This window comes from Petaurus breviceps, unplaced genomic scaffold, assembly GCF_028583685.1.
Source record: "Petaurus breviceps papuanus isolate PSGF00001 unplaced genomic scaffold, PetGlider_PUasm1.0 187, whole genome shotgun sequence".
NCBI lineage: Eukaryota > Metazoa > Chordata > Mammalia > Diprotodontia > Petauridae > Petaurus > Petaurus breviceps.
The window spans coordinates 2,882,416-2,954,504 of NW_027185799.1; the positions used below are offsets into that span (position 1 = coordinate 2,882,416).

The window sequence follows — 72,089 nt, forward strand, 5'->3', positions numbered from 1 at the left end:
GTAATGTGTAATGAATCTGGAAATGTAGAATAGGCTGTATCACATTGTGAAGTTTTAAGTGGCAAACAGAAGAGTTAATATGTTATCTCAGAGGTAATAACGATCCTCTGAAACTTCCTTGGTAAGGTAGTGAAATGGTTCTACCTGGGCCTTAGGCATATCAATCACTTTGGAAGTTGTATGAAGGACAGATTATTGTCAAATTTGCTGATAACATTAGACTGAGTGGGATACCTGGCACTCAATGACAGTGTTTAGAAACATCTTGACAGGCTAGAACATTGGGTTGATTCTAAATAATTTAATAGTTATAAGTGCAGTTTTATGATTATTTTCAAAATTCAGCTTCACTAGTACAAAATGGAAGAAGCATGGCTAACAACAATTCATATAAAAAGAAAAATCTGGGGTCTTTGACAGACTGCAAGTTCAGCATGAGTCAATAACATGAAAAGGAAGTCAAAAAATGCTGTATGGTCTTAGGTTTATTCAGGAGGGCATAACTAACTGCCAGGAACAATGAGGTAATATAGTCCTGCTATACTCTGGCCTGGCCAAACTAGACCTGGAACATTGTGTTCAAGACCACGTGCCACATTTTAGGAATAATACTGATGAGTGATAGAGAGTACCAGAGGAGAGTAGAACATCTCAAAATCAAGTCATGGTGAATGGTTGAAAGATCTGAGTATGTTTAGATGAGAGGAGAGATAGCAGCATCCATGTGACAGCTATTTTCAAAATGATTAAAAGGTTGTTATATGGAAGAGATATTAGACAATCACACTGATGTCAGAAGGCAGAACTAGGAACAATAGGTGTTTGGGAAATGGCACAAGATTTTGGCTTGATGTAAGGGTTAGTGGGTGGCATTGGATTTTCCTAACAATGAGAACCAGTCTAAAGTGGAATGGGCCAACCTCAGGAGGCAGCAGGTTATCTCTCACTAGAACTTTTCAAGTAAGAGTTGGATGACCCTTTGTAATTTATGGATAATCCTTCTAGAAATACAGTTTCAAAGAGACATGGAAAGATATGAAATTTAGTACAACTAGTAGAATAATTTATACTATAACACCAGTACTATAGCAATTTTGAAAGATTTATTTTTGTATTTATTTTTAATTTTCAGCATTCCTTTCTATAAGATTTTGAGTTTGAAATTTTCTCCCCATCTCTCCCCTACCCCCACTCCAAGATGGCAAGCATACAGATTAGCCCTTCCCCCAGTCTTCCCTCTCTTCTATCACCCCTACCCTCCTTTCTCCCTTTCCCCTTTACTTTCCTGTATGGCAAGATGGATTTCTATACCCTTTAATATCTTATTTCCTGGTTGCATGTAAAAATGATTTTTTAACATTTGTTTTCAAATCTTTGAGTTCCAGATTCTCTCCCTCCTTCCCTCCTCCCCCACCCTCATTGAGAAGATAAGCAATTAAATATAGGTCATACATGTGTAGCTATGCAAAACATTTCCATAGTAATCATGTTGTGAAATACTATATTTCCCTGCATCCTATCCTGCCCCCTTTGACCCTGTCCCTTTTCAAAAGTGTCTGCTTCTGACTACTCCCTCCAGCAATCTGCCCTCCATTCTATCATCACCCCCTCTTATCCCCTTCTCCCCTACTTTTCTGTAGGATAAGATACCCAATTGAGTATGTATGTTATTCCCTCCTTAAGCCAAATCCAACGAGAGTAAGGTTGACTCATTCCCTTTCATCTCCCTGCTTTTCCCCTCCATTTTATCAGTTTTCTCTTGCCTCTTTTTGTGAGATAATTTAACCTATTCTATGTCTCCCTTTATCTTCTGAATATATACCCCTCTTACCTCTTAATTTTATTTTTTAGATATCATCCCTTTATATTCAAATCACCCTGTGCCCTCTGTCTGTGAATACATATACACATATATACACATACATACATATACACATAAATATATATACATATATATATACATACATACATATATAAATATGCATATCTATGTCTACCTATCTATCTGAAAAGTCACATGAGTTAAACGTTTTCTCTTTCCATGTAGGAATGTAAACAGTTCAACTTCAGTAAGTTTGTTATGATTTCTCTTTCCAGTTTACCTTTACATGCTTCTCTTGATTCTTGTATTTGAAAGTCAAATTTTCTATTCTGCTCTGGTCTTTTCATCAAGAATGCTTGAAAGTCCTCTATTTCATTTAATATCTATATTTTCCCCTGAAGTATTATACTCAGTTTTGCCAGGTAGGTGATTCTTGGTTTTAATCCTAGCTCCTTTCACCTCCAAAATTTCATTTTCCAAACCCTTTGATCCCTTAATGTAGAAGCTGCCAGATCTTGTGTTATCCTGATTATGTTGCCACAATACTCAAATTGCATTTTTCTGACTGTTGCAATATTTTCTCCTTGACTTGGGAATTCTGGAATTTGACTGCAATATTTCTAGGAGTTTTCCTTTTGGGATCTTTGTATTTCTTTTCTTTTCTTTTTCTTTGAAGGGGGAAAGGCAGGGCAATTGGGGTTAACTGACTTGCCCAAAGTCACACAACTAGTAAGTGTTAAGTGTCTGAGCCTGTATTTGAACTCAAGTCCTCCTGACTCCAGGGTTGGTGCTCTGTTCACTGCACCACCTAGCCACTCCTGGGGTCTTTTTCAAGAGGTGATGAGTGAATTCTTTCAATTTCTATTTTACCCTCTGGTTCTAGAATATCAGGTCAGTTTTCCTTGATGATTTGTTGAAAGATGATTTCTCGGCTCTTTTTTCCATCATGGCTCTCAGGTAGTCCAATAATTTTTAAATTGTGTCTCCTGGATCAATTTTCCAGATCAGTTATTTTCCCAATGAGATATTTTACATTGTCTTCTATTGGTTTATTGTTTTGGATCTGTTTTATAATATTTTGATTTCTCATAAAATCATTAGCTTCCATTTCCTCCATTCTAATTTTGAAGGAATTATTTTTTTTCAGTGATTTTTTGGACTTTGATTTCCATTTGGACAATTGTGCTTTTTAAGTCCTTCTTTTCATTGGCTTTTTGTACCTCTTTTGTCATTTGAGTTAGCCTATTTTTAAGGTGTTATTTTCTTTAGTATTTTTTGGGTCTTCTTTAGCAAGATGTTGACTCATTTTTCATGATTTTTTTGCATCACTCTCATTTCTCTTCCCAATTTTTCCTCTACTTCTCTTACTTGATTTTCAAAATCCTTTTTGAGTTCCTGTATGGCCTACAACCAATTCATATTTTTCTTGGAGACATTTGATGCAGGAGTTTTGAGTTTGTTGTCTTCTTCTGGTTCTATATTTTGATCATCTTTGTCACCAAAAAAGATTTCATAGTCTGATTTCTCTTCCTCTGTTTGCTCATTTTGCCAACCAATTCCTTCACTTTTGAGGTCTTTGCCATGATAGAACTCTGTTTTTAGAGTTGAGAGTGCTGTTTCCCAAATTTCTGGGGTTTTGAACAACTGTTATCAGAAGTACTTCTAGGCATCTGCCTCAGAACTGAAAGGAGGACTCCCTCTCCATAGCTGCCACAAACTCTGCCATGCTACTGCTTCTCCTCACCTCAGGACCACAACCCAGATCCAAGCAGCGCAAAGCAAGAGAATCCTGCCTCAGTGCCAGCAAAGAGATTCCTGCAATTGCCCTGTGAACAACTTCTTGGTCTCCCCCACCATGTGTGGACCTGGATCTCCTGAAGCAGCAGCTGCTGCTGCTGCTGTTGCTACCACCACAGCTGTCAACACCATCTCTGATGTGCTAGGGTCAGGGTCACTCTTTTTCACCCAGGTCCAACAGGGTTTTCCCACTGACCTTTTACTTTCTCTTTGGCATTCATGGGTTGAGAAGTCTGGAAACTGCTATAGCTACCAGTGATTCTGTCCCTTGAGGTCTGCTCTGGCCTGGTCTGTGCTGCAGGTCTGTATTGTCAAGGCCCACATGGGACTGAGTTCAGCTCTCTGCCCAGTCCAATTGACACTTCCTTTCAACTTGCCAAGCTGTCTTCAGCTGGAGATGTATTTTCCTCTGTCATTTTGTGGATTCTGTAACTCTAAAATTTGTTTAGAATCATTTTTTATAGGCACTGGAGGTAATTGGGGCATGAGTTCAAGCAATTTCCTGCTTTTGCTCTGTCATCTTGGCTCTGCTCCCTCTTATTTAAATTTTGAAAGATTTAAGAATTCCAATCAATTCAATGATCAACCATGATTCCACAGGACAGATAATAAAGAAGGTTGCCTATCTCATGTCAAAAAGACATGCATTTTTTGCACGTTACCAAAATGGGAATATATTTTGTTTGACTGTGCTTAAGTGATAGAGTTATCTTTCCTTCCTTCATTCGTTCATTTGTTCGTTCATTCCTTCCTCCCCTCCTTTCTCCCTTCTTTCTTTCCTTCCTTCTGTTGTTCCTGTCAGCAGAAGGATGTAGAAAAAAGAGAAAAAAATCAATCCTGATATTTGAAAACACAAAATGAAAAATAAGTAATTAAAAAATTAAAGGGATCTCAAAAGTCATCTAATCCAACTAACTCCTTCTTCATAATTAGGATATTTAAGGGCCAGGAAGGCTAATTAATTAACTTGTCCAAGTCTACAAAGATCATAAGTGGTAAAGCCAGGAATCAGACCTCAGCCCACTGATTTCTACATCTAGCCCTCTTTCCCTTGTACTGCAATGTGCTTCTAAAGGGATGGGGTGGGAAGGAGGAAGCAATAACCTTGAAATGGCCCAAACTAAAATAGGTGAATTTCTTGTTGGCATTTTGGCATTGGCAATTATGGGAGTGAGGTTGCATCCATATATATGACAACCAGTACTGGCATTTGTTAATAATAAATAACTCATTGCTGTAGTGATTAAAAATTTACATAAAACTTTCCTCACATCCCTTGACCTGTGTGACTCTGAGCAAGTCACTTAACACCCCTTGACATTAATTTCCTCATCTTTAAAATGGAAAGGTTGTTATGTAATCTTTGATCTGTGATATATGATCTTTCCCCATTTTACAGATGAGGAAGGTGAGACTAGGTAACGTATCATAGAATCAAATCCTGATCTGAGGCTCAGCAATTTTCCTGCAACATTGCCCTACCATGTCAGTAGAGGGGCTATCAACTACAGTTTGTATTTCCTGCTATTGAAACTGAATTTTAATTTGCATCTTTCTTTTGAAGAGATTCTGGGAAGAAAAAAAAAGTGCATTTAAATTACTAAAGTCAGGTCCAGTATGCTATAAATTCATCTGGATTATATAGCCCTTTAACAACAAGAAGAGAACAATACATAAATCTGGATTCTCACTAAAGATTGGTAATTATTTTAGGAAGATATTCATATGTAAAAAGTGAGTTAATAGAACTGGATGAGAAATGTATACTCACAAGAGGTAAAGCAATTACATTTATATTAGATGGCATTTAAATGTCCACATCACACATCTACCTTGTAAGAATATGCAAAGCTGAAAATCATACAGAATCAATGAGATTTTTAACTATCCTTTTCTCAGATTTTTGCAATAAAGTAAGTAATAAAGTCAGAGATGTGAAGAATTAACTTCACTGAATTTATGGGAAATAAGAAATTCATTGATGTTAAGAAACATAATAACGATTATTTTAAAGCTTTAATTTCAGTGGAGAACGGGTTTCTACTGTGAGATTCACAGCCTTGCTTTTGATTAATTCAATATGTTTTATTATCTCATATTTAAACAAATTTAAGTTGAATTACCTGCCTTCCCAAGTTGTATCACTTTTACCCCCCACATCTACTTCCTTATTACCTAAAAGTCACATCAGTGGAGACCCTTTTATCCATTTTTTCTTCCAGGTAGTTTTTCAGTGATGAATTATTGTTTTAGAACAAAGATAATATATCAATAGTTGTCTTCTGTGCTTCAATGAACTGGTGGACAAAAATTCCAGTAGGTTTTTTTCAAAATAGAATTATTTGTTTGGATTATTTTTCATTAATGCTAATTAAATATTTGTTTTGACTGTGAGGAACTATTTTGCTCAGGGCCTTCCTACTCATTTGTAGTCTCACGGTCTGTTTGATATATAGTGGAACAAACACTGGATTGGGAGTCAGGCAAAGAATCAAATCCTAAATCGGTTCCTTAATATGTGAGTCATATCTCTGGGCTTCAGGTTCTGAATTTGTAAAATGAGGGCATTGCTCTAGACTACTTCTAAGTTCTCTTGAAACTTTTAATCTAGGATTCTATAACCCTTTTCTATTTTAGGTCCCATGAATATAATAATGATTTAAGTATATGAATGAAGTGATATTGGTGGCACCTCTGAACCTTTTATATCTATGCCTTACATTCACCCTTCTTTCTCAACTCCAAACTATCCTTCATATCACTACCAGAATAATTCTTCTTATACAATATTCTGGTCACATTATTCTTCCACTTAAAAAATTATTCATGACTCCCTATTGTCTTCTTAGAAAAAGATAAACCTTTTTTTGAGGGGGTAGGGAGGTCTGTTATTCAAGATCCCTCAAAATCTATAATCCCACCCACTATTTTAAAATTTATTTTACATTACTTGTCCTCATGTACACTAGACAAATTATGTTCCTCCAAAATGCCACTCAACCTTTTTTTTTGCTTATTCTTTTGCTCAGCCTGATCCATTTCCCTGGACTTTCACCTGTTCTCCCTTTTCACTGTCATTTTCCAAACTAACCTTCAAATCCCTAAATCTAATACTGCCTCTGACATGATGCTTTTTCTAATTGCCTTGTTAGTAATGACCTCCCTGGGACTTCACTGAACATTTTGTTTTGTAACTCTGTAATGAACTTATCAGGTAACACACACATTTCTCTGTATTTGTATTTAATTTTTTTTTTTTTTTGCTTTTTGGAGAAGGCAGGGTGATTGGGGTTATGTATTTGTATTTTATCTCCTCCGTGTACTGCCTGATCCATAGAGGAAGGAATCATGTATTCCTTAAATATCATATCTCTCCTAGAGCCTCACATTTGGCTGTGTATAGAATAGAAACAGAATCATGCATCTAAAGCTGGAAGGAAACTCAGAGTACATCTACCAAAACCCCTTCGCTTTAAAGATCAGAAAATTGAATTCCAGGAAAATCACATGACTTGTACAAGATCATACATGTAGGTGGAACTAAAGGTAGGATATAGGAAATATTTAAGAAATGTTAGTTGAATGAATGAATGAATGGATGGATGGATGGATGCCAGGTTCGAGAAGCTAGAATTTTAAGGTTGACTTACAAAGAAACATTTTAGGTTCATTTGGTGCCTACTTTTTAATGGAAATTTGAGTTAACACTTGACATCTTAGGGTACCTTTTTCTCTATTAACACCTGTAGTAAAACAACTAATTATAGGCCACCACAAACCTTCCCAATAAGCAAGCCAAGCAGGTATCACTAAGCAGGGTATGAAAACTGGTCTTATATAAATGCTAAGTGATCATCTTTTCTGCTTTGTGACTTTCATCTTCAAGGACCTCACAGGTCCTTCCTTCCTGTGTACCATCTTTCTGAAAGGAAGGCGGGGTAGGTGGAGCCAGAACTAAAATTGTGATTGCCAAGTAAATGTTTTCCTTGATTTCAGTCCTGATGACTTTTGTTAGAAACGTTCCCAGAGTTCACAAATGATCCTAGTTTTTCTCAGTTTGCTTTTAGAATTAATCAGTTATTTGGCGTAATTTGTTTGTAAGGAGATGCTACACATTTTACCAATCTAATCATTGATTTCTTTGCTTTCCTGATTTCTCACTCCTGTATTCAGAATGCTTTAAAAGGCAGCCTGCATCCCCTGGGCAATCATCAAGATTAAAGGACCCAAAACGCGACGTTTTATTGAGATGTATGTTGTCTCTAGTTTGCAGTTTGATGCATTAATGATGTAAAAACACCAAGCCTTGTTTTCAATTTATAAACAGGAAGTCCATGGCTTATACAAATCTGACTCGCCCAAGTGCCTTTCTTAGTAAGGAGTTATCCATGCAGGCAAGGCCATGGGGATTTTGTTCCATGCTACCTGTCGCTCCTCCTTCACCCTTTCCATTGCTAATGTAGACTCTCCTGTTAACCCTGTCATATCACTCCATAGAATCTCCAGATTGCTCTTTACTTCCTCTTCTTCCTTGCCCCTTCTCCTTTTCCTCCTTTTTCTCCTTTTTCTCTTCTTCTTCCTCATCCTATATGTGCCCTAATCACCTCTCTTTAGTTCTGATGGCTTAATGGGAACCCAATATAAGAAGTAATGAGGGGCTGTTAGGATCAGGTCAGAAGAAGGTAGGAATACACTTTCTTTCCATTTTGACCCTCAAAATACTCCTTTATCCTTCCTCTTTATGACACACTTTTACTCTCATTCCTGAAAGGGTAGAACGTAATGTATAGGAAATGGACAACAGTGAAAAGGATGGGGAGTAGATGGGGAAGGAAGGGACCAACTGCTAGCCTCCAATCCTAATTCTTTCTGGTCTGAGTGGAAGGAGAAAAAAGAGAAAATCTTGATAGAGCAATAATGTGAGATCTTCACCATCATTTTTTGTTGCCTATAAAAATTTTACATTATACTTTTTATGTAATAAATATATGTATTATATAATATTGCTTTTTGTCTCACCAATTAGACTCTGAGATTCTTGATAATAGGGACTATTTGTTTTATTTTTTGCCTTTCTATCTGATCACTTATTCCAACACCTAAATATATAGTAGGTACTTATTTAGCTTGTTTACTGAGTGACATTTCTGTGTATATAATGCACATATATGCTAAAACATAACTGAAATCATATGTATATATACATACATATATACATCCACCTAATAATCTACAACTGTACCTATATTATTTATATCTATACCTTCCCTGAGAAATTATTAACTCCATTGGATTTCAGTTACATTTTAGACTTTAGGAACAAAAAGATCACCTATCCAGGGCTGGTAGAAGCCACTCATAGAGCACCATGCAATGCTGCATCCCATTCAACATTCCACTAGGATACCAGAGCCTATCCAGAAATTTCCTGCATATATGTCTGTCTGCATGTACATGCACATGTCTATTTATTTATGCATCTACACACTATATACATATACACACGCATGCTTGTGTGTATATACATACAAATATGTATATACACATACATGTGTATAGGTATATAGGTAGATAGATATTCAGAACAGTAAAAGACTTTTGAGGTCATTCAGCCCTACTGCTTCATTTTATTGCCACACTAGCTATTCTTACGAACTCACTTTCCAATGTACTTTACAACTAAAAGCTCTTTCCTCACAACAAACCTCTGAGATGAGGCAGATAGTTATATAACTATCTTGCAGCCCAGGAATTTATAGATTACATAGGCAAATGGCCCCAGAGCACACAGGCACAGTAGATCTAGGAGACCCATCTCCCCCAGTCTCTGAACTCTTGGTATTCTCCCAGACAACATCATTGGGTTTTAGGGCCACTGCCCTTATGGAAACCTACCTAAATACTGACCTTGTTTCTCCATGAAAAATATGTTTTCCTTTTTCTTTCTGGGCTGGGCTTAGGTTAGGTGAGATGGGATTCAAAACATGAAGTGAATAAATCATTTTGTGACACAGAACAACAACAACAAAAGATCAAAGGCTGCTGGTGAGTCATTCCAAAGGGAAGATTATCGTGGATTTGATTATTAAGAAGCATTTCTTTTTTATCATAATCCACACTTGCAATTCCCTTACTTCCATCTAATGCTTTAAAATGTATTTCCAGCTGGGTTAGATATGCAGCTGTCAAGTGCCCTGTAACTAAAAAGGCTCCAAAAACCTATTATTAACATAAGTGCCGAGTAAGGTTGGAGTGGAATAAAAGAATTGGCCCATGTGTGCCATTAAATTTGCAATGCTGCTCCTTAGGATTCGCAGCATAAAGGTCACAGCTCTAAGTTCGTGTATTAAGCTTTCTGACTTTTACATGTTCACAACATTCTTTGTTATAGGCTCATGGGATTTAGAACTAGAAAGGACCCTAGAATTTTTCTGATCCAGGGGTTCTTAACCTTTATGTGTCATAGAGACCTTTGACAACCTGGTGAAGGCTATGAAACTATTCTCTGAATGTTTTTAAAAATAAAATAAAATACAGAGAATTACAAAGGAAAACAATTAAAATAGTTTATTTTTGTCTCCTCCCTGCCTCCCTCATTCCTTCTTTACCTCCTCCTTCTTTCTTTCTTCCTTCCTTCCTTCCTTCCTTCCTTTCTTTCTTTCTTTCTTTCTTTCTTTCTTTCCTTCCTTTCTTCCTTCCTTCCTTCCTTCCTCTGTCTACATAGCCATCTGTCTATCTATCTACAAATTCATAGATTCCAACCTAAGTAACTTTGTTCTAATCCAACCTGTACATTTTATAGAAGAGGAAACTGAATCCCATCAAGATGCTGTATCTTGTCCAAGGTCACAATGACAGTAAACAACAGAATAGAGATGGAAACACAGGCCCTTTTTCTCTATAGTCAAAGGTCATCCCTCTGTAGCATGTTCTGATGCCACTATTTCTGAGTTGGTATTCTGATAATTAATATCTGGTATCAGTGACCTTTAGAAAAAAAAGTAACTAGTTTAGAGCTGTGATCACTGGACCAGAGAGAAATTTTCACTACTCCTTTGAATATTCTATGAGAAAGGCCATGCCTTTTCCATAAGCATTCCTATTTCTAGTTTAGAACTGTATATTAATATAAAAGTTAATACCTTCTTGATTAAACTCAACACTAAGTGTGTACTGCAGTTGTCACCTATAGTCACTATGTTTTAAAATTTGCAGTCATTAATTATTTTTATCCTGGAAAACATTTGAGCAGAGGTTGGTGACCATATGCTAGAGATGCTCTAATCAGGGTATTTCTGTTCAGGTACAGGTTAGTGTAAATGACCTCCAAGTTTCCTTCTAATTAGAGGATCCTATAGTTCTGTTCCAGGAAAGTGACATCCCACCTAAGGAAGTGGGATAGATATGACTGTTCATCAGCATGTCAGAAAAGATCTGGGTGGAATAATGGACTACAAGTTAAAATCCAAATCAAGAATATAATTTGAAAAGACCAAAACAAATATTGTGGATACCTAACAATATACACATACACCACAAGCCCACTTAGTGGGGAGGGGGGGAGAGGAAGGGCAGAGGCAAGCATGTTTTGCTTTGTTGGGGGGGGTGTGGATGGCGAGGAAGGGGGTGCCTTCTTCCCCACAGACTGCTCACACAAAATCCCTCCCAAGAAAACCCTACTGGCTGTGGACCCTGAGGAACTCAAGGGGCCTGCTGATGTGGAGGGTGTAGAAGGCCCATTTTTCTGGAATGTAGATGACCCGGGGGTATTTCTTCCTGAGGGTGTGATCCCATAGCCACAGCACCCACAGGGCCACAAACAGGAGCATGAGGAAGAAGGTGTAGAAGAGGAAGAGTCCGTTGCTGTCTAGGTAGAAGCTTCTGTTTCTGGTACATCACAAACAAACGCTATCAGGGGGAAATAGGTGAAGATGAGGAGGATGACGATCTGCCCCTCAGTGCCCAGGTACCAGTAATAAAGGCTGACGGGCCGACAAGAGCAGAGCTGAGTGGGGCGTCCTGCTCTCCTTTGCAGTGGTGAAGCAGGACATGAAGAGGATGGGGAAGAAGGGCATGTACCACAAGGAGTGCTTTAAATATGCATCATAGTAGTAGAGCAGCTCGAGGTCAGTCAGGGTCTTTGGGCTCAGGTTCTCCCGGACTGACAGGTGGCGCTGACAGCCACTGACCATCAGGCGGTGGTTCAGTCTCCCACCAGGTGAATGCTCGAGCCCATGATGAAGGTGCTGATGCTGACACACACAGTGTATCGAGGCAAGGTCTTGGGGGACCTTTCAATGAGCTTAGGTAGGAGAAATGGTGGGATGACATTGTAAGCCACATGAAAGTAATCCCCCACGCTGGGCTTTGTCATTGAAAACCACTCTAGAGGGGAAATTATCATGGCAATGGGGCGGCCAAAATCCAGAACCCAGTTCTGCAATGTAAAGTAGAACCATAGGTGGAGATGGAAAGGAGAGGTTCTAGACCCATCTCCAGCTTTGCCTGTGGGATGCCTGCCGGGGGTGGCCGCCTCCCGAGGAGCCCGCGCCCTCGCTAGCTCGCTCTCCGCCCTGCCGCGGCCTGCACGCCGACGGCCTCTCCCTCTCCGAGACCGAAGCGGCGAGCGGCGAGCGGGATCCCAGCGGAGCCGGGCATGAGAGCGCGATCCCGCGGGCCGGAGAGGGAAGGGAGAGTGGAGCGCCCGAGCTAGGCCGGGAGGCCCCACAGATGCGCGGACAATGGGAGGGAGGAAGGAGCTGGGAGGAGGGAAGGGGAAAGAGAGGAGGGAGGGGGCCTCAAGAATATCATTTGGCAGCTAATAAAAAGGTATCTTATACGAAGTTTTAGCCATGAGGAAGAGTTCATAATTCATTACAGAAATATGAGCACACCATTTTTTCTGGGTAATCACCTAGTAACTCAACACATTTACTCACCTACTGCCAAGTTTTCTGATCCCATCAGAGAAAAGCATTTTTCGGGTCATGATGTAGTAAATTACCTACTGCATTCTAAATGATTGTATCTATCCTTAAAATTACACCAGCAGAGAAAATCTTCTAGTGGCCTAAACGTATGAATATCAGACTGTGAGAAGGGCATAAATAACTGTCCCCACAATGTACACACATTCTGCAGTACATTTCACTTGGTTCATTACTTTCTGACAAACTATCAAATGAGTTGTTTTAGCTAAATAACATTGCAATCAGAGAGTAGTCTGGACCTTAAAAATACACATGCACACAGCTATGAACAGCAATTTTACCATTTCTACGCCATAGGCAATGAGCATATTTTGTACTGACAAGTGATAAGTATTGTGGACAGAAATGAATGAATGAATATATATATACATATATATATATTAAAGAGACACGTAACATGTATCAAAAATGAATATTTACCTGGTTTTTCTTTTATTAGGTCTTTAAGTTATAGAAAGGAGTGGCAGGTGGTCAGCCTGACTTTCTCCTTGTATACTCAGTACTGGTCAAGCTTTATAGGAGGACTGCTCTGTGTTTGGAGGCTCAGTACTGAAACCAGGGGAAGAGAAGTCTCAGAGGAGACTAATCAGCCATCAGTTACTTCTATGCCTTTGCAAAGACTGTCCCAAATCACTGGAGGGTGCTCCTGCCTCATCTCTGTCTCTTGGAATCTATTTTCCTATAACGCTCAGTTCATCCTTTGTCTTCCTCACAAGACTTTTCTGATACCTTCTCCAGAAGTTATTAGTTCTCTGTTCACTTGCCCCCAAATTCCTTTTGATTTACTTTGTATTAACCTTTATATCTACTGGTTGTATTCTTCCAGTGTAAGTTCCTCAAGGGTAGACACCCTTTTCTTAAGTTGTCTTTGAATATCTGGTCCCTAGCATATAGCATATTGCATATAGCAAGTGCTTCTTTTGGAGCTTGAGGCAGTATGGTATAGAGAAAGGAATGTTGTACTTGGAGTTGACATTGGTTGGAACTATAGTTCTATTTTTTTATTAGCTATTTAACTTTGAGCAAATCATTTTCCTTCTAAGGGCATTAATTTTCTCATTTGTACAGTGAAGAGGTTAGAATGGCTAAGCCTTAATATCCTATCCAGGTCAAAAGGCCTATGTGAATCAACTCTGTGGTGGTCCATAACCTGATTCCTTTTTCATTTAAAAAACCAGGTTTCACCCATGATTCTCTCCCATTTCCAGTAGGTTCATAGTCTCATAGAAAACTCTAAGAAACTTTAGATCTCTGATCTCTCTGATCTCCTCGTTTATAGATAAGGCAAATTTAGACCCAGAGTGATGAAATAATTTGTCCAAAGTCACACAAGTAAAAAGCTGGATTGAAACTCAGATCCTCTGATTCCAAATAGAGCAAAGTTCCCACTGTACCATGCTGCTTCTCACTCCAAGGGCTCTAGGTAGTGCACTGGATAGAGAGCAGTTAGGAAGATCGAATTCAAAGCCATCCTTAACACATGCTAGCTGTGTGACCCTGGGCTTAAGTCTTACTTAAGTTACTCTTAAGTCTGCTTCATTATCCTCACCTGTAAAATGGGCATAATAAGAGCATCTACCTTGCAGGCTTGTTGTGAGAATCAAATGAAATAATAATTGTAAAGTGTTTACCATAGTGTCTGTCCCATAGTAAACACTATATAAATGTTCGTTGTTGTTTTTGTTATTGTTGGTTATGTTATCTCCATGCCTCTCTATCCTTTCTTTTCGTCCTCAAGTAGGGTGCATGCATGCAAGTACAGCATGCATGCATGTGCATGTGTACACACACACACACACACACACACACACACACTCACGCACAGCATTTTAAAGGAAAGTTCTATAAAGTGCAACACAGTCTCTAAAGCCATCCCCCAACCTCACAGTACTGGGTTGGGTCTCCAGGGCTCAGTTATTACATCCATCAAGATTCAAGAGGTTAACTTTGAAGGTTTTTTTTTTTTTGCAGGTGGGGTCTTTCTAGCACTATAGGTGACAAACTTTTGCCCCTTGATGATCAGCTGATATAAATTAGTCAGAATGAATTAATTTGCTTTTAGAATGGAATATTTACCACGGTTGTATAGTTGTTATGAAACAACTTTGTTTATTATTTAGTTTTTTATTAATTTATTTGTTTATTATTTAGATGTTATGAAACAACCTTCCCAAATCTCTGACCCTCTCTCATGAGTACAGGAGTTGTTCAGTTATTCAGTTATATCTGATGCTACATGACCCTGTAGACAGTTGTCCATGGGGTTTTCTTGGCAAAGATACTAGCGTGGTTTGCCATTTCCTTCTCCATCTCATTTTGGAGATGACAAATGAAGCAGGGGTTGAGTAACTTGCTCAGGGTTACACAGATGGAAGTGTCTGAAGCTGGATTTTAATTCAGATCTTCCTGACTCCGAGCCTAGTGCTCTTTCTGTTGCATCACCTAACTGCCACTTAAGAGTAAAATATCTACCATGGTACTGTAGTACAGTTGTTCTAAAACAGCCCTTACCAATACTCTGACCCTCTCTCTTTCACAAATACATATAGAGTTCAGGAAAAGTAGATAAATGGGTGACTCAGTTCCTGGAAGTCCTTTTGCTAGAATTCTCAAAATGTTTCCCTTAAATAGAGTCACTTTTCTACTGGGTTTCCATAGAGTCCTGAGTCTGTCTCTCCCCATTGCATCTGTTCAGCTCTCAATACCTCCCACCAGCTGTTGCTCTCCTAAGGACACTATTAGGATGCCAGTGAAAAGTCCCCATCATTTAGGTCTCTGAAGTTTAGTAGATACACCTCTAGTTAAGAGGAGGAGACTGAAGCCAAGGTATCCTCCACCACCCAGGCAGATTCTTTAGAGGTACTTGTCTGAAAAGCTTTTATCCTAAGCTTCTGACGCCCTGATCGTCCTTCTTATTTTTTGTTTGTTTGTTTGTTTGTTTTAACAGTCTGGCTATTTGATGGCTAACCCACAGAGCATAATCACATTTCCTTACACAAATCCAAACACAATTTCTGGGCAATATCTCTCCAGTTCATCCAATAGCTTTCAAACACACCTAAGTTGATCAGTGACTTTTTGCCTTCAGTTTAAAGCCTTTAATTGATTGAGATGTTTTCACCTGGTTGAAGTGCCAGGGTGAATTATTCCATCCCTTACTCTAAGTAGCTGTGAAATAAATGACTGTCAGATTCAATGACCCCCACCATTACAGAAGAACTGCAGGGAAACATACAAGAGGGTAAAGCTTATATTATGCACAAATGAAAAAGGTAATAGTTTCACAAATTCATATTTATGGTTTGTGTTGTCTTTAAAATTAAGTAATAAACACATTGATCTTCCCTGTTTAGGCTAATTTCTGTCTAAACTTACTGATCTAGTAACTGGTATTATCATAGTTCTAGTAAAATGTGATAAATTCTAGTTAAAGCCTTGCTGTGGATTCTGATATATAGAACATAGTATAGGTAGATTAGGGAGAGGATAGGTTTATATCACCTATTGTAAGAACTCTGACTGTAAATATGAAGTCTGGTGTAAAAAGAAAATATTTTATGAAAATTGGCCTGATCCCATCTTATGTGTTCACAAAGAATATTCTCTGTCTTTCTCTCTCTCTGTCTCTCTCTCTATATATATATAGACACACAGATACACATACATGCATATGTTTGTGTACACACAAATATATGTATGTATATATGTATACACACATATATACATATATATCATTCTCATGAATATTTCACAGAGAATTTGAACACATGGAAAGGTTTAAAGTCAGTCACACTTGTTTGGGGTAATGATATCATCCGACATTTTCTTCCATTCTTTGTTATTTGAGTCTACTTGAAGTAACTTGTAATCTCACTGTTTAGAATTTCAATACTTTGAACTATCACCTTTGGCATAGTTTTCTTCTACTTATGCTTGGTCTGGACTAACAGCTTTATCTTCTTAAGTGCCATTTCTAATTTCTCATAAAGCACTTTGGCAACTAGGATGTTTGAGTCCAAATGTGATCATTCTTCTGTCACTGGTGATGAAAATAGTTTGTTATAGGAGAACAGGGAAATATTTCCTTTTTCTGCCTATTTATTGCCCTCTTGCCAATTTCATCAATAAATTCTCTTTGGATGGTATGGCTTAGTTGGATCTCATGTCAAGTTTTCTTCAGATTTGTTTTCACCTCCATTGTTTTCCAATTAAAAAAAATTAAGTGCGACTTCTCATACCTTCTATCACCTACTTTATAGTGTTTTATAAATTTGTATTCTAAATTGCTGTATTTTTTCTTCACTTCATGAAGAAGGAGAGAAAGTGCTTAATGATCAAAGAGATTTCTGATATGTTCTGGCTTTCTTGTTTTAGTGATTTAAACAGGTTTAAAATCCATTTTTTCTTGCTTTTTTCCATCAAGAAATTATTCAGATAGGTCATATTGATGTGGTTGTAATTGTGTGATATCATCTCATTTTTAACCTTTCTTCTAATTTAAGGTTGATTTTTGAACCTCAATAGATGATAGTCTAACTGCCCACTCAAAGTTGATTGCATTATGACTCCCACATCAATAACCAGACATTTTTTGCCTTTTAAAGATATATTCAGCTTCATTTTTAAAAGCATGAATGAGAGGAAGGGTTTGATGTGTGGTGCTTATCATACTGAGAGGCCTATGACTCTCTTGAAGAAAGTTTTAAACCTACAAAGGTATCAAGCTTCTCAATATTTAATAATCTTGCACATTCCATTTTAGAACATGAACAATATTTTCCGATGTATGTTTTGCCATTTTCTCCTATCCCTATATTTTGCATTGAAGTCACTGGGTATTAACAAAAATGTGTGCTACATAAACACATACACACGTTGATTTGCTTTGGAGAATCTTGTCAAGTTTTTTTTTTAAATATAATTTCTTTGTGTGCTTAAATAAATCACTAATGTAAGCTAGCTTCCATCTATCTGTCTCTGCCTGCCTGCCTGTTAATTTATCATTGTCTGTCCTTGGTGGGGTTGGGCCATAAGACCTATAATCCTGGAAAGTTTTGCTAAGGAAACAAACTTTATCAATGCAAATCTATAGACTGACATCTATATTAGAACCTACACTATAGGCTGAGGGTACTGTTTAGTCCACTGAAAAGTTGTTACTTTTCTAGACTCTATAGCTGGCCATACAGCCAGAACCTGTTAAGGCAAGATTTGAACCTAGATAGTCCTGATTTGAAGCTTGGCTCTCTATCCATTGTGCCACATTTACTTTAATAGAAGGTATTCAATAGGACACACAATAAGAAAACAAATTGTTGGTTTAGTGTTCTTTTAAAAATCATGCTGTTAGAAGACAGTGAAACACTTTTTATAAAAAACCACAGGGTACGAGAAAATATTTGTTAAATTCTGACTAGCATATGTCATCTGTGATATGATTGTTATGTATTTAGACATATATCTTATTTCTTTTCAAACATCCTATATAGTAGCAAGAATAGGTAGGTTTATCCCTGGTTTATTAAATTCTTTCTGTTACAGATGAAGAAAGGCACAAATTATTCATTCTAGGTTGATAGCCAGATCCAGAATTTGGAGTTAAATGCATATTTGAAATCCTTGCTATATTCAGTTTGTAGCAGTCTATATTACTACTCTTTACATGGCATGACTTTAACATAATGGTTTTTTTCTTCTATCACATTCTCCTTTTATTTGCTCTCACTTCTAGTCTCTTTACTTTCTTTTTTAATTATTAAGAAACATTCTGAAGTTATGGACTTGATTAGGAAGGGATATCTTGCAAACAACAGAAAGTTATTCTGTTTCCCTTTAAAGTCCACTTGTATCATCTATCGAGTCCTCTTTCCACTTCTAAAATGGGTATATTTCTAACCATAAACACCCATCAAGCTAATCCAGGAGCAGTGATAGCAGCAGTAAATATGATCCCAAAGAACAAATCAAGTTCAAATACTCATGACCTAATTTGAAAATTGCCTGAAGGCTTTAGGGCTGATATTTATGACAATTCCCTTGTACCATGAAAGGTTTAAAGGAAACTATGGTTAAAATAATTATAATCTTAACAATAGTTAACGTAGTGGAGATTTTTGTTAATTTATTTATTTTTAGTTTTCAACATTCATTTTATGAGATTTTGAGTTCCATCTCTCCCCTTTGCCCTACACCAAGATAGCATGCATTCTGATTACCCCTTCCCCCAGTCTGCTCTCCCTTCTATCACATCCCTCTTCCTTTCCCCCTTACTTTCTTGTAGGACATGATGGATTTCTATACCCCATTGCCTGTATATCTTATGTTCCATTTGCATGTAATAACAATTTTAAACATTTATTTTTAAAACTCTGAGTTCCAAATTTTCTCCCTTCTTCCCTCCCCACCCACCCTCATTGAGAGGGCAAGAAATTCAATATAGTTTATATATGTGTAGTTATGCAAAACACTTCCATAATATCCCATTCCTGTTTATTCTATTCTCTCCTTTGATCCTGTCCCTTCTCAAAAAAGTTTTCTTCTCATTGGTCCTTCCCCAATCTGCCCTCCCTTCTATCATCCCACCCACCTCTTATCCCTTTTCCCCCTATTTTTCTATAGGGCAAGATACCCAATTGATTGTGATATTATTCCGTCCTTAAGCCAAATCCCATGAGATTTGCATGTATATTATTCCTTCCTTAAGCCAAATCGCATAGGAATCATTTATTCCCTTTCACCTTCTCCCTCTTTTCCTCCTTTGTAAAAGATTTTTCTTACCTTTTTTATGTGAGACAGTTTAGCCTATTCCATTTCTGCCTTTCTCCTTCTCCCAATATATTCCTTTCTTACCCCTTAATTTTATCTTTAGAAAACATATCTTCATATTCAACTTACCCTGTGCCCTTTGTCTTTCTATCTATCTACCTACCTATCTATCACACTTTAATAAGTTCCTTATGATTTCTCTTTCCTGTTTCCCTTTTCATGCTTTTGATTCTTGTATTTGAAAGTCATATTTTCTCTTCAGCTCTGATCTTTTCATCAAGTGTGTTTGAAAGTCCTCTATTTCATTGAATGACCATATTTTCCCCTGAAGCATTATACTCAGTTTTGGCAGGTAGGTGATTCTTGGTTTTAATCCTAGCTCCTTTGTCCTCCAGAATATCATATTCCAAGCCTTTCAATCCCTTAATAATCTAGAAGTTGCTAGATCTTGTGTTATCCTGATTGTGTTTCCACAGTACTCAAATTGTTTCTTTCTGGCTGCTTACAATATTTTCTCCTTGACTTAGGAACTCTGAAAGTAGACTACAATATTTCTAGTTTTCCTTTTGGGATCTTTTTCAAGAGGCAATCTGTGGATTCTTTCTATTTCCATTTTGCCCTCTGGTTCTAGAATGTCAGGGCAGTTTCCCTTGATAATTTATTGAAAGATGATGTCTAGGCTCTTTTTTGATCATGGCTTTCAGATAGTCTAATAACTTTTAAATTATCTCTCCTGGATCTATTTTCCAGGTCAGTTTTTTTTTTCCATTGAGATATTTTATATTGTCTTCTCTTTTTTCATTCTTTTGGATCTGTTTTATAATATCCTGAGTTCTCATAAAGTCATTAGCTTCCATTTGCTCCATTCCAATTTTGAAGGAATTATTTTCTTCAGTGAGCTTTTGGACCTCCTTTTCCATTTGACCAATTCTTCTTTTTGAGGCATTTTTCTCCTCATTGGCTTTTGGACCTCTTTTGCCATTTGAGTTAGTCTATTTTTAAGTTTTTACTGTAAGAATCAAATAGATGTATAATATATATATGTATATATACGTATGTATCTTTTAGGGGTCTCGTTTAGCAAACTGTTGACTAGTTTTTCATGATTTTCTTGCATCATTCTCATTTCTCTCCACAATTTTTCCTCCACTTCTCTTACTTGATTTTCAAAATCCTTTGGGAGCTCTTCCATGACCTTAGTGTAATTCACATTTTTTCTTGGAGGTTTTGATGTAGGAGTTTTGACTTCGTTGTCTTCTTTTGGTTGTATATCTTGATATTCTTTGTCACCAAAGTAAGATTCTATAGCTTGAATTTTTTCCCCATTGTTCTCAAGTACTTGACTTTTTGACTCTTTGTTATGGTAAGACTCTTCTTCCAGAGTGAAGAGTGCTCTCTCCCAGACTTTAGGGGTTTTGACCAGTTGTTTTCAGTGATACTTCTATGTACCTTCTATGTTGTCTTTGGCATTTGTAGGTTGAGAAGACTGGAAACTGCCATAATTTTCAGTGATTCAGTACGCTGTGGCCTGCTGCAACGCTGTCTGTGCTGGCATGGCCCATGCCGGACTGTGCTCCATTCCCAGCCCAGTGCAAAAGACTCTTCTTATCTATCTTCCAGATTGTCTTGGGCTGGAGATTTGCTTCACTCAGTCATTTTGTGGATTCTGTAGCTCTAGATTGTGTTTGGAGTCATTTTTTTTTACAGGTATTTGGAGAGGCTGGGGGAGAGCTCAAGCAAGTCCCTGCTTTTACTCTGCCCTCTTGACTCTTACCCCTGACATAATGTTTTAAGGTTTTATCATATTATACATCTATGATATCATTTGATTCTTGCAGTGATTATATGAGATAGGAAGTACAGTTATTACCACCTCTTATTTACAGATAAAGAAACTGAAGTTCTGAGAAAAGGCCCTATAGATTATAAGTAGAAAAGCTAGGATTTAAGCTGCTGACATGTGACTCAGTCCACTGCTTTTTCCATTCCAACTTGATGCTTTCCCAAACATTTTAAGTGCCTAAGAACCTAATATAATATAACCTAAATTATAATATTCAGTAAAATATGGACCATAGGGAAACCAGCTTATTTTATAAATTTACACTTTCATAAAGCATTCTATTCCTTCAGAGCTAATATGCATATGATTTCTCTATACATATCCTATACAATTTCAGCTTTCCCATATCTTATGTACATTATTTTTCACTTTTCCTAGTCCCTTTCCCTAAAAATGCATGATACCTAGACACCTAACATCAGCTAAGCTGTCATTAATCAAAGAGATAATATTGTAATAGTAATGGAATTTAAAGATCCCTCTGTATTGGCATGGTTTTGGGGCTGTGTTGAAACCCAGAGCTTTTAAATCCCACTTGTGGGATGGAGTTGTTGAGGTTAAAAGAGAGGGCTGAACTGGGAGGAGCTGCTACTGTGTATTAGAGAGAGACCCAACAGAGAGAAGCCCCAAGCAGAGAGAGGCAGAAGAATATTTGGGAGCATCATTGTGGAGGCAGAGAGAGGGAGAGGATTTCTGAGGACCATTTGGAGCTGCCCAGAACTTTTGAGAGCTGCCACCTGGAGCTGTCATGGACTGAGGAGACATGGCTGTGATGCTGGTAGTTTGTCTGTCTGTTTTGATATTGTTTTGTAAGATTTTTCTGCTGGTAAAGGACAGTGCTGTTGTTGCAGAGGTTCTGAAACTTTGCTGTTGGTTCAGAAGCCCTGAAGAAGGATTTTCTTGTTTACAGAAATCTTGGAAGAGGGTCTGGTTGATGTTTTCAGGGGTCCTGAGACTGTTCTGCAGACAGAGAGTGAATGGATGAGGACACTTGCAATGTATCTTGTGGCTTTGTTAAGCTTTGCCTCCCCAGGAACAGAGATGGCTGAGAACTTGCCATGGGTAAATATGACGAAAAGACCTCTCTTTGGGTATTAAATGCTTAGGGGTAGATGGCCTTTGTGCTCTCCTCTGCCCCTTTTGAGAAGGCGTTTGGCATTAACTGATGATAATTGTAATTCAGTTGTGATCCAGGGGTGGGAAACTTGACATTTTTTGTGCTCTGTGACTGATCAAATGAATGTACTTTGTTTATGATTGGAAACTAATCTCCATTTGAGAAGAGAAACTTTGTGATTGACTAAATGAATGTACTTTCCAGGGGTGGAGTAGTACTTGTAAATTATTGAATTACACGTGGTGAATGCTGTATTTTGATTTTCTCTGTTCTGTGAATGTTAACGCCTTAATTTGTCACTGAATAAAATAGAGAGTTACTATGCTGATATTTCAAACCTTGGTAGTTGCCTCTGCTTGGCATTACAAATATCTACCTTGGCCTTAGTCCAAGGGACAGTTAACCTGTCACTATTTAAGATCACATGTTGTGAATTTTTTTTAACACTGATAATTGCCAAAGAAAGTGCTCAGGACCTTCAAATAATTTTGTTGATTAATTCACTTATTATCCCAGTGACATAAGGAAGGCACAGTGAAAAATGCTTTTAAATGTTACTTAAAAACAACACCCGTATTTCTAGTGGCAGAAAATTCTACCCTCCATATTGTGTAGACCTTCATTTTATGATTTAGTTAAGTCATTACAGTGAAGGGTCAAAATCTCCATGAAGAGTTATGCAGAAGATAGGTCATACAGGTTGATTATTTTCATTTTGAACACTTGGACTTCAGAAATGAGAAAACACTACAAATTTGGTCTTGATTTATTGTTTTGATGATGGTCTAGACTTAATAAAATGATAGAGGAAATAGTAGTGCAGATTGAAATTAAATGTGTAGTTATGTCACCCCCCACTCCCCGCAACATACACACACATACACACAAGTATTGTTAAATATTTCCAGTAAATTCCTACCTTCACAAAGGGGGAACAAATTTTAAAACCTTCCTACCATGTACAAATGTTCTGCCTAAGTTCATTCTAGATTATTCAGGTATCAATCCTATGTGGAACTTTTGGATGTAGACTATGGGTCTAATAAAATGATTTTGAAGGTCAAATAATTGCCATTGGGAAGAGACATGAAAATTGAATTTTAGTTATAGAGTAATTGGCAACACATGCCATATTACAGCCTGTCATTGGGCAGCAACTTGTACTTTTCTCTGGCTATTTCTGTATTTTTAGGGGACAAAGGTATATGTAAGTATGGAGATTAATAGCTCCAGGGGTGGACTTTGACTAAAATAAAGGTCAGTTATCAGAGCTGGACTAAGTTGATGAGTTTTAGTGGGACTTTTAAAGGGGCAGAAATGTGTCTGTGTGTGTGTGTGTGTGTGTGTGTGTGTGTTTCTTCGATTCTCTATTTATCTCTATTTCTGTCTCTGGGAACTGATCTGGTAGAATTGCTTTGCATAAAGTTACATCTAATCTCATGGGTGACCTGGGGTGGTGAACTCCCCTTTGGGCATGGGTCACTTATCAGCAGGAAATATGGAGCAGAAAGCTGATCGCATGGGAGGGAGCCCATTGGAATTTGGCTGATTGATTGATTAAGTAGCAGTTTCTCCTAGCAACTACAAGTTGAAGTTTCTAGGAGAACAGGGAATCATGGGTCATTTGGAGCAACATAATATGATTTCCCCCTTTACTAGTGGTTTTGATGAAAGTGCATCCCTGCAAGTGTCTTTAAGAGCATCCATCTCCTGTGCGGCATGGGAAAAAAATGAATTTGAAAATTCAGACTCACTGAGGACACAGCCATTCCATGACGTTGATATCAAAGCCTTAGTCTCTTTTTTTTTTAACATAGCAAAATGTAACTTAATCTAAAAAAACAATTTAACAGATTTTGAAGCACTTTATTTAGGAGGAAAAATGAGATTGTGGAACCAAATGGGAATAAGGGCAATGAGGTAAAAGAATTGCAAGTTATTATAAATATCTATAGCCCTTATATAGCTACCCAATAAAACTCTAAGGAATTGTGGAAGTTGGGAGGACTAGGAAATAGCTATTGCTGTCTGTGCATACACAGAATGAATAATCTGGTAACTCAAGGCTAAGGTTGGTCAGATATATGTGCACACTTTCATTTAGGTTAGCTTGGGGTCCTTGTTGATGACTTGCTAAGTTATAGTACTCTGAGCAGCAACCCCAACAACTTACTCTAGTCCTACTAATTGAATCGCCTTTTCTGTGTATGAGAAAACCAAAATGATTCAGTAGAATAATCAAAATGTAATTAAATTGAAATCTTAAAATCATTGGTTTCTGTGATTAAAGCAGAAAAAAGAAGTTTGCCAGCCAGAGGAAATATAGATGTGTAGTGAATAAAACACAAGAAGACCTAGGTTCAAATCCTGCCTCAGATACCTACTAGCCTTGTGATTCTGAGAAAGTCACTTAACCTCTCTGTGCCTCAGTGGGTTTTTTTTTTTTTTGCCTCAGTGTTTTCCTCTGCAAAATGAAAGGATTAATATTGATGGTCTCTAAGGTACCTTATACTACCAATTCATTGTTTTTATGCACTATATCCCTTATTTGTGTGATATTCCCTAATTTAATAAACTCTTCTCCTTAAGGTTTCTTCCACCCTACAAAATAATGGTAAACTTTTGAAGGAAGTATTTTATCTTTGTCCAGTTACATTTCATGCCTCATACATCATCGTGGGGTAGAGACACTTGGTTGAGATACAAACTTACATTCTGATTTCTATTAGTGTCTACCATGCTGCACTTTCTGAAAACTGAAATCATTGATGCTATTTTAATAACTTCAAGGCCTTTTGGAAGGAATGATGGATGAAATGATATGATGAAACTATTAGCAATGCCATGAAATATGTTGCTTTTTTAAGTTATCGAATGCTGCTCAAGCCTTTCCAAAGATTGTAAAGAATTTCTGTGTCTATGAAGACATTCACAAATCTCCACTATGGCTACTCTCAAAGATTTTCCTTGTCTAGGCCCAGAAAACCCATATGCAGGCACAATGAACAATAGTTAATTGAATGTCTATAGATATTGTATATTTGGCCCATGGGTGAACATATAAGAATAGTGAAGGATCATAGATGAATAGCCTTATTTATTGTCCTCATATCCACAATTTCTTAAAATACCAAGAAGGAGTCATATAAAAAAAATTCACATTATCTTTTGAAGATTTCTGAAAGTACTTGAACAAAAAGCATAGAAGGATGAGGATGTATGAGTGGGTTGCAATTCGTATATACTTTGGTGAAGGGATGAAATCATGGCTCCATGGAAGTATCAAAGTATATAACTCCACTGATCTATCCCCCTCTCCCAAAGAAGACTGGTAACTCCATGCAAATGCTCAGAAAGGAGTGGTAGATAGCTCAGCAACTAGATCGCCAGATTAGAAAAAAAAAAACAATCTTTAAGAAGTTGGGGCTTGGGGTTAAAAGGACATAAATTGCAGTGTAGATGGTGGCAGGAACACAGTGGGCAAAGGAACTACATGGGTCAAAATATATGAGACAACCAGAGGAAAGGATTGAGGAATATGGTTAGTGCAGGATACAAAGGATGGACTTTAGAAACTTCAAAGCAGAGATACATTTAATGCAAGGCATCTGTAATTTGGACACTTTGAAGCTGATGGGTATTTAGAGAGCTTAATCACTGCTTGAATTTGGGTTTTCACAGTGGGAGTCTCATTTTTCAGTAAGCCTCATTTCATGCCTCTTTCTTAATAAGATTCTATTACATTGGGGTTTGTGACAGCCTCTTAGGTCATAATATAGTCACGAATATATTTTTTTCCCTCCCATTGGAGAAAAGCTATTCTCCTATTATGTCAGTTTCAGCTGATTTACCCATTTCTCTCTTTCCTTGACAGATATTTTATTCCATTGTTTTCAATGTTATTTTCAAGGTTCTTGCTCATTTATCATACATTGAAAAATTAGGTTTGATTTGCTCCAGATAAATTCGTCATTAATAACCCTACTGTTTCTGTCACTTTTCAAAGAAATTCCAATGCTTTGCAAATGTTATCTGATCAATTCTTAAAGAACATATTCAATAAACTCAGATACTCTCCCAGCTTCTTAATCTTTTTCTTAATGTATCATAAACATTAACTCTTCAGGACAAATATAACTCTGTAAAATATTAATATTATTCTGTCTAGTCAATGACTTTAAACAATTAGATTGGTCAAAAGGGTTAAGCTAAAACTATGGAAAATAGCTGGGAGTCATTATTGAGAGTTTGGAATTGATAAAGAAAAATCTTATTTGTTATATAGTAGAAAGCAATGTTTTTAGTATTGTTTCTCAGTGATTGGCAGATAGAATAATTTAAATTTCATAAATTCAATCAGATTTTTCAAATGAAGACTTTATAAATACTACTTGTGCTGAAGAATGTAGGTCTTTACAAATGAAGGTTCCTGCATTTGAATATTTTGATAACTACATAATCTAACTGGAGTGGATATTCCTTAAATCAGTGTAGATGACAACATCCATATTTTCTTATCCTGGGAGCATTTTGTGTAAGGAACAGCAAGGATGCATGTATGGGGTGTTTAAGGAGGACCAGCACCAATGACATGAGGGCTTGCCAAGACTTTTTCAGGGCTGCTCATCCACCTTTGGTATCTGCCTACAATTCAACTCTCACTTGTGTCTCCAAGTAGCAGCATGTGTAGTGGCCACACCCCTGTAAAACTGTCTTGGCAGACAGACTAAGCCAGGTAGAAGGTAACTGACAGGTTTCAAACCCCTAGGTGAGTTAGGGGCATGTCTACCCCAAGCACATGAAGACTTCCCCAGGTGATGAGAACAATTTGTTTCAACAGCCATGAAAGCAATTGAAACGGGCACTGTGGAATGCTTAGAGCTTGGATACCAAGGTCATCCACTGTGTCCTATGCCATCACTGGTGGACTTGACTTTTGTCACTGGATTTTGAAGACTCTGGAAGAAAGACACTGATGACTTTGTGTAACTCTGTCTCATTTAAATCCAATTCATATACAAGTCAAGATATCATTCTGTGATGTCATTGGTCCTTTTCAAAATGAAGGATGAACAGCAACATCAAAGAAACCAATGTCACAGGATCATTCATTTATAGGTTCAACTCATTGTCTTCCTGCATAATATGCCTGCATTGAGAAATTAATTCAGTAGACTGGTAATCTAATGTCACGGTCGGCAAAACACATTTTTCATCCTGCATGTAGATGATACTATGTTGATTGTATTAAGTTCTAGAACATTAGAGACCTTCTCAATGAGAGTCATGATTACTAAAACACAATTGACCCAATAATCCATATATGAAAATAAATCATTTTGAAGGTACAATGAACAAATGTCATTTTCATCCACAATAGCCATGTGTTTGTGGTAAATACTTTACAAGAACATACACCTGAGGGACAGTAGCTGATAGAGGGCTGACTTCTGAGAGAAGAAGGCCTGGGTTCTAATCCTGCCTTTAACCCATTCTGACTGTGTGACTGGCAAGATACTTAACCTCCAGGTATTATAGGAAATCTCTAAAACTGCAAATTGCAGAGAAGGTACTAACTGCCATTGGTAGGGAAAGTTTCCTTATCTGAGAATTTCCTGTATTAATGAAATCCCAGGTCCAATCCCTATCTTATTCATATTTACTTTTTAAAATACTAGTGCTCATGAAACTGAGTAAGCTTACTACAACCATGCAAATGGCTGACCTTCCTGAGACTTAGGACTTAATTCTCTAGTAACAAACACTTTTAAACATTTCCCAGGTATCATCAGTTCACTCATCTAGAGAACCCGCCTTTCCCTTTACATTCTAGAAGGCTTAATTAGATAACTAATTATCAGGAGTATGGTATTGATTTCTTGCCTCATCACATCCTTTATGAGGAAAGATGCATAAGTAAGTTATGACCTGCATTCATTCTTAGCCTTTACAGCCTTGTGAGATTCAGTGCTGGTGTCATGTCAACATCCCTGCTTTTTTCAGAAGGAAAAGAGCCCAGCCCAAGCAGAGGGAATCATCCATGGATTGATTGAGCCAGCCACAATTGGGTCCTCTCACTCTGCACAGGAGGAATTATTATCATGACAAATGAATGAAGAGCTCTCTCAGAAAAGCAATTTGCAGCATATGCTAGACTCTATTGTCAAGAAATTTCCCAGCCCCCTGTTTATTCTTTGCAGTCCAAGTAATAACTTGTCAAGATAGCAAGTGAGCATTTTGACTGACTGAGGCTCATGAAATAAAATGAGATTCAGAATTAGTAAATGCTTTCATTTCCCTCCCCCATCTAAATTCTGTTTACTTAGGCAACTTTGTAGGGATGGTGTTTTAAAAGAAAGGAGTTCTGCTGACATGAAGAGAGACATATTCTGCTTTAGGAGGCTGGAAAATCGTTAGGTCCTGCTAAAGTTAAATGTATAGGAAATAAAGAGGTCAGAATTACTTAAACAAGTTATGTATGAAATCAGATCTTGTATATCTTTCTTTGACACTGACACTGACCATCAGACATGAAGGCAAATAGCCTATTTGAAAACATGAGGGTGTTATAAGCTAGCAAAATAATATAGCAAAATCAGGATCTTTATTCATAAATAATTAGGTGACTATTAATTACATTTTTTCTCTCCTAGTTATATATTTTGTATCATGATTGAATTCAATTCAACTCAGTAAACATGTATTAAGAACCTGCTCTGTACAATGTACTGGAGGGACTGGAGATACAAAAATGAAACAAGACACAGCCCCAACTCTCATGGAGTTGTTATTAGTTTGGTACAGGAAGAATTAAGCTACATAGAAAGCTATAATAGAAGTCATATATTAAAGAGAGAGATAGAGACACTCAGAGGGACAGAGACAGAGAGAGAAGGGCAAGAGGCAGTACTGTGTGGTGGAAAGAACAATGGACTTGGGATCAAAGGTTCTTTGTGACTGGTTGGGGTAAGTCAGTCTCTTTGAACTAATTTTTTTTAAATGAGGCAATAGTGAAAAATAATCCATCTAGTAAAAACCTTCCATTCTGGTAAGGAAATAGAAATATACCTATCACTCAAGGAGCCTTGTTTTACTTAAGGGGAAGGTAAGGGAGTATGTATTTATATAGCTCTTACTATATATCAAATGTTTTTTTTTACAAATATTCTTATTGATCCTCATGACAACTTTGTGAGGTAGGTGCTATTATTTTCGCCATTTTACAATTGAGAAAACTAAGGCAAAAAAAGGTGAAGTGCTTTATCTGCAGCCACACAGCTAACAAGGGTATGAGACCAGATTTGAACTCTCGTCTTTCTGTCTTGAGACCTAGTTCTCTAGCCATTGTGCCACATAATTGCCTCATTACTAAAGGGCCCACAAAAGGAAGACATCTCCTAGGATACAAAGTAGTTTCCTTGGACTCCTTGCAATGTTTTATGGAATAGGTTGGCTCTTGTTTATAAGAACATAGATTTAAAACTGGAAGGTACCCCAGAGGCCATGTGAGACAAAAATCTTATTTTATAGAAATGGGCCTTTGTTCAATTCTATTCTTTTTAAAGATGAGGAAAGTGAGGCTTAGAAAGATTAAGGGCTCGGGGTGGTGGCTAGGTGGAACAATGAATAGAGTACTGGCCCTGGAGTCAGGAGGACCTGCGTTTAAATCTGGCCTCAGACACTTAACACTTAATGGTCATGTGACCTTAGGCAAGTCACTTAACCCTAATTGCCCTGCCTTCTCCCCTCCAAAAAAAAAGAAAAAATAGAAAGATTAAGGGTTTTGCTCAAGGTCACACATGTAGTAAGTGGGAGAAGCAGGTTTCAAACTTGAGTACTTGATTCCAAATTCCATGTTGTTTCATTGTACTATGGCTTCATAGAAAATATGTCTTAGGTATCTAGAGGCATTTTTTTGGCATTTGTACATTTGGGCATTTAACAATATCCACACGATGAGATTTCTTATAAACAACATATTGTATGATTATGATTTTTAACACATTCTACTATCTGCTTCTGTTATATGGGAGAGTTCATCCCATTTACATTCACAGTTCTGATTAATATTTCTGCTTTTCTCTCCATCCTATTACCCTGCCTGTTTATGCTTTTCTTTCTCCATTTCCCTCCTCACTAGAGTTTTGTTTTGACTGTTGCCTCCCTCAGTCTTCCCTCCATTCTATCTGCACCCTCTCTTTTCTTTCCCTTTTTCCTTACTACTTTATTCTTCCCTCCCTTATATCACTCTCTTCCTTTTCTTTCCCCTTTCTCCTTCAACTGTCTATATGGCAAGTTAGATTTCTATACCTGAGTAAGTTATTCTCTCCTTAAGTCAAATCTGATGAGAGTAAAGTTCAAACAATGCTCATCACCCTCCCTTCTTTCCTTCTACTGTAATATGTCTTTGTGCTTCTTCATGTGACGTAATTTACCTTTTTGCCTCCTTTTCTCTTCTCCCATTACAATCTCTTTTCAGCACTTAATTATGTTTTTATCATCACATCAAAATCAACTTACACACATTCCTTCTCTTCATGTATTTTCTTTCTATTTGATGTAATAAAGAGATACTTCTCAAGAGCTGCACCATCTTCCCAAGTAGAGATGTAAACAATTTGTCCTTATTGAATGACATGTTGTTGTTATTGTTGTTGTTATTTCCCCTTTCCTGTGTCCCTTTTTATGTCTCTATTGAGTCTTGTATTTGAAGATCAAATTTTCTGTTGAGCTCTGGTCTTTTCATTAGGAAAGTCTGGAAGTCCCCTATTTCATTGAATGTCCACCTCCTCACCTGAAAGATTAGACTCAATTTCTCTGGGATCCTTGGTTTTAATCCAAGCTTCTTTGCCTTATGGAATATCATATTCCAAGCCCTCCAATCTTCAAATGTAGAAGCTGCAAGGTCCTGAACAATCTTGACTATGGTTTCACAATATTTGAATTGTTGCTTTCTGGCTGCTTGCAACATTTTCTCCTTGATCTGATAATTCTGGAATTTGGCTACAATATTCTTTGATATTTTCAATTTGGGATCTCTTTCAGGAGGTGATCATTGAATTCTTTCAGTGGCTATTCTACTCTCTGGTTCTGGGCAGTTTTCTTTGAAGATTTCTTTAAAAAATGCTGTCCAGGCTCTTTTTTTCATCATGGTTCTTAGGTAGACAAATAATTCTTAAATCATCTCTCCTGGATCTATTTTCCAGGTCAGTTGTTTTTCCGATGCGATACTTTGTTTTCTTCTATTTTTTCATTCTTTTGATTTTGTTTGACTGATTCTTGATGTCTCATAGAGTCACTAGCTTACACTTGCCCAACTCTTTTTAACAAATTGTTTCTTCAGCTAGTTTTTGTTTCTCCTTTTCCAATTCTACTTTTTAAGGAATTGTTTTCTGCAATGTATTTTTTTCCATTTTGTCAATTGTATGTCTAATTTTTTCTTCTACCTCTCTTATTTGACTTTTAAAATCCTTCTTTAGTTCTTCCAAGAAGGCTTTTTAGGCTTGAGACTATTTCATGTTCCCCTTTGAGGTTACAGATGTGGGTATATTGACGATGTCCTCTCCTGAATTTGTGTTTTGATCTTTTCTGTCACCAAGATATTTCTCCTTGGCCATTAAAAAAATTCTTCTTGCTCATATTGTTTGCCTTTTTTTTTGCTTTTAAATTTGATCTCTGTTTCTGGGGCCCAGGGGCCACTGTTCCAGACTTCTTGTGCTGGGGGATAGGGGCCTGGTTACTGGTTTTCTGTGCTGGAGGCTGCTGGCAGTTGGATGTTGTAGCAGTCTGGTACTTTACCTGGTGCTGATCTGGAGGTGGTGTGTACCTAATGTTGGTGCTTATGGGCATGCCTACCATCCTGTATTGGTCCCCTTTAGCCCAACAGGGATCTTTCCTGAACCCCCTAGCATCCTGAGCTAAAAGACTGCCTTTCCCCATCTTTATTCAGGCTCCACTATTCCAGGACGTTTTCTGGGGCAATATTCTCTGGATTTTTCAAGGTCAGCAAGGTGACTTTCAAACATTTAGTCTGTGGACTGATAACCCCAGGAGTAGCTGCTGCCACTGCCATAGGCCCTGTGAAGGACTGTGCTTCTCTCTCACCCAATTACAACAGACCCCTGTCCTGTGCTGAAAGGTCTGGGATCACCACTGTTGTCAGTGATTCAGTCTACTGGGCTCTACTCCAGCCTTGCTATGTTCAGGTCTGTGCTGGTGCAGCCTGTGCACTAGACTGTGCCCCTCTCCCAGCCTGATGCAACAGATCCTTCCTGTCAACCTTCCAGGTTATCTTGGGCTGGAAACCTGCCACACTCTTGTCTCTTGTGGATTCTGCTCCTTTAGAATTTGCTCAGATTCACTTTTTAGAGGTATTTGAAGGAATTTGTGGGAGATCTCAGGTGATTCCCTGCTTTTACTTCACCATCTTGGCACCTCCCTTGGTGAGGTTTCAATATTATAGTGAGTACTAATTTAACTTTCTCTTAATTTGAAAGGAAAATGTTTACAAAATGGTCTCAGACATCTCTAAAACTCCATAACATACTCTTTTTACATATAATATTCTTTTGGCTAAGACAACTAGCCTAAGAGGGCAGTTTCTAGGTATGTGATCTTATACAAATCAATTAAACTCCTTTAGCCTCAATTTTCTTATTTATAAATAAAGATTAATTTAACTTCTAGCTACTCCATAGAGCACCACTGCAGCCATAAGGATATCTATGTAAGTTTATGTATACATAGTTATATGTCAATCTATCTATCTATCTATCTATCTATCTATCTATCTATCTATCTATCTATCTATCTATCTATCTATGTCATTGTTGTTAATTACTTCACATATATAGAATTAGATGATTTGCATGAATTGCTATGTTCAAAAATAACATCACATGATGACCAGGATGCCAGTAGCAAACTCAATTACCAGGTTCCTGCTTAAAATTTCTCCAGTTTTCTAGAATCTGCTAGAATTGCCTTTTGTGGGCTTACCCTCTGAGAACTAAGGGTTGCCTTCTCATGATGAGATACAAGAAGGAAGCTTTGGTGTATTATTATTATTGTTGTTGTTATTTCTATATTGCAAAGGATACTCACTTTCTGAGGATGGTTACTTAGCTTGCCAAGGGCAAATTAATAACAAGTTTCTGTTCCCTTGCCAGCTAGGTTGCATAGTGGATAGAGTGCCAGGGCTGGAGGGAGAAGGAGTCATCTTTCTGAATGCAAATCTGGTCTCAGATACTTATTAGCTATGTGACCATGAGAAAGTCACTTAATTCTATTTGCCTCAGTTTCCTCATCTACAAAATGAGCTGGAGAAGGAAATGGAAAACCACTTTAATATTTTTGCCAAGAAAACACCAAATAGAGTTGCAAAAGTCAGATGTAACTGAAAACTAACCGAATGACTCTCTTCCCAAAGAAATTCAGAAGCCAACATATTTTTCTCTTGGCATAGTGATGAATTCTGCCCAAGCAACCTCATGTCCTACTGTGGCTTAAAGTAGATTAATTTGACCATTTGTAAGGGATAAAGATACTATTTCCAAAAATTTTGTTGGGAGTTTTCTTATCTGTAACTATGTAATTGGAGAACAAATTTTATATTGCTGAACTCACTTTGCAGCTATGAAAAACAAACAAAACAAAACATTTGATCACTTTTTGTCTGACCTGTCCACTAGAACTTTGTTCAGAAATTTATTACAAGTACAATACAACTTTTTTCAGTTGAAGCTTTTTATTGGTCATAGTAATTTTCTCCCATAAAACCTTTCAGAATAACTGTAAGTTCTTTGAATGTCAAAATAGAAAGTTAAGAATAAAAGCAATGAGTTTAAGTCGAAAAAAAAATAAGCAGCAACTTAGCAAATGAGTCTTTGACCCTTCTGCCCCACATCCTCACATCTCCTTTTTCTCCAGTAATATTTTTGTGCAACTTGTTGGCATCCTTGGTGGTCTTGACCTGATGAGCATCATCATAGGGATGGCTATAATCTTCTCCTTGATTGGTGGGTTTGGGGAGGCAAACAATAAACATGTTTTTCTTGCAGGTTTGGGAGCTTGGCGTATTGTGCGTTAAGGCAGAAACCTCAATTTCCACAAAAGTTTTAGGAGCCATCCTAAACTATTCAATGATAAAGATATTATAATGAAGCTCTATCTTTAGAAATACAAAAGGAAAATGATCCCTCGTGTTAAATGTTTCTCATGATCACAAAAACGATTTGGGAAATTTCACTTATAAAAGCCTATTTGCAGAACTCAAGCTAGGCAGGATGTAAGTAAATTTAAAGTTTTGAGCATAAGGCTTTATAGAGCTTCAATATAGCCATTTATGTTTCATTCTTGTATGTCTAGAGAAGGAAGGAATCTCAGAAGCCATTTAGTTTTACTGATTGAGGAAAATGAGAGCCCATGAAATTAAGTGAATTGTCCAAAGTCACAGATAAAGAATCGGAGGCGGAGTTTTAACCTAGGTCTTTTGATTGTAAAGTCAAAGCTTGTTCCAGTACCATACATCTACTCCTTTGAAAGCATAACATTTTGAAAATCTAGGGCACAGTTAGCTGAATAATAGAATATAGATTCCTAGGATTCCTCATTAGTTAACATTTTCTCCATTAGACTTCTAAGTACTGAATCAATAATCTGGGTCTGAATTTTGAGATTTAGGATAAAGATCTCAGATTAATCACACTAAAAAACCCGTCACAAAACAAACCGATAGTTTAAAAAGAAACACACAACAACAACAAAAAACAGTCAACTAGGAGACACTTTTTAAATGGTAGAAGTCCAAGTTATGAAGAACCAACCAATACTTTTAAGGAGAACCAAATCTGAACACAGGAAATTGTGTTAGAGAAAACTACCGATTAGGCACCAAGAGAAAAGAGGCATTTTAGAAGTCATTTGAAAATATTTTTAAATATTTTATTTCATTCCTGTGAGAGTGAGACAGCATGATATATTGAAAATGGCAATTCTGGTCCTGGGCAGCTGATGGTCATGCAGTGGATAGAGAACACAGAGCCTGGAGTCAGAAAGATATGAGTTCAAACCCTGACTCTGACAATTATTAGCTATGTGACCCTGGGCAAGTCACTTGACCCTATTTGCCTCTGTTTCTTCATCTATAAAACAAACTGGAGAGGAAATGGCTAACTACTCTCATATCTTTGCCAAAAAAACCCTAATAGGGTCATAAAGAGTCAGACATAACTGAACAATAGCAGCAAATTTTCATCCAGTGTCATATATATATATATATATGTATATATGTATATGTGTATATATATATATATGTATATATGTATATGTATATGTGTGTGTGTGTGTATATATATATATATATATATATCACTGTAGGTGTGATACCACAGACCTGGCGTAAGTCAGTTAACCTCTTAGGGCCTCTGAGAAATTTTCTAAGTCTACCAATTGAAGTACAGGTGCCATTATACACTGAAAGAGGAAGTTTCTTTAACTGTGAATTTCTTAACCAGTGGAATTAAAGGTCTGGACAAAAGCAAACCAAAACCAAAACCCCTAAAGGCTACATGGGGTTTGAAGCTTGAAATGTCTTACCTTTTAGAAAATATTCAAATAAAATATAAATTGTTTTGAATATAATTTCAATTCTAGAATAAAATTGAGAAATAAAGTTACAATAAAATAATAGAAATTTTTCTATTTTCATTTCTATTTATCCCTTCAATTCTATTCAAATAAAGGATGAATTTTCAAGGCTTAAATGTATGTAATCCTGTCATCTTATAGTCATTAAGTAATTAGAACACATTTGCTCTATATAATACATTTTGGTAAGAAGTCAGGGATATTCAGATGTAAATAACACACATTCCCTGGCCTGACTGACTGGAGAGTCTAGTAAAAGAGATAAAACATAGAAAACAAAATCCAGGGGGTGGAGCCAAGATGGCGGAGAAAAAGCATAAACTTGGCATGGGCACCAGCTTCAACCATTTCCAATACCTGTTAAAAAAGGACTCTAAACAAATTTTAAAGCTACAGAACCCACAAAGAGACAGAAAGAAACAAATATCCCACTGAAGGCAGCCTGGCAGGCCGACAGGAAAGCTCTATAGCAGCAGTCTGTGAGCTGACTGCAGTCCCCAGTGAACTGCAGTTTTGACTGCAGGGAAGCCTCAACCAGCTGCCCAGACCAGCCAGCACATACTTCAGGAGAGTGAATCACCAGTAGCTGTGGTGGTTTTCAGACTCCTCAACCCATAAATGCCAAAGAGAAAATAAAAGATCAGTTGGGAACTCTGTTGTAAGGGTGAAGGAACAGCATGGTCTGGCCCCTGCCCCCATGTGAAGAAGTGGCAGGAGGCATGGTGGTACTGCATGGCTGCCTTCAGAGCTCCTGGACTGCAGATCATAGGGGGACCAAGTGACCATGCAGAAGGTAATTGCTCTTGCTTTGGCCTGCCTGGATCTGGATTGTGGTCTTGGGTGGTGGTCCTGGGGTGAGTGGCCAGTGAGCAAGAGTTTGTGGGGACTGTAGAGAGGCAGCCCACCTAACAGCTCCAGAAGCTGCAAAAATCCCAGTGCTTTGGGACAAAGCTCTCTCCATTCTGTAAGTAAAGTCCTATCATGGCAAAGAGCTCAAAAGTCAAGTGATTGGCAAGATGAGGAAGCACAATCAGAGCATACAATCCTTTTTTGGGGACAAAAAGGATCAAAGCATGAAACTGGAAGAGGACAATGGAATTAGTACCCCTGCATCAAAAGCTTCCAAGAAAAATATGAATTGGTCACAGGCCATGGAGGAGCTCAAGAAGGATTTGGAAAATCAAGTAAGAGAAGTGGAGGAAAAACTGGGAAGAGAAATGAGAATGATGCAAGAAAGACAAGTCAGTAGCCTGCTAAAAGAGACCCAAAAAATTGTGAAGAAAATAACATTTTAAAAAGTAGACTAATTTGGGGGCAGCTAGGTGATGCAGTGAATAGAGCACCAGCCCTGGAGTCAGGAGAACCTGAGTTCAAATCTGGCCTCAGACACTTGACACACTTATTAGCCATGTGACTTTGGGCAAGTCACTTCAGTCCAATTGCCCTCCAAAAAGCAAAAAAAAAAAAAAGTATATTAACTCAAATGGGAAAAGAGGTCCAAAAAGATAATGAGGAGAGGAATGCCTTAAAAAGTTGAATTTGCCAGATGGAAAAGGAATTTCAAAAACTCACTAAGGAGAAAAATTCCTTCAAAATTAGATTGAGGGAATTGGAAGCTAATGACTTTATGATAAATCGAGATAATATAAAACAGATCCAAACAAATGAAAATAAAATAGAAGAAAATGTGAAATATGTCATTGGAAAAAACACTGACCTGGAAAATAGATCCAAGAGAGATAATTTAAAAATTATTGGATTACCTGAAAGCCATGATCAAAAAAAGAATCTAGAAATCATCCTCCAATAAATTATTCAGAAAATTGCTCTAATATTCTAGAACCAAAGGGCAAAATAGAAATTGAAAGAATTCACTGATCACCTCTTGAAAAATATCCAAAAAAGAAAACTCCTAGGAATATCATAGGCAAATTCCAGAGTTCTCAGGTCAAGGAGAAAATATTGCAAGTAGCCAGGAAGGAACAATTTGAGTATTGTGGAAGCATAATCATGGTAACACAAGATCTAGCAGCTTCTACATTAAGGGATTGAAGGGCTTAGAATATGATATTCTGGAAGTCAAAGGACCTAGGATGAAAACTAAAAATCACCTACCTATCAAAACTGAGTATAAAGTTTCAGGGAAAAATATGGTCATTCAATGAAATAGAGGACTTTCAAGTATTCTTGATGAAAAAAACAGAGCTGAAGAGAAAATGTGACTTTCAATTACAAGAAGCAAGAGGAGTATGAGAAGGTAAACAGGAAAAAGAAATCATAAGTTACTTATTAAAGTTGAACTATTTACATTCCTACATGGAAAAATGATAACTGTAACTATAAAGACTTTTCTCAGTATGAGGATAGTTGAAGGGAATATATACATATATGTATACATACTTACATATGTAAGTATAGGAGGGTGTATGTGTGTATAAATATATATGTGAGTGTGTGCATATGTGTGAGTTCATGCATATATAGACAAAGGACACAGGAAAGGTTGAATTGAAGGGATGATATCTTTAAAATAAAATTAAGAGGTAAGAAAGAAATATATTGGGAGAAGGAGAAAGAGAGAGATATATTAGGGTAAATCCTCTCATATAAAAGAGTCAAGAGAACACTTACAATGCAGTGGAAGAACAGGAAGGTGAAAAGTAATGAATCAACCTTACTCTCGTTGAATTTGGCTTAAGGAGGAAATAACATACACTTTCAACTGGGTATGTTATCCTACAGGAAAGCAGGGGGAAGGGGATAAGGAGGGTGATAGAAGGGAGGGCAAATTGGGGGAGAGGGTAGTTAGAAGCAAACACATTTTTTTAATTTTAATTTTTTTAATTAGTTTGTTTACTTTTAGTTTAAAGGATTCAATTCCACAATTCCTTAAGTTTCACATTTTGTCCCCCTCCCTCATCACCCCGCCATGGTGGCATATAGTCAAGTGTAGGATCTGTAAATACTTTCACATTATACATTAGTCAGGTTATAACGACGGATTGTATCAGATGGAATGAAAACTGGTAAAGAAGACATAAAACCAGACAATAAAAGGAAAAAGATCAAGTATTTTGCTTCCATCTGGATATAAACTCAGTTCTTTCTAATTCTTTCTCTGGATACACACATTTCTCTCCATCATGAGTCTTTTGGGATTGACTTATATCACTGCATTACTGAGAAGAGTCCAGTCTATCAAAGTTAGTCATCACACATATGCTGTGTCTGTAATTGTGTATTTCTCCTGGTTCTACTCTTCTCACTCAGCATTAGTTTGTATAAGCCTCTCCAGGTAAATATGAAGTCCATCAGTTCCTCATTTCTTATAGCACAATAGTATTCCATAACATGCATATACCACAACTTGTTCAGCCATTCCCCAATTGATGGGCACCCCCTTAATTTCCAATTCTTTGCCACCACAAAAAGAGCTGCTATAAACATTTTTGTACATATGGGTCTTCCTCCCACTTTTATGATCTCTTTGGGATATAACCCTGTAAGGGTTATGGGATTTAAAGATCTTCCATGCCCCGTTGGACTTGCTGACGTAGCAGGAAGGGGCGGAGCAAGAGGAAGCGGAAGCCAAGCTAGCGTTCCTTCGGTGGCTGGCGGTGGTGGTGACGGCGGCAGCAGCAGAGGCAGTGGCAGCGCGAAGCCCTTTTTGAGTTAGAACTGCTAAGGACTTTCTGCTAAGGACTCCTGCTGAGGACTGCCAGGGGCCGGAGCTGCTGGGAGCGCTCTTCCAGGACGCTGGGTGGTTGCTGTGAGTGGGGAGAGGAGGACCTTTGCCTGAGGTAGCCTGTTCTGTTTTAAAGACTTGAAAATGTGGGTGCTTTCTACTTTATCTACCTGTGCCAATGTCATAACTACTCTGATGGCTTTCACTTTCTGGTTTTGGGACTCAGTCTTTTGGTATCTTAATAAATTTTCTAGTTTATTTCCTCATATGGCAAACATGATGTATTTTCTAATGGATAATTATATCAGCATATTTGTAATCTCTATAGGCATTGTGAATATGGCATTGCTGATACAAACCCTAGGAGTGGTATTGCTGGATCAAAGGGTATGAAAGTATTTATAGACCTTTGGGCATAATTCCAGATTTCTCTCCATAAAGGCTGGATCAATTCACAATTCCACCAGCAATGCATTAGTGTTCCAGTTTGCCCACATCCTCTCCAGCATTTGTCATTTTCCTGTTTTGTCATCTTAGCCAATTTGACTGGTGAGATGTGGTACCTCAGAGTTCTTTTGATTTGCATTTCTCTAATCAATAGTGATTTAGAGCATTTTTTCATGTGCTTATAGATATCTTTAATTTCTTTCTCTGAAAATTCCCTGTTCATATCCTTTGACCATTTATCAATTGGGGAATTACTTGTATTCTTATACATTTGACTCAATTCTCTGTATATTTTAGAAATGAGTCCTTTGTCAGAGACATAGGTTGTAAAGATTCTTTCCCAATTTCCCACCTCCCTCTTAATCTTGGTTACATTGGCTTTGTTTGTACAGAAGCTTTTCAATTTCATGTAGTCAAAATTATACATTTTACATTTTATAATGTTCTCTAATTCTTGTTTAGTCAAAAGTCTTTCCCTCTCCACAAATCTGACAGGTAAACTATTCCTTGTTTCAGGAGATTGCTTACAGTATTAACCTTTATACATAGATCATGCACTCATTTAGACATGATGTTGGTATATGGTGTTAGGTAATCGTGTATGCCCAGTTTCTGTCATACTATATCCAGTTTTCCCAGAATTTTTTGTCAAATAGTGAATTCTTATCCCAAAAACTAGGGTCTTGGGGTTTATCAAACAATAGATTACTATAGTCATTGACTTCTGAAACTTGAACTAATCTATTCCATTGGTCGACTCCTCTAATCCTCAGCCAGTACCAAGTAGTTTTGATGACTGCTGCTTTATAATACAGATTGAAATCTGGTATAGCTAGTCTACCTTCCCTAGCATTTCTTTTCATTAATTCCCTTGATATTCTGGACCATTTATTCTTCCAAATGAATTTTGTTACTATTTTTTCTAGATCTAGAAAGTGCTTTTTTGGTAAATTAATTGGTATGGCACTAAATATAGAATTTACTTTAGGTAAAATTGTCATTTTTATTATATTAGCTCCACCCAGCCACAAGCAATTGATATTTTTCCAATTAGTTAGATCTGACTTTATTTGTGTGAAAAGTGTTTTGTAGTTGTGGTCATATAGGTCCTGGGTTTGTTTTGGCAGGTAGATTCCCAAATATTTTATAATGTCTATAGTAACTTTAAATGGGATTTCTCTTTCTATCTCTTGCTGTTAAATTTCATTGGAAATATATAGGAAGGCAGAGTATTTATGTGGGTTTATTTTATATGCTGCAACTTTGCCAAATTTATTTATCGTCTCAAGTAGTTTTTTTTTTTTACTTGATTCTCTAGGATTCTCTAAGTATATCATCATATCATCTGCAAAAAATGATAGCTTGATCTCTTCTTTGCTTAATTTGATTGCTTTGTTTTCTTTTTCTTCTCTAATTGCTACTGTTAACATTTCTAGTACCAGATTGAATAAGAGGTGTGATAGTGGACACCCTTGTTTCACCCCTGATCTTATGGGAAATGCTTCTAGTTTCTCCCCATTACATAAAATACTTTCTGATGGCTTTAAATTGATGCTACCTATTATTTTAAGGAAGGCTCCATTTATTCCTATACTTTCTAATGTTTTTAACAGGAATGGAGGTTGTATTTTTTCAAAAGCCTTTTCTGCATCTATTGAGATGATCATGTGGTTTCTGCTAGTTTTATTGTTGATATGATCAATTGTACTGATGGTTTTCCTAATATTAAACCATCCTTGCATTCCTGGAATGAATCCTACCTGATCAGAGTGTATTATTCTTGAGATAAGTTGCTGTAGTCTTTTTGCTAGTGTTTTATTTAGAATTTTTGCATCTATATTCATGAAGGAGATTGGTCTATAATTTTCTTTCTCTGTTTTATCTCTTCCTGATTTAAGTATCAGTACCATATTTGTGTCATAAAAAGAATTTGGTAAGACTCCTTCTTCACTAATTTTTCCAAATAGTTTGTAGAGTATTGGAATCAATTGTTCTTTAAATGATTATTAGAATTCACTAGTAAATCTGTCTGTCCCTGGAGATTTTTTCCTAGGGAGTTGACTGATGGCTTGTTCAATTTCTTTTTTCTGAGATGGGGTTATTTAAGCAATTTTCTTCCTCTTCAGTTAATCTGGGCAACTTGTATTTTTGTAAATATTCATCCATTTCCCTAAGATTGTGAAATTTATGTGCATACAATTGGGAAAAATAATTCCCATTATTTTACTCCAGCCTTTTACCTTCACCCTGTATGTATCCCTCTGTTTCAGATGTGTTTCTTGTAAACAGTGTATTGTAGGGTTATGATTTCTAATCGATTCTGCTATCCATCTCCGTTTTATGGGAGAGTTCATTCCATTCACATTTACAGTTGTAGCAGCAAGCACCCCAAGCATCCTCAGGGTTGCTGCCAACACAGGTACTTGGATGTGCTTTGATAAAGGAAAGCATCTCAAAATGGGTTAACAAGCTTACTTTAATCAGTCAAACATGTAGCGTTTACCTAGTTCAGGGGAAAAAGGTCCGCACCCCAAACTTCAGAATACACAGAATTATCAAGTCAGAGAAACAGATCAAGTAGACAGGTTTCCAAACTGTCCAACCATTACATCCATACCAAATCAACATCTGGGTTTTTCAAAGCCGGGGGGCTCTGGACAATGGCTTCCCATAATCCATATCAAATCACAGAACACTTCTCAAAGTGAGCCCCAAAACAAAGCTACACATCAGGGATTATATAGCCTTCTCCTGGCTCAGAGAATGTAACAACCTTATTGACTCACTGGCCAATCAAGAAGTATCTACTGAAAAACAAGCCTTCTACCCCAGGCTCCAGGTGCACTTTAGCCTAGGGGCAGGGAAGATCTTCAAAATTTGCATTTCCATTACAACAGTTATGATTGTTATCTGTTTCTTTCCCTCCATCCTATTCCCACCCCTGTTAATGCTCATATTTTCCCCCCTTCTCCCTTCCTCCCTTAATAGTTTTCCTTTTGACCACTGCCTCCCTTAGTATTCCCTTATCAGCCCCCCTCCCCTTTCTTTGCCTTTCCCCTTACTTCTTCCCTCCCTACTAACTACCCTGCCCCCTTTCTAGCACTTTGTCCCTCCTACTGCCTGTAGGATATTTTTATACTTAATGAAGTATGTTATTTCCTCTTCACACCAAGAGTGACAGGAACAAATCTCATGCGAAGCTGCTCTCCCTCCCCTCTTTCCCTCTAAAGTGATAATTTTTATGTTTCTTCTCCATGAAGTCCTATGCTTAACTTTTTGTTATACCCTCCTTGTACCAGAACCAATGAGGGAAAAGCTCATATGATTCTCATCTCCCTCCCTTCTCTTCCTCTGCTATACTGTTTTTATGGGTCTTTGTGCTGCATAATTTAACACGCCCTTCCTCTAGGAATCCCAAGCCGTTACTGTTGAGGGTTTTGCCCTGGGGCAATAGTTACTATGTTTTCAGGGTCAGAGGGGGTGGGTTGGAGCAGGCAAGGTTCACTCTATCATCCTGGTCTTTGGAGGTCCTGATAGGGGCTCTTTTTTTTTTTTTTAATTTCTGGGCTATGAAGTGGTAGCCCTAGGAGTATTTGCTGTCCAGGACAGGGGCCCCTGCATTTGGTTCTTACCTTGCTCTTTCCAGTCCTAGCCCTTTGGAGATAGTCCTTGTGGTGGTGGCCCTTGTGGTTGGTGGGATGACTTGCCCTCTGAGTTGATCAGGCGACTTCTGGGCCTGCCTCTGCAGAAGCAAACACTTTTTAAAAGGGACAGGATCAATGTAGAAAATAGCATAAGTGGGAGGCAGGATAGGATGGAGGGAAATATAGTTAGTCTTTCACTATATAACTACTATGGAAATGTTTTGTGTAACCACACATGCACAACCTATGTTGATTTACTTGTATTCTCAGTGGGGGTGGGTGAGGATGGAAGATGGGAAAGACTCTAGATCTCAAAAGTTTGAAAAAAGAAATGTTAATGCATGTTACATGCAACTGGGAAATAAGATATACAGGCACTGGGGTATAGAAATCCATCTTGCTATACTAGAAAGTCAGGTGGGGATGGGGGAGGATACAAAAGAAAACAGATTGGGGGAAAGCGTATTCAGCATGCTTGCTATTTTGGGGTGGGGTTAAGGGAGAGATGGGGAGAAAAAATTTATATCTCAAAATCTTGTGGAAATGAATATTGAAACCTAAAAACTAATAAATAAATTTGAAAAAAATGTCAGTCAGTGGCTTTAAAAAAAATCCAGTGCATAAAGAAAATCTGAATCTCCAAATTTAAATCTTGCTATTTATAAAATCATAATTAATTTACTCATCTGTATACCAATGGTTTTTAAATACAAAACCCCTCAAATTATGTACAAATTCTAGTCATATGTTCTCATTTTTCCTCATTGGAAATCAAAACCAAACCAAACCACAAACTCTACCCTAGAGTTGTAAGTACAGCTGTATATACATTGTGTCTGTTTTAAAAGCATTTTAATTTGTGGGGGGGAGGGAGCACAGATATCCTTTCTTCAAAAAATATTATGGTGGAAGGGAGTGAGGTATAAATTTAGTTTGTGGTTTGCAAGGTCTGTTTCCAAGAAAAAAATCCATATTTCTTGGACTTCCAAAATATTATTCCATTACAGCTATATGTGTAAATGTTTTCTTTTAGTGAACCAGGAAATTCAGTTTGCCAGAAGAGTCAGTACACTGTGTTCTAGTTAGCTGAAACTTTATTATAGTTTGGGTGGCTATTTTCCTTTTGACTTATAAACTAAATAACTTCAAGAATATCATAACCTTCCATGCATATTACTATTTATTGCTTGAAATTCCTGGAAGGAAAATCTTAAAGTCACTCAATGGGAAATTCATTAATCAAAAATTTCCCAGAACTTGATGATACCATATTAAATACACAAAGTTTTAAATTATAAAGGGATTTCAATTCGCTAGGCAAATTGTAGCAGAGGGTTCAGTGAATCTATGACAGCTTCAATTCATTTTTCTGAACTTTCTGTTTTGATTGCTCTCATATTTTGTTTCCCTAGACAATCACACAACCTTTCCTTTTCTCTATTATAAACTATAAGTTCCCCCCAGAAATTCTGACAAGCACATCTTCCCTTAGGATTCTAAATGAACCACATTCACTGAGGATATCAAATACCTTTTATCCAGGACAAAATTCTTTTATAATTTATTTTTTATCTATTTTGGAACAGAATGATCCCCCAGAAGCAAACAATTCATAAAAGTCCTCATAACCTGCATGAAGGTGAAAAAGTACAAGATGAAGTTTAGGAACAATTAGTTGTTCAGTGTTTCGGGAACATGAAAGGGAGTAGTGTGGAATATGGCTAGAGCCAGATTGCAGAAAGCTTATCTTTTTTAATGTGAGTTACTTAAAATTCGGGTGAGGGTGGAGTGACATTGGTTGGTCTATGGAATCATAGATTTAGAACTGTAAGGATCTCAGTGACTATCTAGTATAAGTCCCTTATTTTACACATGAAGAAACTGAGATCCAGGGAGTTTAATTGTCTCCACCAAGGTAATACAGACACTGTGGTAAAGAACCCAGGTCTTCTAAATATAAAGCCAGTGCTTTTTTTCATTGACCATATTGCCTCCCCCACATTCAGATTTAGACACTAGAAAGATTATTTACTAGTAGTGTGATGGGTGCAATAGAGACAGGAGAGATTGGAAGCAGGTAGAATAGTTTGGTGGCTATTCAGAAAAAAAAATGTTAATAAAAGGATTGCTCTAGGATGGTGACTATAAATAGAAATTAAAAAAGGTTGGGATGTTTGAGCTATTGTGGAGATAGTATTGGTAACTAATTGTATATAGGGAGTGAGGGAGAGAGGAAAGTCAAAGATGACAGATTTCAGGACTTATTGAGAGGAAATTAACTCACATTTCTATAGTTCTTAGGCAACTAGTCTGTGCAGTGGATACAAAGCAGGGCTTGGAAATTTGGAAAACCTAAGACCATATCCTGATTTCAGACCAGATATTTAGCAACTGTGTAACCGTGGTTAAATCAATTAACTTATATCAGCCTCAATTATAAGGTGAGGGGCAGAATTAGGGACTTTTAAAGTTCCTTTTAGCCTTAAATCTATGATGCTGAGCTTTAAGATTTACAAAGTACTTTACTCAAAATTACTGTGTGAAATACATATAAGTATTGTTATCTCCACTTTACATGTAAGGAAAAAAGAGACTCACAGAAATTAAATGACTTGTCCAAGGTCATATGGCTATCTATAGTTATTGTTAGATCCCAGATCACCAAGGTGATTTCATCAAAAAAACCAAAAACAAAAACAAGAAAAGTGAGTCAGATGTAGGGAGTAGATGATGAAAACATATTAAATACTGAATTTGAGGTACTGGTAGGTGATGGGGTGCTTGGGATCTATGTCTGTAAAATCAATTTGTAAACTCAATTTGTAACATCAGTTTGTAAAACCAATTTGTAAAACCAGTCTGTAAAAATCACATTTCCCCCTCCCCAACCTCAGAGCATTAACTCTGGCCCTTCCCACTGCCAGCACTCTGCCCAGCAACAACTCAAGAACTGTTTATTTCTGCTTGGAACAATAACAAGCTACACCTATGAATTCTTCTATAAACCATCTATAAACATTTTAGCTTAGGCAAATGTTATATCCCCTTAGTAAATGACCAGCTGGACCTATGAATCCTTTAGTGCTCTATCTATAGGTTAACTCCTTAGCCAATTATCCACATACTGAGTCTCTGTTAGCCTTGCTTCCCAACATCCATCTTGTCAAACATGACAATGATGGGTGGCAGACTAGGCATTTCTCAGTCAGCCCTTGAGGGCTAGCTGATTTAGTGATGTTTCAGGCCAAAAACCACACCTCCAGGTAGCCCCTCCTTGGGCTATTTCCCAGTGAATTATGGGCAATCCACCTGCAGTTGATATTAAAAGTGCATGTTCCTTTAAGCACTGATCACTCCTTAACTCCCCCCGAATCCCACTCTTACTCACTTAATTAGCATAATTGACATCTGATTAATTGCCTAAACTCCTTAAAACTATGCCCATGTCTTCTTTAAGTTTGCAGATTCTCTAAGAACTCTTGCCCGCTGTACAGTGCAACAATAAACTTGCAGGTCCCCTAAGGACCCTTGCCCTCTGTAAAATGTAACAATAAACTTTTACAATTCTGACTCCAAGTCTGCTTGGGCCTACTGAATTCTTTTCCAGACTGAATCTCAGGCATTCTGGTCTTTGATAAGGATCAGAGTTCCTGTATAACCTATTGCCAACCCCCCATCAGTAGGGTACTCAGGTGATGATGTCCAGCAAGTTTTTGGAAATTTGAAACTGAGGCAAAGGAGAAATTGGTATCTGTCTATAAAGATCAAGGAATGTGAAGATTGAGATAAAGGCAAACTTCTTTTTATTTGGTTGCTTTAGAGAATAGGTATTTTAGAGTGAGAATCCATGGAAAACAAAAATGAATCTTTGAAAATTAAATTCTATTCCTCCAATAGCTCACATTAAAAAAGTCACTGTGATTGCCTTAGCTTGCCCTACTTTTTCAAATCAAGTGCAGCAAAGTAACTATCCTGCTGGAATTACTTTTGTCAGGCCCTCTGGTACTTACTGGTACTTGTAATGAGAATAGATATTTTCCCCAATTAAATACAAATGATTTGACCAAAAGCAAGCAGAGCAGAAACCAGGAGAGGCATTTCAATGCAGTAGAAATGATATTGAACTAGGGTAAAAAAAAAATCTGAGTTACAGGCCAGGGTTGGTCATGCAAACAACATTCCTTCAACAAATGTTTCTTAAATGCCTTTTTTGTGTAAGGCTAAGTAGGGCATGTATGACCCTGGGCAAACCTCCCTGGGTTTCCATTTTCTCCTCTGTAAAATTAGAGTGTTTGCCTAGGTGATCTCTCAGGTTACCTTGAGGTATAAGATCACAGAATTTTCACAGACATTATGCATTTGATGGGATCTCAGTAGCTATATAGTGAAAGCCACATATGAAAGAAATTGCCATTATAATATATCTGAGGAGCAACCTTCTAGTCTCTGCTTAAGGATTTTCAGTGAGGGTCAACTTACCATCTCTCGAGGGAACCCATTCCACTTTTGAATACCTTTTATCCTTAGGAAGCTTATCCACACACCTAGTCTCGATTGGTCTCTTTGTAGCTTCCATTTGTGAATCATGGTTTTTCCCTTTGAAGCCAAGCAGAGAAAGTTCAATTCCTTTACCACGTGACAGGCATTGAATCTTATTTTCTCTAGTCTGAACATGCACAATTCCTTCAGTTGATCTTCATATGACAAAATCTCAAGACCCTTCACCTTTCTGTTTGTGCTTCTTTGGACATTATGCAGTTTATCAGCACCTTTCTTAAATGGTTATGTCCAGAGCTGAGCACACTGCTCCAGAAGAATCTGCCAAAGGCACAGTATGGCAGAACTGTCACCTTTCCTGGAAACTTTGTTGCTCCTAATGCAGCCCAGCATGTATTGGCTGTCGTGCGATACTGTTTACTGCTATGGAGCTTGTAGTATGCTGCAACCCCAGGTCTTCTTCAGAACAACAGATTTCTATCTATGCCTTCCCCACACTACACTAATGGAGTTTACTTTTTATGGTATGTGCAAAATTTTATATTTATCCCTAATGAATTTCATTTTCCTAGATTCAGCCCCAGTGCTCTAGCCTATCTGTGTCCTTTAAGATTCTGACTTTGTATTAATTATCCTTTCCAAATTTATATCATTTACAAATTTGATAACTATGTATATATGTTTATACACACACTTTTATGTAGGCATAGTTGCATATTCACACTTAATATATGTATATGTACACATTAACATAGAGATATATGTACATATATGTCTATACATATTTGCTATTGACTCAAAATTTGTCTATTCTGCTCAAAACTCTCTGCTGACTTCCAATCTTGCAATCTTTCAGGCATCTGAAACTGGATGGTCAATAGTCATCTTAAACTCAATATGTCCAAAATGGAACTCATTATCTTTCCCCCTAGAAACAGCTAGGTGGTACAGTGCATAGATTGGTGGGCCTAGAGTCAGGAAGACTCATCTCCCTGAGTTCAAATCTGGCCTCTGCAAAATGAGGTGAGATAGGAAATCACAAATTACACTAGTGTCTTGCCAAGAAAACCCCACACAGGATTATGAAGAGTTGGATACAATGGAAAATGACTGAACAATATTTCTTCCCCTAAACCCTCCTTGACTTCTTGATCTTCTGCACTACTGTAGAGGGCAACATCATCCTCCCAGCCCCTTAGGCTTGAAACCTAGGAGTCATCCTGGACATTCTTTCTCAAAGCTTGTCAATTTCATCTTTGCAACATCTCTCAAATGTGTCTCCTTCTTTTCTCTGACACTGCCACTTCTCTAGTATGGGCCCTCATTGCCTCATTTATGCATGTATGCATGTGTGTGTGTGTATATATATATATATATGTATGTTGTATGTATACATACACATAAACATACACAAATATATGCATACAAATCCATATACATATATACATATATCTGACTACATTTTTAAAATCATTATCTCTCCATATTTTCCATACACCCTCATGATATGCTGTATCAAAAGCTTTGTTAAAATCTAGGTAAACTATATCTGTAAAATCTCTGTGATCTACTCAGGCAGTAATCCTGTCAATGAAAGTTCTTTGTGACTGAGAACTAGCCATCGATTCATAAATGCTGAAATTTCAAGCTCCTGGACTGAAGTATGCTTTGACAAAGGAAGAATTTTTAGCACACATACCACCACATTGTTCAGGAAAAAGGAGCCTCAGCTTCTCTAGCTCAATAAAATTTTAAGGAATTAGAAAAATAAGATCTTTGATGAAAGGAGTACTAAAAACAAAAGTGAGCTATCAATTTGCTTTTTAAAACACCTAAAATGCATACTGTAAGTGACTATAAAGATCCCATATTGAAAAAAAAAATCAAAGCTTTTCATTCAGCCAGCATTTGCAAATGAGCTATGTATATCCTTAGCTCATTGCTTTTTAAATATTTTTTTCTTTCCAGAGGGCACATATTGCAAGAAACAGTAATGCTAATTTTTAAATCTTTTTTTCATAATCCATAGAAGAAAAATTTATATGAGGACAAAATAATATACCATGGACTAACAGAAACAAAGCAGCTTTTTCCTCAAAACTATAGTTATCATATAAAATCATTTTTCTTTTTGTTTTCTTTTAGAAGAGCTTGTAAGGCCTCCAACTTGTTATTGTATCCTGTTAATAAAAGCATTAACATATTTTTTCCCTAACCTAAAGTATAGTTATTCAAAGAGCATCCCTCAAACTTTGTAGAAAATATAATATAATGGAAAAAATATAGAACTGGGCATAATCATACTTCGATTCTAGCCTCAGCTCTGGTATTTTCTAACTCTATGATTATAGGCAATCACCCTTTCTTTATATGTAAAATGAAGGGAAAATAAATAAAAATTTTATTTTTCAGATCTGTAATTTTTATTCTTGGGGCAGCTAGGTAGGACAATGGATAGAGCATTAGGCCTGGTGTCAGAAAGACTTATCCTCCTGAGTTCAAATCTGGTCTCATATACTAATTAGTTGTGTGAATCTGGGCAAGTCATTTAATCCTCTTTGCCTCAGTTTCCTCATCTGTAAAATGAGCAGGAGAATGAAATGGTAAACCACTTCAGTATTTTCACCAAGAAAACCTCAAATGATGCCACAAAGAATCAGACAAAACTGAAAGAATGACTGAACAACACATTGTTTGAGATATTTAACATTGAAGCCAAGGCATTTTTACAAAGTGGTGTTTCTTGCTAGGTATATACATGATGTTTCTCCTTTGTCTTTTTTATGTTTATTTTTAGTTTACAACATTCATTTTCACAAGATTTTGAGTTACAAATTTTCTCCCCATCTTTGCTCTACCCACCACCCCAAAACAGCAATCCCATCCCCAATCTGCTGTCTCCTATATCCTTCTCCATCTCCCCTGCAACTTTCCAGTATGGCAAGATGGATCTCGATACCCCAGTGCCTGTATATCTTATTTCCCAGTAACATGTAAAATAATAATAATGATAAGTTTTTCAAACATTTTGTTTTAAAACTTGGAATTCCAGATTCTTTCCTTTCTTTCCTCATCACCCAACCTTACTGGGAAGATAAACAATTCAGGGGCAGCTAGGTGGCTCAGTGAGTAGAATGTCGGCCCTGGAGTAAGAAGGACCCGAGTTCGGTTCCGGCCTCACACACTTAACACCCACACAAAAATACTAGCCGTGTAACCTTGGGCAAGTTACTTAACCCCAGTTGCCCTCCAAAAATAAAAGCAAAAAAGATAAACAATTCAGTAAAGGTTGTACATGTGTAGTTATGAAAAACATTTTCATAGTGGATATATTGTGAAAGATTGACTATATATCCTTCCATCCTATCCCACCCTCCACATGTTCTATTTTCTACTTTGACCCTGTCCCTTTTTAAAAGTATGTGTTTCTAACTAACCTCTCCACCCCAAATCTGCCCTCCCTTCTATCATTTCCCCTCTTATCCCCTTCCCCCCTACTTTCCTATAGGGTAAGACACCCAATTGAGTGTGTATGTTATTCCCTCCTTAAGACAAATTCAATGAGAGTAACATTGACCCATTCCCTTTTGCATTCCTGTTCTTCCCCTCCACTGTAACAGATTTCCCTTGCCTCTTTTATATGAGAAAATTTACCCTATTCTGTCTCTCCTTATCTCTTCTCATTATATTCCTCTCTCACTTCTTAATCTTATTTTTAAAATATCATCCCTTCCTATTAAATTGATCCTGTGCCCTCTGTCTTTGTATACTTGTACACATATATACATATACTCACAAATGTATTCATAAACACATATACCCTCCTATATAGACATATACCTGTATACATACTTGTATGTATGTGTGTGTGTATAAATATACACATTTATATTCCCTTCAACTATCCTCAAACTGAGAAGTTTCATAAGTCACAATTATCATTTTTTGATGTAGGCAAGTAAATATTTCAACTTTGATAAGTTCTTTATGATTTCTTTTCCCTGTTTACCTTCTCATGCTTCTCTTGCTTTTGTATTTGAAAGTCAAATTTTCTATTCAACTCTGGTTTTTTTCATCAAGAATGCTTGAAAGTCCTCTGTTTCATTGAATTACCAAATTTTCCCCTGAAACATTATACTCAGTTTTGCTGGGTAGGTGATTCTTCATTTTTATCCTAGCTCCTTTGGCCTTTGGAATATCATATTCCAAGCCCTGTGATCCCTTAATGTAGAAGCTGCTAGGTCTTGTGTTATCCTGATTGTGTTTCCACAATATTCAAATTGTTTCTTCTTGACTGCTTGTGATATTTTCTCCTTGATCCGGTAATTCTGGAACCTGGCTATAAAATTCCTAGTTTTCTCTTTTGGGATCTTTTTCAAGAGGTGATCAGTGAATTCTTTCAATTTCTATTTTGCCCTCTGGTTCTAAAATATCAGGGCAATTTTCCTTGAGAATTTCTTGAAGGATGATTTCTAGGTTATTTTTTTGATCATGGCTTTCAGGTAGCCCAATAATTTTTAAATTATCTCTCCTGGATCTATTTTCCAGGTCAGTGGTTTTTCCAATGAGATATTTCTTTTGAAATACTTCAAAACATCGGTGAAACTGTTTAAATATTTTCCAGAATGAGACCATACTATTAATAATTGAACTTAATGACAACATAAGTACTGATAACTTCTTTTTAACAGCAGTTAGATAGTTAATTAGTTAGCTTTTGGAGTATGTGTTCAAAAGCATAACTCAAGAAATTAGTAATTTCATTCACATGGATTTTCCCTCAACTCAACAGACTGAGAATCAACTCACATCATAGAAGCTGGTTTCTTTAGTTGTTGTGTCCTAAACCATTATAAGGTGAGTTAAGCTTCAGGTAATAATTTTCTATAAGCTTCTCCTTAATGGGACAAGCAGACATACAGCTTGTGTTGTTGGGCTTATCCTCAAAGTCTTTGCATTTTGATAGAGCCTACTTCTGCATGTGGTTGCCTGGTATATTTATCAGGACCCAGGGTAGCCTCCACGTGGCCACAATGAAGCATTGGGAGAAGGATTTAGAGGTGGTGCCTTCCAGTTTATATATGGATTCTATTCCTCAAACCTCCTTCTATGTGGTAAAATTTATCTTAACTCTAAAGTTACTTTCAAATTCCCTTGACCTGCTACATCATCAACACAAAAACTAGAATATCTATAATTTGTTTTCCCTTTATTTAATCTGACCTGAAATTTAAACCTGTTGTACAGCTTGTGATTTATGACATATGATCCTTTGATTCATATTTCTTCTTTTTTGTTTTAATTGTTATCAGGACTTTTGACAATTTATATAGTGCTTTAAAGTTTGCGATTAACTGTGAGAAGCAGAATTGCTATCCCCATTTTATAGATGAGGAAACTGAGGCATATAAATTTTAAGTGACTTTCTTAGAGTTATATACCTTTTAAGTGCCTGATGTTAGATTTTAATGCATTTCCCCCCCCCCTGGTTCTCAGTTCAGTGTTCTCGCCATGGCACCATCTACTTGATAAAAATTGGATGTTTTTGAATTTGATCACTAATTGATATGCACAAATTGCCTTAGCCATTCTTCATCTTCCTACACCAAGTAGAAAACAGTTTTCAAGTTAATGTCAAATCTTTTATATCTTGCACATACTAAAATAAATTTAATGTAAGCCTCTCTGGGCTTTTTCCAATACGTGAAATTTGCATATGTCATGTAATGAATAGCCCTGAGGTTATCAGTTGACTATTGTTAAGTTCTCTCAAATTATCTAAAGAGGAAATAACTTGCAAGGAAAATTATACTAAGGAATTAACTAATGATAATGGTGCTTGTTTATCCATCTATATATAATTTGGTCCAGATGCTAGAAATATGATTGCTTGAAATACCCATAAATCTACTCAAATTTTTTTTCACAAAGCTTTGCTGAGCAGATATAATGCTAAGATTAAAACATTAGACCAAATATCTAACAAGATTAGGAAACAATTCATCATTTGGAAGATAACAGTATGAACTGAGATAGGAAAAAATCATTTGAACTCTGTTAAGTTTAATGAATTTTGTGAGTCACTATGAACTCAAAGCCACATTTCTGTAGAGTAGGAAAAAATCGTGGAAATGTCATATGATGAATATAGCTTCAAAATGATTTGAATAATAATTAAATTATTTTGCATTTATATTACAGCTTTCATTTGAAGGTCTTTGAATATCAAAAAAGTCAGAAGATGGCAAAGATTATTATTCCAGTATTGCAGATAAAGAAATGGAAAAGAAAGTATATAGTTTACTAAAGGTCACCCATCAACTCTGTGCACACAAATGGTTACCCAGATTTTCTTTTTTGCATAAAACTACGTCTTTATTATATATTGTTTACTGTTCCTTTTACATATGTAATAAATTCAGCATGTAACTTTCAGTGGGTCTAGCTTGTCTTGGACCCTTTCCTTCCTTCCTTCCTTCCTTCCTTCCTTCCTTCCTTCCTTCCTTCCTTCCTTCCTTCCTTCCCTCCTCCTTCCTTCTTTATTATTGAAACCTTTTAGCTATTTTTACTCATCCTCCCACCCGCAGCACTGGAAAACAAAACAGAAATTTTTCTTCATAATAAATATACTTAATCAAGTGAATTAAATTCACATGTTGAGAATGTTTGAAATTTTTTATATCTTTCTGTTCCTTAAGTCCATTGACTCTTTTTAGCTTTCTTTTATTTCCCAAATTTCTTTTATTTTTAAAGAAAATAAGAAAGTTATGCTTCAGTTTATTCTTAGAGTTCATCAATTCTCTCTCTGAAAGTGGATAACAATTTCTGTTATGTTTCTTTCCAACTTGTCTTCTTATTGTTGTTATTGTTGAATCCTTCAGTCATATCCAAATCTTCATGACCCCATGGATCATAGCACACCAAGCCCTTCTCTCCTCTACTATCTCTCAAAGTCTATCCAAGTTCATGTCCATTGTTTCCATGATGGTCTCTATCCATCTCACCCTCTGTTGTCCCCTTTTCCTTTTGCCTTCAATCTTTCCCAACTTCAGGGTCTTTTCCAATGTGTACCATCTTCTCATTATGTAGCCAAAGTATTTAAGCTTTAACTTTAGTATTTGACTTGCCAGTGAATAGTCTGGATTAAATTCTAAGTATTTACTGATTTGATCTCCTTGTTGTCCAAGGGACTCTTAAAAGTCTTTGCCAGAACCATGATTTGGAAGGGTTGATTCTATGACCGTCAGCCTTCATTATAGTGTAACTCTCACAGCCATATATTGCTACTGGAAAAACCATGGTCTTCGATTATATAGACCTTTGTCAATAAGGTGATGCCTCTCCATTTTTTATATTGTCCAGATTTGCCATAGTTTTCCTTTCTTGTCTGCAGTGATCTTTGAGTCCAAGACTATAAAATCTGACATTGCTTACATTTCACTCCCTCTATTTGTCAGGAAGTGATGGGACAAGTTGCCAAGATATCAGCTGATTTCTTAAAGTTAAGCTTCAAAACAGATTTTGCATTCTCTTCTTTTACACTTATCAGAAGGCTTCTTAGTTCCTCTTCACTCTCTTCTATCTGAGTTAGTATCATCTACACATCTGAGATTATTGGTATTTCTCCCAGCAACCTTAATTATATCTTTGGATTCATCTAGGCTGACATTTTGCATGATGTGTACTAAATATTAGTTAAATAAAAAAAGTGATACTATATAACCTCATCTTATTCTCTCCTCCCTTCCCCCTCCTCCTGTCAAATTTAAACCAATCAGTTGTTTCATGTTCAGTTTTAACTATTGCTTCTTGGTCCATATTCAGGTTCTTTAGGAAACAGGTAAGATGATATGGGACTCCCACATCTTTAAAGACTCTTGTGACATTTTATTATGATTTGCACAAAGGCTTTAGTGTATTCAATGAAGCAGAAGTAAATGTTTCTCTGAAACTTCCTTGTTTTCTTCATTATACAGTAAATGCTGGCAATTTGGTTTTTGCCTCTCTGAAAACCAGCCTGTTCTTTTGGAAAATCTTGGCTCACATGTTGCTAAACCTATCCTGCAGAATTTTAAGTATAACCTTGTTTGCATGTGAAATGAGTGTAATTATTTAATAATTTGAATATACTTTGGCATTGCCCTTCTTTAGGATTGGGATGTAAACTGATTTTATCCCATCTGTCAGCCACTATTGTGTTTTCCAGATTTGCTGTTATATTGAATGCAACATTTTAACAGCACAATCTTTTAGAGATTTAATGAGGAATTCCATAACATCCACTAGCCTTATTATTAGTAATGAATCCTAAGGCCCTCTTGACTTCATTCTCCAGGATGTCTGGATGTAGCTCAGTATCCAGATCATTGTGGTTACTGGTGATATTAAGATCTTTCTTGTATAGTTACGTGTGTGTGTGTGTGTGTGCGCGCGTGTGTAATCTAACCACCTCTTTTTTCTTAATCTCTTCTGCTTTTGTTAAATCCCTACCATTTTGGGCAAATTCCTAGGGACACACAGCTAGTAAGTTTCTGGGGTCAGATATGAACTTAGGTCCAAACACCAGATCTAGTCTCTGTCCACTGCAATGCCTAGATGCCCATCAGATATTTCCCGTGTGTGTGTGTGTGTGTGTGTGTGTGTGTATCTGTGTTTTGATTGAGTAGTAGTAGGAGGAGATTGTGCTGAATTCTCTTTGGGGAATTGTGATGGTTTTTAATAATCCCAAATTTCTCCCTGAAATAATTATCAATCTTCAGTATACCAAGCCTCCTATCTTCCATACCACACTGAAATTACTCACTTTATTGAAGTGGCAGTTTAAGTGTCACAACCTCCATGAAATCTTCTTGAACCACCCTCAGATGAGTGACTACACCATCTTCAAACTTCCTATAATACTTTAGAATTTCTCCTTTGAATTTAAATGCTGTCTTGTATCCTCATTGTTTGGGGACATGTAATTCCCCATTAGACTGTAAACATCTTGAAAGCAGGAATTTTCATATTTTCTCTTTGTATTCTTAGCTCACAGCTCAGCACTTTACACCATGGTTGTTTGATGAAAATTTGATAATTTTATACTGTTGAAAGTGTATGTGAAGAGAAGATTTGTATGTGCTGCTTTTTAGCATTGCTATTCCAAATGCAAAATTCATATGGAAAATCAGTGGCAAATACATAGGCATTATTCATAAGAAATTCTCACAAAATTTATCAAAGTGGCCATTTGTGGAATTGACCACTTCCACATTTATGACAGATGTGTAATTCAGGGGAATATTAGGTGATGGGGAGACAAGTTCTTTTTGTTTCTTTTCCCTCATTATAATGACGGGGCCACATATCTGATTTTGAGAAGTCACTGTTGGGAAGGAAAGATAAGCTGAATCTTAATGATTTGTATATAGTTGAATTCTATAGAAAATCTCCTAGAATTGACTAAAATTAGTTGGTCCTCTCATTAAGGATCTTGTGCAGTATGAACTTAGGACCAGAAAAGGAACTTCTACACCTCCAGCAATATTTTCATGCATTTCTTTTTCTAGGGCTGTGAACAAAAGGAAAAAGGGTGAAGTCAGGTTGAAAGGCTATTAGTTGAATAAAATTTTGAACAGAATGAAAATCATATGCTGTGACTCAGACCAGTACTGTAATTAAAAGTACTGGGGCAGTAAATTTACTTTAGGGATTAATATTAACTATTGTGGCAATTTAATCTTTCCCAATGTCAAAACAAATGTTTATTATTCTTCTATCTGCTTTCTATAATTATTCTCAAACCTAGATACATCTTCAGAATTGAATTATTCTTGGAATCCAAAAGGCAACATGGAAGACTTTGGAGCATAAATTAATATCTTGAAATTCCTTAATATTAAAAACAACTACCACCACCACAACAACAATAAAACCCCTCATCCCACTAAAAAAGTATCCTCAAACAATGCTCTGAAAAAAGATAAAGTCTTATTAAGGCATTTGGATCATGATATGCATTCAACTTTGCTTTCTCAAAGTCATTCTCAAACACATACTTTATTGAAATTCTAAAGAATTCAAGTGACAGTTGAGTGGAATATTGATAAAGTGCCAGCCCTGGAATCAGGAGAACCTGAGTTTAAAGTCAGCCTCAGACAGTTAGTAGCTCCTGACCCTGGGCAAGTCACTTAACCCTATTTCCCTCAGTTTTCTTATCTATAAAATGAATCAGAGAAGGAAATAGAAAACTTCTCTAGTATCTTTGCCAAGAAAACCCCAAATGAAGTCTCAAAAAGACAGACACAACCAAATGACAAAAAAGAGAATGGAGAGGGGAAGGAGGAAGGGGGGAGGAGGGGGAAGAGTAGGAGGAGAGGGAGAAGAAGAAAAAAAAGAAGAATGATGGTGATGATGATGCAAAGAAAAAATATTTGAGAATGATTCAACAAAATAAATGTGTGGAAATCAAACAAGGGAAATATTTTCACTCTGCTGAGCACCTTAAATGAGCAAGTAGAGAATGGAATGTTGTGATTTGCATAGTGTACTGAAAGTTAAGAATTGTGAAATTTTTATCAACTTACTAACTAATAGGGAAAAGCCAGTGGTACTTTCCCAATGTCTGGCTTCAACATTTATAAATTTAAGGTCTTTCACCACATTTCATAATCAATTTAAAACTACTGTGTACATATATAAATATTATTAATATGAACTAAAATAAAGAAAATTCCTAAATAACAAAACATTAGGCACTAATTGTTCATTTTTATGTAAATGCAACATTTTCATAATATTGCCTCAGTTTACCAGCATTCAAATTATGTTCCTCCCTGATAGGAATAGATATATTAAAATTCTCCAGCAAATAGTAGTGTTTGGCTATGTAGATAATGATAGGACCTTAAATTTATATGATTTTTTAGTTTTCTTTAAATGTAATTGTTTCCATCTTTCCTCCCACCTCATAGTCATTTTTTCCAGTATAACTCCCTTTCAATAAGCCATTACACCTTTCCTTGTAAAAATTAGATGGTTAAACAAACTGCCTGACAAAGTGACCATATCAGACAATACAGGGCACATTCTGTGCTCAAAAGGGGAATATTCTGTTTCATCATCTTTTCACCTAATCAAAAATTGAACATTGCATTTAATTTAAATTCAGCTGCTTTTAAAGTCTTGTTTTCATTTCATTGTAGGCATTCTTGTGTTCCACACTCTTCAAAGAGGTTTCATACACAATATCTAATTTGATCCATTTAACAGTCTGGTGAGGTGGAGAAGACATGTGTCTCCCTTTTAATGATAAGAAAATTAGTATTCAAAGAGGTTAAATAACATTCCCTAGATCATATGGCAGTCAAATGGTGTTCTGCTGCCTAGTCCAGGGTGTTTTCCTCTATGATGCACTGCCAGCTCAGAAAAATAAAATTATATAGTAGAAGCTAGAGAAAGAGTTTGTTGATTATAGGGCAGTAGCCTCTCTGGGGTTACTAATTTTATTTTAGTTAGTAAAAATTCTTATCTTTTTCAACAGTTTCTCAAAAGAGAAAAAAAATGGTACACAATTTGGTTTAATGTTAAACAGATGCTGTTTTCACTTACTTTACAAAAGAATTCTATGGATTTTCCTTGCATTTTAACCTTTCTTTAGGAGAAGAAATTTAATTTTGGTTTGCCATCTTGCTAAACTATTACTTTTATTCAATTGAAAGGAGAAATACATTGAAAATGCCATTTTAAAAAGATTCAGCCAATTATAGAACATGCAACTTGGATAGAACTGGGAAAAGAATATAGCATTTAAATTAAAGTGAAAATATTTTTTAAATAAAAATATATTGTAGATAGAAAGGAACATAATATTTGCAAGTTGCTCTCATTCATATTTATGTAGGAATTACATATACAGGAACTGAGCTCCATTTGTTTTGGAGCTAGATACAGGCTGGTTCATGTTAGACATTGCCCAGGCGACTTTAGTTGTTGACTTTTTGTTAAGGTAGTCCAACAAGAGGGTCCAAGCACTCAGTATTTATTTTTGCTGAAGGGAAAACTTCACCCCTGTACTCCTCTGTTGCAAATTTCAACCCAGGGACCCTAAGTATTGCTTGTGACATTCTCCTCAGCATTTATTGATTAATTCATTCTTTCAACAAATATTTATTGTTGTTCAACAAATATTACTCTATATCTAGGACCCTAGCTTTGCTTTGCAGGGGACACAAAGTTGAATGAAATGCAACTCCTTTTCTCTAAAGAACCTAGTAGAAAATGTATATAAATATTTATACAAATATCTTAGTACACAAATAGCATAAAGGAAAATGAGACAAGTTGTCCCTTAAGGAAGGAGGTAGGAATGAATGAGAATGTAGAAGGGAGGGAGGAAGACAGAGAGAGAGAGACAGAGACACAGAGTGTAATGGAAATGGGAATTTAAAGATCTTCCCTGCCCTTAGGCCCTTTGATAGGCTTAAGAGACTCTGAGAAACTTCCTTGATTTGAAAATATACTCTGCCTCCTAATAGGCTGAACGTGGTCACATGGAGCCTGTGGCAGGAGGCTTGGTTTTCAGGAATGCCCACACCTTGATGCTGTGTGATTGGGCAGGGGTCAAGAGGATGGTTACATTCTCTGACCCAGGAGAAGGCTATATAATCCCTGATGTGAGGCTTTGCTTTGGGGACTCACTTTGAGAAGTGTTCTGTGATTTGATCAGATGAGACTCTGGGAAGTCATTGTCGAGAGCCCCTCGGCTTTGAAAAACCCAGATGTTGATTTGGTATGGATATAATGGTTGGACAGTTTGGAAACCTTTCTACTTGTTCTGTTTCTCTGTCTTGATAATTCTGTCTGCATACTCTGAGTTCAGGGTGCTGAACTTTTTCCCCTGAACTAGGTAAACGATACATATTTGACTGATTAAAGTAAGCTTGTTAACCCATTTTGAGTTGCTTTCCTTTAACAAAGCAGATCTAAGAACCTGCGTTGGCAGCCACCCTGGGGACACTGGGGTGCTTGCTGCTACAAGAGACAGACTCAGATGCAGAGAGTCGGAGATAGAGAGACACAAAAAGATAGAGACGGAGAGCAAGACACAGACATAGGAGGAAGGGTACAGGATGGGAGGAGCAAATGAATTTGAACTGGCCTTAAATGCTCTTTTAGATATGGGCAGACTTAAATTGAGGCCTTCCAAAAAACCCAGGAAAGGATAGACCAAAATGGTGAGAAAATTACTTTGACTGTAGCATATGGGCCTAATGGGAGAGAAGAAATCTGTAAAGGAAGCTTGAGGCCAGAGCACAGAGGACCTTGAATGCCAGCCTAAGAGGAATTTATTATTTTTTAGGTCCTAAGGAACCAATGAAGATTTTGAGTGTGAGAATGGTATGACAAGTTATACTTTAGGAAGATTGGCTCAGTAACAGGTGTAGGATAGATTAGAAGGGAGAAAGAATAGAGGCAAAAGACCGATTAGGAGGGTGTACAATTGCATTTATTAAATACTTATTATGTGCAGAGCAATGAAAAAGTTGTTGATGAAGGAAGATAATTTAAATAAGATCCACTTATAGAACTTATATCCTAATAGAGAGATATGATAGTCAATCAATTAACAATTATTAAACCTCTGTTCTGTGAGAGGCACTGTAGATACACACACATACACACACTATATAGTACTTGCCCTCTAAGAGAGATAGAGAAAACAGTAATGTATGATCAGCACATGATAATGCCTGAAAATTGTGTTTAAGAGATACAAAATAAAGTGTTGTGTGAGGTCCAAAGGCAGGTGGTTGATGATGATGAAAAGTTTCCTGGGAAAAGGTAATTTTAGATTGATTTTAAAGCATATATAGACATTCAATATTCAAAATTCAAACCCTCACAATCCTTGCTCCTGAAGGAAGCTGAGGGTAGTGGTTCACTTGTTCACAGCTATACTAGTGATAAAACCCCTTCCCATTGACTTGCACCAAAATGATAAGCCCCTAGCAATCAGTGGCTACCAGACCGTCTAAAGATTGGTAAACCAGCCTACATTGGAAACAGAAGAGGTTCAAGCTTTTGTGCCAATTAAGCATTGGGATCTGGCTTGTGAGTGGCTACTACACATAAAGGCTGGACAAGAGAGGAACACTGAGTTTCTCTAAAGAAACAAAACAAAACAAAAAAACATCTCATTAACCATAGAAAACTTTCAATCTGTTTCATTGGAGGGATTATTTACATGTCCATACTGACAAAATCATGTCTTTGTTTAATAGTTTTAGTCATGTCTTACACTTTGTGGCCCCATTTGAGGTTTTCTTGGCAAAGATACTGGAGTGGTTTGCCATTTTCTTCTCCAGCCCATTTTACAGATGAGGAAACTGAGGCAAACAGGGTGAAGTGACTTGTCCAGGGTCACATATCTAGAAAGTGTCTGAGGCCAGATATAGACACAGGAAGATGAGTCTTCTTGACCTCTGGCCTGCACTCTATCCACTCTACCACCTGGCTGCCTGAAATGATGAAATCATAGATCCTGGAAATTTTAAAGTACTAAAGTTGTGTTTTATATTACACCAAAGAGATTAAAGTGGCATTCTAAAAATTTACCTCACATATAATTTCTATTAACTTCTGATATGTAGACTGCGTAGAGGCAATTTAAGATCATTTTATATTTAAGGATGATTTTCCAAATTTGCATTTTCCCTTATACGCTGCTAATATGTATATGCCTGTTATCTTGCAATAGCCTCACCTTGTTCATTTCATTCATAACTAGTCCCCTGCTCTCTCAGGCATTTCTCTTCTCTGTTATTAGTGCTTGACTGTCTCCTCTCATTCCTCCCCCTCAGCCTATGCCAATTCATGATTTCCTTCCTCCTACTTCAATCTAACTTCTCATCATTTCAACCAAAAAAGTACTAATTATTGAAATGCAAAACAGAAGAATCCATATATTTACCCTATTTTGACCAAACATTTTTTTCTCCTTTCTTCTTCAGATAAGAAATGTGCATGCAAGGACTTCCATATTTCTCAATATTGTGTAACATACTTGGGTCATTACATAAATGGAAAGTGGTGCACTTTTTCAATTATCCCCCTGAAGATGGATCAATTACTCACATTAATACCTAGAGTTGATTACTAATACATGTTTATAGGCTGGGAAGGCAACAGTCTCTCAATTTCTAGAAAATATCCAAGGAACTTAAAAGTGAATGCAATTGCATTCATCATTTTAGTCGCACAGGACAATTTTACAATTAAGATTACACAGGTTGTGCAAGAAAAGAAAAATAAAAGGCTGAGTTTCTTTCACATCAAACTGGATCTACTGAGAAGAAAAGTCTAATTTGATTACACAATTAAGTGTTTAGTCACAAAATACAATTCATGTCATGAAATAGTGGGTGACACTTTGCAAATCTGAAAGTGCTACATAAATGATAGCTATGATACAAATGCTAGCTGGCTATGATTTATGGTAAAGGTATGCAAGGAATCCTTACATGCCATTATAATAGGGAACCGGGAATGAAGTGGGGGAAATGTCAGCTATGTATTGGCAGAACACTATTGCACAATGAAACAACTCTTTGTCCTTATTTTGACCTATATATCTTGTGCCTTCCCTACTGTATTAGGTCATCACCCCCTTTTGGGAGTCAGAGGCAATAGAGATTGTAGATGTTCAATAGGCAAAACAATGATTGTTCAATAAGGGGCATTAGGGAGAGGGAAAGAATGAAGGATAAAGTCAATGTTGTAAGCCTCTGTAACTAGAAAGATAATTTTTTTCTAGTTTGTCTTTTTTAAATGTCAGTGTTACCTTTGGCTCCTCCCTTTGCCTTATATAAACAACTATTACAGTAAATCAATTGCTGAGTCCTTTTGATTCTACAAATACAATATCTATCACATCAATTTCCTATCAATTCTCACTGCTATCAGACTAATAGAGGTCTTCATTTGAGGCATCAAGTTGGTATAGTGGATTGAGTGCTAGGCTTGAAATCAGAAAGACTTCAGATGAATTTTGGCTTCAGATATTTGCTAGTGTATAAACCCAGGCAAGTAATTTAATCTCTATTTGTCTCAGTTTCTTCATCTATAAAATGGGGATAATAATTGCACCTACCTCCCAGTATGGTTGGGAGATAATCATGATATAATAATTATGAAATGCTTCACACAATGTCTAGTTTATAGTGAGTATTATATAAATGCTATCTAGTATTATTCTTACTAGCTGCATGTCTCAGAGTAAGTTATTTAATCTCTGCCTCAGTTTCTTCAAATGTAAAATAGGAATAATAAATGCATTAACTTCACATGGTTTTGTGAGGATCAAATGAGATAATATTTGTAAAAAAAAAAACACTTAGCACAGTGTCTGGCAAATAATAGGGGCTATATAAATGTTGATTTCATCTCTCCACATTACTATCCTCCAGCTTCCAGTAGGTCCTATGAAGCCTTGCCTTCTTGCTTCCTCCTCTCTCCTATCCTCTAATTCATTTGCCAGAAAAAAAAATTACTCATATATAGATACATGCATGTCACTACTTTGTTCAAAACCCTTTAGTGATCTTTAGTGCTCATTAACTTAGAGTGGTACTCAATGCTCTTTATCAGCTGGCACTGCCCTATTTGTCTAGTCCTGTCTCTTACAAATCCTTTGCATATAGAGTAAAGGGGATAAGAAAGTAGAGTTAGGAAGGACTGATAAGTGGCTATTAGTCTGGGTGAATGAGATCATTAAATGAGTGAAGGGAGAAAAAAGAAAATAGTCCTGGACTGAACTTTGGGGCACACCCATATATAGGGTGTGGGGCAGGAAATCCATTATTATCCAACAAAGAAGACTGAGAAACAGAAGAGAGCAGTATCACAGAAGTAATGAGTGAAGAACGAAGGGGTGGGTCTAGTTACTAAGTGTGGGGAACCTGCAACCTCAAAGCCACATGTGGCCTCCTAGGTCCTTGGGTTAAGTCTTTTGACTGAGTTCAGATTTTTTTTTTTAATTATTAACTAATGTTTAGTTTTCAACATTCCCTTCTATAAGATTTTGAGTTCTAAATTTTCTCCACCTCCTTCCTCCCTTTCCCCAAGACAGCATGCAATCTGATATAGGCTATGCATACACATGCATATTAAACATATTTTCACATTAGTGATATTGTAAAGAAGAATTAGAACCAATGGGAGAAACCACAAGAAAGAAGAGACAAACAACAAAAAAAGAGAGCAAATCGTATGCTTCCTTCTGCCTTTAGACTCCATCGTTCTTTTTCTGGATGTGGATAGCGTTTTCCATTGTCTGTTGGATTGGACTTAGATCCTTGCATTGCTGAGAAGAACTTTAAGTCTATCAAATTTATTCTTCACACAATGTTGTTGTTGCTATGTTTAGTGTTTTCCTGGTTCTGCTCACTTCACTCAGCATCACCTCATGCAAATCTTTCCAGGCTTTTCTGAAGGCTGCCTGTTCATCATTTCTTAAGGAACAATAGTATTCCACTGCATTCATATATCACAATTTGTTCAGCCATTCCCTAATTGATGGGCATCTCCTCAATTTCCAATTCTTGGCCACCAGAAAAACTGCTGTAAATATTTTTGTACATGTGGGTGCTTTCCCCATTTTAATGATCTCTTTGGGATATAGACCTAGAAGTGGTATTTCTGGGTCAAAGGGTATGCAAAGTTTTATAGCCCTTTGGGCATAGTTCCAAATTGCTCTCCAGGATAGTTGGATCAGATCACAGCTCCACCAACAATGCATTAGTGTTCAAATCTTTCCACATCTTCTCCAACATTTATCATTTTCTTGTTTTCTCATGCAAACTTATCTGACAGGTATGATGTGGTACCTCCGAGTTGTTTTGTTTTTCATTTCTCTAATCAATAGTGATTTAGAGCATTTTTATATGACTAGAGATAGCTTTAATTTCTTTTTTTTTTGCTCTTTTATTGGAGGGCAATTGGGGTTAAGTGACTTGCCCAGGGTCACATGGTTAGTTTTTGTGTTGTGTCTGAGGCCAGATTTGAACTCAGGTCCTCCTGACTCTAGGGCCAGTGCTCTATTCACTGTGCCACCTAGCTGCCCCAATAGCTTTAATTTCTTCATCTGAAAACTGTCTATTCATACTCTTTGGCTGTTTACCAACTGGGGAATGATTTGAATTCTTATACATTTGACTCAGTTCTCTATATATTTTAGAAATGAGGCTTTTAGGGGCGGCTAGTTGGTGCAGTTAATAGAGCACCAGTCCTGGAGTCAGGAGGACCTGAGTTCAAATCCAGCCTCAGACACTTAACAAAAAAACTAGCCATGTGACCTTGGGCAAGTCACTTAACCCCAATTGCCCTCCAAAAAAAAAGGCAAAAAAAATAAAATAAATAAAAAAAAAAAAGAAATGAGGCCTTTATCAGAGACACTTGTAAAAGTTGTTTCCCAGCTTTCTGCTTCTCTTCTTGGTTACATTGGCTTTGTTCATGCAAAGGATTTTAAATTTAATTTAGTCAAAATTATCCATTTTGTATTTCATAATGTTCTCTATCTCTTGTTTGGTCATAAAATTGGGTCCAAGTTTTACAGAACAAATTATTTTATTAAGGGGATTTGTTCTGTGAATTTTAGCCAAAGTGCTGCACTTGAGGACCTAGAAAACTACATGTATCCTCAAGGACACATATTCCCCACCCATGGAGCATGTAAAACCTATAGAGATTTCAAGAAGGATAATTAGAGGACCAATGATAATGATGCTACCCATCTCAAGACTGAGAGGTAATGGAAGCAAGATGTAGATTGAAACATTCATTTTGAGACATGGCTAGTCTGGCAACTTCTTTTGCTTGACTATCCAAATTTTTTATAAATTTTTTTTGTTGTTTATTTGTGAGAGAGAGTCATGTTGAAGGGAGAAAAAAATAATGCTTGTTAATTTAAAAAAAATGAAAAATACATTTAAAACGTTTGAGAAAACGCTTTTAAAGACCTATTACTTAAAGAATCCTTGGTAACCACTTTGTAAGATAACATCAGTATAAAAATGTGCTGTTTTGAAAACTTTTATAAATCAATAAAGAACAAAATAAGTAGAACTAGGAGAACAATTTGTAAGATAGCAACAACACTATAAAGACAAACAGTTTTGAAATCTGTAAGGATTATGATCAATACAATGACCTTTTATGATTCCAGAGAACCAATGATGAAACATGCTATCTCATAGAAAGGTGATAGATTTAGGGTATAGAAGGAAACATATATATATATATTTTGTATATAACCAATAAGGGAAATATTTTGTTGACTATATAATTTTTATTTACTTCTCATATTTTTCTATATATAATTTTTTATTTATTTCTCATATTTTTCCCCAGTCAGTTTGATGTTGTGGAGAGAGAAAATAGATTTCTGTTAAAAAAAAACTTAAAAAAGAATCATGGGAAGTGGGGTTAGTGAGACATATATGGAATATTGTATGCCCCTTTTTTTTTTATTTTTGGAGGTGGGAATGCAAGGCAATTGGGGTTAAGTGACTTGCCCAATATCACAAGACTAGTCAATGTTAAGTGTCTGAGGTCAAATTTGAACTCAGGTCCTCCTGACTCCAGAGCCATGCTCTATTTACTGCACCACCTAGCCACCCCTTGTATGTACTTTCAAATGAGCTCACTATATTTCTAGTTTTGCTTAATTGTTTTACTTTGTTACAAGTTAATCATGGAATTGTGAGTAATATGGTAATGTTTGCAATGAAAAATAAGTAATGTTAATAAAAAGAAATGTGGAATGGGGGAGGGAAGAGGAAATTCATAGAAGATGAGTTTGATTTCTTCAGTAAATTAGGAAGTGAGCTCATCTCTTGAGAGAGTGGATTGGTAGAGTGAGTCATTGGGAGCTTGAAGGGAGAGCCTTGGAATACTACTTCAGTAAGTATTATAGAGATTCAATTACTGAAGATTAAATGATTTTGGAGGAGAAGACAGATGATGCAGTGCATAGAGTCCTGGATTTGGTTTCCTTGGGTTTGGGGGGGCTATCATAGTTCTCTCTATTACTACCAGTGTGACTTTGGCAAATCAATCAACAATAAGCATTTACTAAGTGCTTACTATGTACATGGCACTGTGCTAAACTGAAGATACAAAGAAAGGCAAACAAACAAGGAGCTCATGTTCAAATGGGGGAATTCAGACATAAATATCCAGGTACGTACTAGATTATACAGTTTATGAAGGGTGGTCAGAGAGGGCAAGACAGTATCAGCTGCAGGGATGGAAAGACCTCCCTTTGGAAGGTGGAATTTGAACTCAATTTTGAAGGTAGCTGGGGAAACTAAGAGGTAGAAGTGAGGGGTCAGAGCATTACAGGCATGGATTATATTTAGTACAAAGTCATATAGAGTGGATATGGAGTGTCCTGTTCAAGGAACTGCAAGTGAAGATTATCAAGAGCTTTAACTATCAAACAAAAGACTTTAAATTTGATCCTAGAGGTAAAAGAAAGTGATTGGAGCTCACTGGGCAGGGGTGGAATGGTGTGGGGGTGAGTGGGGCATGGTAAGAACCACACCTTAGAAAAATTATTTTGGTAGGTGAATGGAGGATGGATTAGAGTAGGGAGAGACTTTAGGTAGGGAAACTAGTTAGAAAGCTATGTCAGCTGTCTAGGCAAGAGGGGACAAGGGACCTATGTTAGAATTGCAGCTTTTCATGGAAAGGACAGGGATTATATGAGAGATGTCACAGCACAACATGGCAAGATTTAGGGCCACTAATTTAAATCACTTGACTTCTTTGAGGCTCAATTTTCTCATCTGTAGAGTGAGGAGTTGAATTAAATAACCTCTAAGATCCTTTCCAGCTTTTCCAATGTAGGCTCTTGGTGATGATCAGTACAAAATGATTTCTAGCTCATAATTCATTCAATATTTTGTCTATGATTTATCTGTGCTATCACTCCATCCTACCCTTCTACTCCAATTATTTTTGTGTCAGAGGCAAGAATTGAATCCATCTTCTTGTCTCTGGGGCCAGTTTTCTATTCACTATACCACACTGTCTCACCTAGTTTAAAAAAGCAAATAGTAAACGGTGGAATTAATAAAACATATTGTTGTTTAGTCTTTTTCAGTTGTGTCCAACTCTTTATGATCCCTTTTGGTGTTTCCTTGGCAAAGATACTGGAATGGTTTGTCATTTCCTTCTACAATTCACTTTATAAATGAAGAAAATGAGACAAATAAGGTTAAGTGACTTACCCAGGGTCACCCAGCTAGTAAGTATATGAGGCATATTTGAAAACACTTCTACCTTACTACAGGTCTGGTGCTCTATCCACTGTACAACCTAGCACCAATATAACATAATATATGATATGACATTATGATACAATATGAAATATGATAGGAAATAAAAGAGCATAGAATGATATAACAATATTAATATAGAATAATATGCTATATGATATAGTACAATATAATATAGTTTACCAATATAACAATAAAACATATAGCATGTGATATATAATATGTAATATTATTTTACTAATGTATGATAATTTATATTACTTAAATAACATAATAATAAATAATAAAAATACTCTCACTATAAAACTCATAGTTTTTCTTACTTAATTTGCCTTTAAAACCTATCCACAAAGGAAAGGTAGGTGGCACAGTATACAGAACACTGGCCCTGGAGTCAGGAAGACTTGAGGACTTGAGTTCAAATCTGATATTTACTAGCTGTATAACCCTGGATGAGTCACTTAACCCCAATTGCCTCCAAAAAGGAAATAAATCAAAACAAATAGATCCATAAATAGATTAATTATAATATCATTGTGAAGGTATTTGCACTTCAGCTGTTATATATGTAATATAAAGCAAATTCATAATCATAATTTTACATTTTGCTTATCATTAAGCCTCCTTATACAGGTAACATGGTGTGGTGGGCAGCATGAATGTCAGATTTTCCTTCAGAAGATATCTGGGTTTGAATCCCATCTCAGGTGTTTTACTAGCTGTGTGACCATGGACAAATCCTTTGAGTGGATTGATTTCCTCACTTTAAGTGAAATAATCAGACTTATAGCACTTTTCTCACAGGGTTTTTGTGAGGACCAAATGAAATAGCATGTATGAAGCACTAACATGAATGTTAGCTGCTTATAAATGGTCCTGGTTCTTAAATGCCCATTTCATTAAGTCACTCTCCTCTATAACAAGTGATACACCATGACATAACAGGGAAAATGTCATCTTCACTTGCATGCATGTTAGATTTGAGGTCCTAAGATCAGCACTGATATTCCTGGAGAAATTCTGCAACATTTTAAGTTTTGTGAAAGCTTCACATACTTTATATCTTTGACACTAATAGACTGCTGAGTCAGGATGGTCTGAATTCAAGCAATGTCTTAGACATTTACCAGCCATGTGACTCTGAACAAATCATTTAACTTCTGTTTGCCTCTGTTTCTTCATCTGTAAAATGGAGATAATTATAGCTCCTACCTCACAGGATTATTGTCAGGATCAAATGGAATAATATTTGTAAAGCACTTTGCAAGCAAAACAATATATAAATGTTAACTATTACTATTAATGATAATAATACTAATGATGACAATGTCCATGTTAGGTGTTTGCAACAACTCTTCCTCTTGAAAAACCTTTTAAATATTTGAATACTGGTATAATAATCTCCCTAACTCCATTTTGAAGGAGAGGAAACTAAAATTTTTAAAAGTTAAATCACTTGTTTATGGTCACAAAGTTACTAAGTATTGGAGATCAGGGTCGAGCTCTGACCTCTTCTGAATTCAGATCTAACCCTTTTTGAACAATAGCATGTAGTCTCCCAACAAAATCTAGAAATGAGACTGCATTTTCCTATGGAAAGAATTATGATCTAGGTTCAATTTCCTGTTCTCTTAATTTTTGTGTGACCCTGGGCAAGTTACATAGCCTATCTAGGCTTTGATTTCTTCAACTGTAAATGGAAGGGTTGGATAATCAGAGTTTCTTAGCCTAGAGACCATGAATCCTCAAGAAGTTGGTGGATTGATTATAGCAGGTATGTGAATTTGGTAGGGGAAAAATATTTATTTGAATATAATTGATTTCCCTTGTAGCCCTATGTATTATGTTTTATTCATTTTCAAATGCAATTCTGATAAAGGGTACATAGATTTCACTAGATAGCCAAAGGTACCTAGGACACAAAGAAGGTTAAGGGTCCATGGACTAGATGAACTTCAAGGTTCCTTTCAGTTTTAAATTGAGAATGCATTGCTTGAAAAGAAAGAAACCAAATAACCATAAGGTAACAGGAAAAATGGTTTGTTATCACAGATGCTGGAGACTGGGAATTAAAATCATGAGGATCTCATCTGTTGACAGGTTGTTTGCCACAACAAAGTCTACAGAAAATGAATTGATGGTAGCTAAATCCATATAATCAGCAGGCAGGTAGAGGCACCATCCAACTGATTATTGCCAACAAAAAGGTGCTGTGCTACCAAAATTCTAGAACATTCCTTATTTCTTAAGCTCTACCATATGAGAATACTAGAGAGGAAGTTGAACTTTGTCAAGCTACAGTTTGTTATTTCTATAGGTTTCTCTTACTTTTACAGCTCCAGGTAAGTTCCTTCTAGCAACCAGATTTTGTTATGTGTTGAATGGAGATAATACTAAGGACTAGTGGTGTCAGGCACAGGAGTGTTCCTCCTTTTTGGCCTGAGGCCATACTATCTCCTGTGTCAGACCTGATGCATCAGAGTATGTCCCAGTTGGAAGTGATCTCAGAGGTCTTCTA

General features: G+C 36.7%; 1 pseudogene; it reads right to left on the reverse strand.

Moving 5' to 3' along the window:
- Positions 1-11,295: 11,295 nt before the first annotated feature.
- On the reverse strand, positions 11,296-34,461 carry LOC138163024 (ceroid-lipofuscinosis neuronal protein 6 homolog pseudogene; annotated as a pseudogene).
- Between the last annotated feature and the right edge of the window lie 37,628 nt (positions 34,462-72,089).